This window comes from Bubalus bubalis, chromosome 3 (assembly GCF_019923935.1).
Source record: "Bubalus bubalis isolate 160015118507 breed Murrah chromosome 3, NDDB_SH_1, whole genome shotgun sequence".
Taxonomy (NCBI): Eukaryota; Metazoa; Chordata; class Mammalia; order Artiodactyla; family Bovidae; genus Bubalus; species Bubalus bubalis.
The window spans coordinates 120,704,684-120,776,772 of NC_059159.1; positions in this window are offsets into that span (position 1 = coordinate 120,704,684).

Here is a 72,089-nt window from a genome sequence, read left to right on the forward strand (position 1 = left end):
TGGACTTGTAGACACAGCAGAAGGAGAGGGTGGGACAAAGTGAGAGAGTAGCATTGGCATATATACACTGCTGCTGCTGCTGCTGCTGCTAAGTTGCTTCAGTCGTGTCCAACTCTGTGCGACCCAAGAGACGGCAGCCCACCAGGCTCCGCCATCCCTGGGATTCTCCAGGCAAGAACACTGGAGTGGGTTGCCATTTCCTTCTCCAATGCATGAAAGTGAGATGTGAAAGTGAAGCCGCTCAGTCGTGTCCGATTCTTAGTGACCCCATGGACCGCAGCCCACCAGGCTCCTCCATCCATGGGATTTTCCAGGCAAGAGTACTGGAGTGGGGTGCCATATATACACTACCATATGTAAAATAGACAACTAATGTGAAGCTGCTATATAACACAAGGAGCTCAGCCCAGCACTCTGCGACAACCTAGAGGGGTGGGATGTGAGGATAGGGGGATATGGGGGGTGGGAGGGCGAGTCAAGAGGGAGGGGATATATAAACTTAAGGCTAATTAACGTCATATGGCAAAAACCAACACAACCTTGTAAATCAATTAAACTCCAATTAAAAATTTTTAAATTAAGTATTTAAAACATTAAAGGATTGACTAGAATATGCTTTGCCACTGGAGTGACTCATACTCCAAGTCTCAGATTTATCTAGGGAGCCAATGGACATGAGCAAGTTCCAGAAGATGGGAAAGGACAGGGAAGCCTGGCATGCTGCAATCCATGGGGTTGCAAAGAGTCAGATACGACTGAATGACTGAACAACAACAATTAGCTCATCCCAGCTGATGCACAGATGTATCCCCTGTCCTTTATATACAGGAAGTAGCCATGGTAGACACTTCATAAACTCTTAGTACTTATTTTTCCTCACTGAACAGTGCTACTAACCAGAATATACACTCATTCGCATGGTTCATGATACAGCAGTCTTGCTTTCCATGCGTTCTAAGTTCTTTTAAACTTGGCAGATTTTTGTAGCTACAAGAATGAAAGGCCCATCCTCCACCATTTGAGCCATGGCCAGGCTTCCAGTAATCATACTCTGTAGAGAAGTCTTGTGTGGCCTGCCTTCACTCTTACAGCAACAAATCATATTGGGTTAAAAGTTGTGCCAAGTTCATCATACTGTCTCTGGTAAAATAAACAGATATTTTCTAAACTTTATGGATTGGAAAGACACCTCTTGGTCAAAGTTAAATAAATTAACTTGTGTCACTAGAAAGAACTGAATAAGGCATTTTCTACAAAAACTCAACCTATCATGGGTATAAACTCTTTTCTTTTTGGTTTGTTGATTTGAGGACCCTCATGAGTCTTTAAAGTTCTTGAGCACTTGAGATTTTTGAGGAGTAAATCTTGAAAATTATGGAAATAGTAATTTTTTTTTCCTTCCTCTTCCGATGGTGCACTACATCCAGGCAAGAGACCTCTGACCTTTGGTCCTGTATACAGGACCAGATAAGGGCAGAAAGTGAAGAAAATAAGAGAAGGGATGAAAGGAAAAACAAAAGTTCAGACAGGAAAGAGACAGAAAAAAACCTATCAAGAGAACACGATACAGGGGAATTCTTAAGCAGTCCAGTGGTGAGATTCTGGGCTTCCAGTTTAGGGGCACAGGTTCAAACCCTGGCTGGGAAACTAAGATCCCACATGCCATGCAGTATGGCCAATAAATGAATAGAGAAAATAATATAAAAAGGAAAACATGGCTTTTGGAAACCAAAAAAGACAGTGGGAAATTTGGTCAATAAAATTATTAAACTAGTGAGCAATGAGATGGAGGAGGAAATGAGACACATCCCTTAAAAGTGAACTATGTTGGAGACACCAGTCATTGTGACCAAACAGGTCAGACAAAATATAGAGAAGAAAACCATACGACTTGAAGGCCAGGTCTCAATGACAGAGCAAAGAGGGAAAATAAGGTGAGTATAATAATAACCCATAATAATGACCTAGTTAGAATAATAATTAAGGCAAAGGTGGAAGGAATTTTGTATGCGTTGTACTGACAGTTCGCTCAGTTTTTTTGTTTTTACCAGTATAAACCTAAACCCAGCTATAATGATCCTTCCTTCACAACCACCACCACCTACCAGGGTTCTGGCATCATATAAATACATCTTTGTTATTTTCTACTGTGGACGAGTGCTTTGCCCATGAACTTGGAATTCTTAAAGCTCACTGTTTTCTGACAGACCTAAATTCTAGCTGAACTAAAAAAAAATCAATTGGGAAAATTAAAAATATAGCAGGATACAGTAAGGACCACACATGTAATGTTTGGCTGCTTTATCTTGTTTCTCACTTTTACGTACATTTTTAAAAATCTATGAGCATTTTTAGAAAAATAAAACCACCAGGATATTTGGGAAATATTAAAACTCATGACATTCACAGAAGAGTGAGGAGGATGAAAAGAAACGAGTCAAGTTGATGATGGCATCAGTTAAATACGTTCCCCTTGAGGTGCTCCAAGAAGGGAAGTTGTTCAGCCATAAAACAAAAACAGTTCATCATTCTGCATGACTATCCCTGAAAATAGACCAAAGCATTTTTCAAAATCTCTGAAAGCTTCAAAAGGAGGGAAGAAAAGTTCTTCGAAAACTCAAGTCACATTGAATCAGAAAATATGTGAAGCTGGAATAGAGCTAAGGAAGGCTTTGATGCCACACAAAAGATGTTCAGAATAAAGTACTGAACAGAACAACCAGTCTCAGAACCTAAATGGTAGAAGCAGTAGAAGATTAGGTTGACTCAACCATCCATATTTGCTACTTTCAAAAAGAAATTAAAACTAGTTTTTCAAAATTTTCAACTCTACTTTTTCAAAATAATACATATATATACACAAATATATATACATACACAATTCACACACATATATATGTGTATGTACATATAAATATATACACATATAAACAGATATTAATAGTATACATATAATATGCAAGCACATGTGTATGCTTTGCGTGTATATATTATATGTGTATAGATACATATATGTGTGATATGTGTGATGTGTGTGTGTGGTTTGATTTTTTTCTTCAATAGAGCAACTACTTCAAAGAGTTGTTCTTCCAGGACTGAACAATATTTTACCAGAAAGAAATATTCTGGAAAAGGTTAAATTTAAAATTCATAAAACTAGACTTGGTGGTGTAAATTTCCTATAGGTAAGAACATTTGAGATCAGGTACCCAATAGGCACACAACGATCATTTGTTATCTGAATAACAACTGCAGAGTTATGAAAGAGAAAGGTCATTATGATACTTACAGGCTGTGTATGTAGTAAAGGATTTCAGTGACACCATAAGCCCTTATTTACTATTTTTATTATCGTTTGGTAAAAATCAATTGTCATAATTTCTAGATTAAAAAGGAAAACCCTACAAAAGCAAAGAGAAGAGGAAAATCATGGATTCAAAATTCTCTCCTAGGAATGAAGGCCAGAGGTTCACTTCCTGATGCCTGCAATTATATTGTCACATGCCTCCTCTGCTTCCTATTGGCACTAGACTAGTTACCTAACTTCCCTGAACTTCACTTCTCATCTCTAAAGTAAAATTGATGAGTCCCCTTTGCCTTCACACAAGCCACAGGATAGAAATGTTAAAGAAGGAATTAGAGGGGACAGAGCTCAAGAACTGAGCAGCCTGAGTCTACACCACTCACTCCAAGCAAAATCTGCCAATTATGACTTTCAGATAGGATGTTAAAAGGTACAGAAACCTTTTTGGAAACAATAGAAATTAGAAGTGAAGCAACATTTTTAAAGTACTGGAAAAGCATTAACTCTAACATCTATACCCAAACAAAATGTGCTCTAAAAAGTGAACATGAAATAAAGATTTTTGCAGATCTACAAAAATTGAATAAATTTATCCCCAGAGAGGAATCCACAAAGGCAACAGATAAGAGCTGGTCGGACCCTTTAGTTTTGTCTCAGGGGTATACAGGAATTCATCACCAGCAAACCTGCACCATGAGAAATGTTAAAGAAAGTCCTTTGAGTTGATTCTATTGAGTGGAGACCTGGATCTATACAGCAAAATGAAAAGCACCAGGAGAACTCTACAGAGCCTTGTGTCAAATCTGCCCACTACCATCTCTTCAGGAAAGATGTTCCATGAAGATCTCTGGAGGACAGTGACAGTGTTACAGATTGATATACCCTTACTTGTCAAGGCTGAGGCTTCTGCCGACTTCAGGGTTTCATGATATATGAAGATATATTTTGACAAGTTCCCAGGGGTTGTGGAGAATAGCTATTTCCTGAACCAAGAGATTGAATGGGAAACACATTGCATTACTTTTCTCTGAGCTCTCTAATTATAAATTGCTGAGCAGTGTGATGCACTGGGTCACCAGAGAACTCCTCCCTTTCTTCCCCATTGTTCACCAAGGTGTCTAGACCAACTGGAGCATGCCTCTGTAACATTGCTCCTCCTCATACCCAGATAACTGCTCCAGTTCACAGTTCATTCCCCTTCTCCACAGGCTGCATAGGCTGTGGTCTCTCACCTGGTCTCTCTTCTCTCAAGCCCATGTTCACAGATGGCACCAATGAGCAACTTAGATGGAGGGATCACAGCATTTTAAATGAATTGTATTCTATTCATTTTGGTTCACAAACCATTTCAGTTCTCCCTGAAGCCCTCTGGGAATGGTAGCTGATAGATATGTGTTAATATAGTAGGATTTCAGTTTGAGAAAAAATTCCATAAAAGAGGTATTCAAACATAACAAAAATGAAACAAAATTGAGTAATACGGTTTTATAAGATGAGTTATGTCCTTCTCAAAACCTACAAAAGTGAAACTCTTGACCCCTCTTAACTCAGACTGTGACTATATCTGGAGATTAGGGTCTTTAGGAAGGGCGATTAAGTTAAAATTAGGTCACTGTGGGGGCAGGGAGGGGGCTAGTCCAATATGACTGTTGTCAGTATAAGAGGAACAAACTTGGACACATTTATGCACATACATAAGCCAAAAAGTGCAATAAGGTGGATGTCTACAAGTCAAGGAGAGAGTCTTCAGAAGAAACCAACCTTGCTGACACCTTGATCGTGGACTTCAGCTTCCAGAGTGGTTAGAAAATAAATTTCTGTTTGTTAAACCACACCCCCAAAGTTAGAGCCGCATCACAGACAGACAGAGTAAGGCAGGGGGAAAAACTCATAGAAAAAGCAAAAGAAAGACCTCACAAAAATACCAGAAGGGAGCTCCTCGTCCTTTGACAAGCAAAGTACTGCTACTTTAAAGGAACAAAAACATGGAATCACTTCGGCAATAAGATGTTAGGGGGACATCAGGTACATTCATGAATATTAAAATGGGGGCCAATTAGTGGCAAGGAATCAAAGACAAAGTGCCACTATATGCACCTGGTTAGAGGGAGATCCGCAGAAGGCAATGGCACCCCACTCCAGTACTCTTGCCTGGAAAATCCTATGGATGGAGGAGCCTGGTAGGCTGCAGTCCATGGGGTCGCGAAGAGTTGGACACGACTGAGCGACTTCACTTTCACTTTTCACTTTCATGCATTGGAAAGGGAAATGGCAACCCACTCCAGTGTTCTTGCCTGGAGAATCCCAGGGACGGGGAAGCCTGGTGGGCTGCCATTTATGGGGTCGCACAGAGTCGGACATGACTGAAGCGACTTAGCAGCAGCAGCAGCAGCAGAGGGAGATCACACCCAGGCAATGGATAAGGTGAAGTCAGAATGAGAATCAGAGGATCTGGGATGCATCGTGGACTGCAAAAGGCAGCTAGGATTCTACAGATTCATATGGGGGCTAAGGATGATATTTTAGGTAGAATGAAAAAAGGCAATAAAGTTAAGGATACCTTTGCCCTGTGCTGAAAAGTGGTGTGTGAATTATTAGTTCTGTTACAACTCATTCACCATCTGAGAATGAAGTTAGCTGAGATAAGGCCGGAAAAGCAGGTCAGGGCTTATTATGGAGGATATCAGTGCTAAGGTGATTAATTTATTCTTAATTGGTAAGGAAAAGTCAAGTCATTGAAAGTTCTCACTGACAAACTCTTAGTTGTTATGCCAATAACTAGACTGAGGGTAATATTCCAGGGATCTATCTATATTATTACCTGGATTTACTCTCAACTAAAAGTGTGAAATTTAGAATTAACCGAGGGTAATGTGTGATGGCAGTATATCCTAGGCTGTGAAAATAAATCTGTGGAATATGAACAGACATATACATAGAGTTTTTAAGTGGATTAATTTTCACTGGAAATGAACACGTGTTATATAGTATTACAGCTCATCTAAATTCTATAATCCTGTTAATATAACAGAATCTAATTGACCCTGGTGGGCTCCACAGGGAGCGGCCGTGTCACAGGTGTGTCATCTTTTCTCCCCCCGTAAGAAGGTACAATTACACTGCTCGATGAATCAAAGAAAAGAATGAATGATTTTTCCAGGAAGATAAACCAAATGTTAATTTTATATAGTCAAAGATGTATGACGCTCACAATGTGTTTTCATTTTCTCAAAATAGAGCTCTTAAAGTCAAGCTTAGAAGAGGGGGAATTCTAATGCTGCTTAGAGCACTGATGCCCTCATGTGGGAAAAAAACAGTTCACACAAATTTCAACCTCTAGGACACCTGGGGAAATTCTACATGCTAACCCTATCGGAAGAAATGGTTTCTGTGTGAAATGGTTATAAATGTACATTTTGAATTTTCATTCTCTCATTAATGTTCTTTAGGCATCTTTGTTTAGTGTTAGAGGCCACTATAAATCAGCAGGAAGTGCACAGGGTGTCAATAAATCATTTTTCTTATAATAATAGACACCAGAATTTTTCAGCTTAATTTGACTTTAATATAAAAAATATATTACAGCTTTTGATAAATGATAATAAATGTGTACCTTGAGGTACTCCATTCCTTATATCTGTTTAATATTATCAGTGCCAAGATGCTGAGTTCTTGATAAAGGACTGTACATAAGAACAAAAGCCTTACAAACTTATAGCTATGCCACAGCATGCAGTTTCTGTGCCCTGATATCCCAAGGGAAAACCTGCTTAGAATTAAGAAATTTGCCCTAAAATCCAGTCTGTCCTCTTCACTGGGCAAAGTTGCTGCCTTATTTGCTTTATTGGCCTATATCCACATTTAGGAGGCCTGGAAGGAAAACGGGGCATCAACAGAGCCAGAGAAGAGGCAGTTGGAGGAGCAGGAGGAAACCCAGAATTTTTTATTCACCCTATTTTGTTATAGATATGCTGACCTACTTATATTCCCCAGTATGCAAAGATCCAGAATTCCAGATAGAATTCATACTATCTTTGCTGGAAGACACGCTCCCCTAGGCCAGCCCTCACAGACTCAGACAGGATGCTGAAAAGGTCATCAAAGAGGGCGTACAACCAAGTAGAAGTTTATTACTCACAGCCACTGCAAGGAGCACGTCACCTTTTTTTGATCACAGTGTTGTTCTAAGGTCACCACAGTGAACTGTGAGGTCTCAGTGTTGTCATCTTTCCTGTCCTGTGTCCCCTCCCTGCTTCACAATCTCCCTTCCTTCCCTCAACCAGTTACCTGTTCCCCTCACCCTGTGAGACATGCTACCCACCAATGACAAGCTGCTGTAAGGAGAGCAGAGGGGTTTATTTCATAGCACCGGTGAATTAGAAACAGATGTCAGTGTCCCTGTGTTGAGAAGGGTTCTGAGGTATGTGTAGGCTCATTTGGCAAATGTATTGGAACTGAAAAATGATGTCTCCCTTGAGGATGTGTGTGTGTGTGGCTGTGTAGAACAGGTCATGGAAGGGCCAGAGCAGCATTCGTGAGGTTTAGATTTTGTTCCTCTCCTTTATATGTGTTAGGCCCCTGGAAGTCCTCACCATTCTCTGATGACCTCAGAGGTCTGTGTCCTCTTATCCTCTCTTCCCTTCTTTAACTGATTAACTCCTATTTGCTCTTTAAGACTCAACTTTTATCCCTTCCATTTTGGTCTCACAGCATATTGTTCATTTAAGTCTATTTTAGCTCAAAATATACAAAGTGTGACTATCAACATTTAGGTTCTATTAATATGTATGTTAAGATTGAAGGCAGAAGGAGAAGATGGCGACAGAGGATAGGATGGCTGGATGGCATCACTGATGTAATAGACATGAACTAGGGCAAACTCTGGGAGATGGTGAGGGACAGGGAGGCCTAGCGTGCTGCAGTCCATAGAGTTGTGAAGAGTCAGACACAACTGGATGACTGAACAACAACAGCAACAGCTGTGTGTTACCTGAGGGTGGTAATTTTGCCTAATTCAAGTTTTCATCTCTGGAGCCTATAATGGTGTTCACTCAAAAATAGGCACCAATTTTTCTAGGAATAAAACACAGAGAGAATGGAAAAGATGGAGGAGTTCTCTCTCCAGAAGTATGTGATACTTTGCCTGGTATCTGAGGAACTTAAGCTTCATTGCCTATGAAAGATTTCAAGCTTCAAAGAGAAGGTGGAATTGCTTCATGAAAGAAGCATCTTCTTCAGTCTCCCAACAGCCACCCTGGCACAGCACTCAAGTCCCTTGATCAAAGCAAAACTCTCATTTTTAATATTCCTCAAATTTTTGGTGAACTTTCTGTGTTTGCACAAAGTCCTTTATATGTGTCACATTTGCCTCTTGGTCCTCAGATCCACTCTCTGCTTTTTCCTGCTCTGGTCTGAACACTAGGGGCTGAAACCTCAAATCACATTTTCAGCAGGGTCCAGTCAATGGGAGGCAATGGCAGGAGAAGAAGATGCCAGGGTATTTCTCTCTCTTTCTCTCTGCTTTGGGCAGTGTGTCCAGAGGTGGCCTTCTGGAGCATGTCTTCTCCATGCTCCCTACTTCTTCTGAGCTGTGCCCACGGTATTTCCAGCTCTCCACAGGTGAGCTCTTCCTGGCTCCCAGATGCTGATAACAGCACTGCCTCCATCTTTGTCTTCCCATCCTGAGCAGTGAGAGCAATTCCCAAAGTTTCTAATCCTTCCTCTTGGCTCTGTCAATTCTAAGACATTCGTTACAAGATCCCTGTATTAAAGTACATCTAATAAACCACCTGGTATAGGCTCTATTTTCCTGCCATAGACCAGCAACGGATGCACTGTGCTAGAGCTGTTCGTGTATGTTTTGAAATGTTACATATCTTCACATCAAATGGGAGCACATTACAGTATTCCCCGTTCACCATATGCAACATACTTATGGGACTACAGAAACATAGTGAGAGGTATATCAGAGGGAAGAGCACCCTGAGGATTCTGTACAGATACTAGACCAAAGGGGTAAAATTAAAAGCTGTAATTTGCAATAGGATTAAGGAGTAAGACAAAAGGAAAATTACTGGTAAAGAACCCTCCTGCCAATGCAGGAGATGGAAGAGATCCCTGGGTCAGGAAGATTCCCTGGAGAAGGAAATGGCAACCCACTCCAGTACTCTTGTCTGGAAAACTCCACGGACAGAGGAACCTAGTGGACTACAGTCCATGGGGTGGCAAAGAGTCGGACACGACTGAGTATGCACGCACACACATTTATAAATACAAATACATATTTATAAAATATCCTCCCCCGTGTCCTACATGTGTTAGTCGCTCAGTTGAGTCTCTTTGTGACCCCATGGACTGTAGCCCACCAGGCTCCTTTTTCCATGGGATTCTTCATGCAAGAATACTGAAGTGGGTTGCCATTTCCTTCTCCACCCGTGTCCTATAGGACAACAAGTAAGAGTGGGACAGAGAGAAAAGGCGGGGGGGCGGACAAAAAACTATATTCGTGCAGAAACTCATAATGACCCCATCCTCTGGTGCAACTTTAGAGAACACTGGCTTATTGCGATACAAATTGGACCAAATGGTGAAGGAACTCCAGCACCATCACAGGGCTTTCTCGCTTCGTTACACAGTGCAGTGGAGCGCAGCACAGACTGAGGCAGGAAGGAAGTCCTTTATGTGTTTCGCATTTACCTGCTTGCCTTCAAACCCCAGGGCAGAGATTCAGTTAGGGGTAGGATGGGGGCAGAACATATTGCTGCATAGAGGCTGCATAATAGATGGAGAAAAACCAACCTGGAGTTTCCGCCAGCCCCTGTCTCAATTGGCAGTTGAGACAGAGGAGGAAAAACCCACAGCAGACACCCTGTGCCCTGTTTTATTCCTCACAATTGAGTTTTTAGCTGAAGGGCGGAGTCTGGAAAAGAATGTAATTTGCAGCTGCATACCAGAGGTGACTGAAAAGCTCAAGCACAAAATGAAAAGCTCAAAAGCTTTGGGGCCTCATTTTAACTCAAATTATTACCAGAATTGCCAAACAATTCAAGAACAGTCAAACAAAGGCAATCAGAATGACAGAACATTTTTTCTTTTCAATAAAACTTTAATATCCCATGCCATGTATTTTATTTTTTGTATAATTATATTATCCTTATTTTTTTACATCTTGTAATCATTTTCATCTGAATAGTCTCCCATCAATAAAGCAAAACCTTTTCTCTTATATTTTGAAATTATTTTTGGTTCATAATTGGTTCTTGCTTTCTTTTTCAGACACATCAAATAGACATAGGTGAGATATCTGCATTGTTATAATCTATAATTTCCTCCAAAATGTCTTACATTTCCTTATCTACTTCCCTGCTTTTCTTTCAGATTCTCTCGAAGTGTGTCCCCACTTTGTAGATTTAAACTTCGGTCATATAGACTCTGTTAAATTCATTTTAATTTAAAACAAGGAGATCATCAGACAGAGGTGGCTTTAATGCCATGGCAGCCTACATAAGCAAACCAGAATCTGAGCTTGAAAAGGCTGTGAGGTTACAAAATTGAAACCTAAGGACCACTACTCACAGACAGGCTTTAAGCAATAGCCAATCAATAATTTTTTTGCTTTACTTCTACCTTTTCTTTGTGAAAGTCTTTCCAGGATCTCCTGTCAATAGAGTGCTCCTAATCATTTCCAGTTTCAGTTCAGTTCAGTCGCTCAGTTGTGCCCGACTCTTTGCGATCCCATGAACTGCAGCACGCCAGGCCTCCCTGTCCATCACCAACTCCCGGAGTTCACTCAGACTCACGTCCATCGAGTCACTGATGCCACCCAGCCATCTCATCCTCTGTCGTCCCCTTCTCCTCCTGCTCCCAATCCCTCCCAGCATCAGAGACTTTTCTAATGAGTCAACTCTTCCCATGAGGTGGCCAAAGTACTGGAGTTTCAGCCCTAGCATCATTTCTTCCAAAGAAATCCCAGCGCTGATCTCCTTCAGAATGGACTGGTTGAATCTCCTTGCAGTCCAAGGGACTCTCAAGAGTCTTCTCCAACACCAGAGTTCAAAGGCATCAATTCTTCGGCGCTCAGCCTTCTTCACAGTCCAACTCTCACATCCATACATGACCACAGGAAAAACCATAGCCTTGACTAGACGAACCTTTGCTGGCAAAGTAATGTCTCTGCTTTTGAATATGCTATCTAGGTTGGTCATAACTTTCCTTCCAAGGAGTAAGCGTCTTGTAATTTCATGGCTGCAGTCACCATCTGCAGTGATTTTGGAGCCCAAAAAAATAAAGTCTGACACTGTTTCCACTGTTTCCCCATCTATTTCCCATGAAGTGATGGGACCAGATGCCATGATCTTCATTTTCTGAATGTTAAGCTTTAAGCCAACTTTTTCTCTCTCCACTTTCACTTTCATCAAGAGGCTTTTTAGTTCCTCTTCACTTTCTGCCATAAGGGTGGTGTCATCTGCATATCTGAGGTTATTGATATTTCTCCCAGCAATCTTGATTCCAGCTTGTGCTTCTTCCAGCCCAGCGTTTCTCATGATGTACTCTGCATATAAGTTAAATAGGCAGGGTGACAATATACAGCCTTGACGTACTCCTTTTCCAGCAGCTGTGCTTTGCTGGAGCAGCCGTGAAGAGATAACCCACGTCCAAGGTAAGAGAAACCCAAGTAAGACGGTAGGTGTTGCAAGAGGGCATCAGAGGGCAGACACACTGAAACCACAATCACAGAAAACTAGTCAATCTAATCACACTAGGACCACAGCCTTGTCTAACTCAATGAAACCAAGCCATGCCTGTGGGGCCACCCAGGACGGACGGGTCATGGGGGATAGGTCTGACAGAATGTGGTCCACTGGAGAAGGGAATGGCAAACCACTTCAGTATTCTTGCCTTGAGAACCCCATGAACAGTATGAAAAGGCAAAATGATAGGATACTAAAAGAGGAACTCCCCAAATCAGTAGGTACCCAATATGCTACTGGAGATCAGTGGAGAAATAACTCCAGAAAGAATGAATGGATGGAGCCAAAGCAAAAACAATACCCAGTTGTGGATTTGACTGGTGATAGAAGCAAGGTCCGATGCTGTAAAGAGCAATATTGCATAGGAACTTGGAATGTCAGGTCCATGAATCAAGGCAAATTGGAAGTGGTCAAACAGGAGATGGCAAGAGTGAACGTCGACATTCTAGGAATCAGCGAACTAAAATTTCCAGTTTAGCACTGCCCAATTCAAATTGATAAATGTTCAAATGAACACTTCAAATTTTCAATGTGTCTATTATCTTTTACCAGTCCTTTATTGCTTATAATTCATTTTTAAGAAGTTCTGTAATGCAACTATTTTCTCTCTCTCTCCCTCTCTTTTCAGTTCTCTTTACCTCTGATTTTGCTGTCTTTCACCTGTATGAAGTTTTGTGTGTCTTTGTTATTTTCTGATTAGTCATCTATGAAAAACTTTTATTTTTGCTGGCCTTGCTATCATAAATTCTAACAAAACAGGAAGACAGGACTATTTAAAATGATATGCCTCAAAAAAATCATTAAAAGCAAAAATAAGAGAATGTTGTTTGCTTGTTGCTGTTGTTCAGTCGCTAAGTCCTGTCCAACTCTGTGATCCCATGTGCAGCACACCAGGCTTTGCAGTCCTTCACCATCCCCTGGAGTTTGCTCAAACTCTTGTCCATTGAGTCCAGCCATCTCACTCTCTGTCACCCCCTTTTCCTCTTGCCCTCAATCTTTCCCAGCATCAGGGTCTTTTCCAGTGAGTTGGCTCTTCACATTAGGCGGCCAAAGTATTAGAACTTCAGCATCAGTCTTTTCAATAAATATTCAGGGTTGATTTCCTTTGGGACTGACTGGTTTGATCTCCTTGCTGTCCAAGCGACTCTCAAGAGTTTTCTCCAACACCACAGGTTGAAAGCAGCAATTCTTCAGTGCTCAGCTTTCTTTATAGTCTAACTCTCACATCCATGCATGACTACTTCAAAAACATAACTTTGACTATATGGACATTTGTTGGCAAAGCAATGTCTCTGCTTTTAGAACTCTGTCTAGGTTTATCCTAACTTTTCTTCCAAGGAGTAAGCATCTTTTAATTTCATGGCTGTAATCATCATCCACAGTGATTTTGGAGCCCAAGAAAATAAAATCTGTCATTGTTTCCACTGTTTCCCCATCTATTTTCCATGAAGTGATGGGGCCAGATGCCATGATCTTAGTTTTCTGAATTGTTCAGAGCCTCCCAACTGTGAGAGGCAGGAGATGTTCTAAACTGCCTAAACACACTGAATGTTGAGTTTTAAGACAACTTTGTCACTCTCCTCTTTCACATTCAACAAGAGGCTCCTAGTTCCTCTTCACTTTCTGGCATTAGAGTGGTATCATCTGCATACCTGAGGTTGATGATATTTCTCCCAGCAATCTCGATTCCAGCTTGTGAGTCACCCAGCCCAGCATTTCACATGATGTACTCTGCATATAAGTTAAATAAGCAGGGTGACAATATACAGCCTTGACATACTCCTTTCCCAATTTGGAACCAGTCTGTTGTTCCACTTCTGGGTCTGGCTGTTGCTTCTTGGCCTGCACACAGGTTTCACAGGAGATAAGTAAGGTGGTCTAGTGTTCCCATCTCTTGAAGAATTTTCCAGTTTGTTGTGATCCACATATTCAAAGACTTTAGTGTAGTCAATGAAGCAGAAGTTTTTCTGGAATTCTCTTGCTTTTTCTATGATCTAACAGATGTTGGAAATTTGATCTCTGATTCCTCTGCCTTTTCTAAATCCAGCTGGTACATCTGGAAGTTCTTGGTACACATATTGTTGAAGCCTAGCTTGAAAGATTTTGAGCTTTACCTTGCTAAGCATGTGAAATGATCACAACTGCACGGTAGTTTGAACATTCTTTGGCATTGCCTTTCTTTGGGATTGGAATGAAAACTGACCTTTTTCTGCCCTGTGGCCACTACTTAGTTTTCCAAATTTGCTGGCATATTGAGTACAGCACTTTAACAGCATTGTCTTTTAACATTTGAAATAGCTCAGCTGGAATTCCATCACCTCCACTAGCTTTGCAATGCTTCCTAAGGCCCACTTGACTTCACACTCTTATCATGTGAGTGACACTAGGTGAGTGATCACATCATGGTAATCAGGGTCGTTAAGACCTTTTTTGTATAGTTCTGTGTATTCTTATCACCTCTTAATTTCCTCTGCTTCTGTTACGTCCTTGTCATAACTAACCTTTATTATGCCCATCTTTGCATGAAATGTTCCCTCGGTAGCTCCAATTTTCTTGACGAGATCACTAGACTCTAGTAGCAAACCATTCCAGTATTCTTGCCTTGAGAACCTCATGAAGAGTAGGCAAGAATACTGGGTTGCCATGCCCTCCTCCAGGGGATCTTCCCAACCCAGGGATTGAACCCATGTCTCTTATGTCTCCTGTATTGGCCAGCAGGTTCTTTACCACTAATGCCACCTGGTAAGCCCCAGTTTTGGAAAAGAGAACACAAATGTTGTATCATTTTCAAATTATATTACTATATGCCTGCTACTGCTAAGTCACTTCAGTCGTGTCCGACTCTGTGCAACCCCATAGACGGCAGCCCACCAGGCTTCCCCGTCCCCAGGATTCTCCAGGCAAGAACACTGGAGTGGGTTGCCATTTCCTTCTCCAATGCATGAAAGTAAAAAGTGAAAGTGAAGTTGCTCAGTTGTGTCTAACTCTTAGCGACCCCATGGACTGCAGCCTACCAGGCTCCTCTGTCCATGCGATTTTCCAGGCAAAAGTACTGGAGTGGGTTGCCATCTACTATATGCCTAGAAAACCCCAAAAGAAGCATCCAAAAATGTAATGCAAGCAGTAAGAATCTCTACAAAGAGATTATAGAATCATTATATATCACTTCCCAATATACTAAATATATCCAATTGGTATATTTACTAAATATAACTCCAATTGGAATTATGAGAAGAATAATCATTCAATCAGAATTTATTTAATAGTAAGTGAAGGATGAAGGACTGATGCTAAAGCTGAAACTCCAATACCTTGGCCACCTGATGCGAAGAACTGACTGATTGGAAGAGACCCTGATGCTGGGAAAGATCGAAGGCGGGAGGAGAAGGGGACGACAGAGGATGAGATGGCTGGATGGCATCACCGACTCAATGGACATGAGTTTGAGTAAACTCTGGGAGTTGGTGATGGACAGGGAGGCCTGGCGTGCTGCAGTCCATGGGGTTGCAAGGAGTCAGACACGACTGAGTGACTGAAGTGAAGGATAAAAAGAAAACTTTAACCAATAAAAGGAATTTGTTGACTCATGTATCCAAAATGTCCAGAGGTAAAAGCAGGTTTAAAATGATGTTCAATATTGTGGCGCAGTGTTAACCTATATCATGATTCTATCTGTTGACCTGTTTTCTTTTATGTCCTATAGGAAAAATCACCTTACCTCCAACTACTAAACAAAAGTCCTGGGCTTCTTTTTAACTGGCTCGCCTTAGATCGTAAACCTATCAACTAGTCATTATGAGTAAGGGAATTCCATGTATTAATTGGCTTTGGACTGAATAATGTGGCTATCCTGAACCTGTCAATATAACAATGAGGTGGAATTATCTATATTTGGAGTTGGAGATGGGAGCAAGCCTAAACAAACCTGCTTGCTCTTAATGGAGTACGGTGAAAGAGATATTGAGAAGGCAACCACAATTGATAATAATGATGATAATGATAATGCTGACACTGATGGTAGCAACAGTAATAACAGATAAAATGATTGCATTTTAACATGGATCCATCATTGTGCTAATCTCATTCTTATCAGATTTAAATTTATTAACCTCATTTGGTTCTTGTGTAAACTAAGTAATATTATTCACACAAACTGCTTATTACCTAATAATAATGAAAATAATAATTATTATCATGAAAGGAGTAGTAATAATAAGTCATAATAAGGAAAGTAATAGTAATAACAATAATGTTGTTGTTTAATTGCTAAATCATGACTGACTCTTCCGTGACCCCTTAGACTATAGCCCACCAGACTCCTCTGTCCATGGGATTTCCCAGGCAAGAATACTGGAATGGGTTGCCATTTCCTTGCCCAGGGGATTTTCCCAACCCAGGAATCGAACCCACATCTCCTGCATTGGCAGGCAGATTCTTTACCACGGAGATACCAGGGAAGCCCCAACAATAACATTAGCAGCACTGATACTCAAAAGTATTGGGTAAATGTGTAGTGTTATTCTTCTAATTTTATAGATGAGGTAACTGATACTTTAAAAATGTACATAACTATTTTAAGGTAAGTAGAAGTTACACAAGCTGGAATCAAGATTGCCAGGAGAAATATCAATAACCTCAGATATGCAGATGACACCACCCTTATGGCAGAAAATGAAGAAGAGCTAAAGAGCCTCTTGATGAAAGTTAAAGAGGAAAATGAAAAAGTTGGCTTAAAGCTCAGCCTTCAGAAGACTAAGATCATGGCATCCAGTCCCATCACTTCATGGCAAATAGATGGAGAAACAGTGGAAACAGTGGCTGACTTTATTTTGGGGGGCTCCAAAATCACTGCAGATGGTGACTGCAGCCATGAAATTAAAAGAGGCTTACTCCTTGGAAGAAAAGTTATGACCAACCTAGACAGCATATTAAAAAGCAGAGACATTACTTTGCCAACAAAGCTCTGTCTAGTCAAGGCTATAGTTTTTCCAGTGGTCATGTATGGATGTGAGAGTTGGACTGTAAAGAAATCTGAGCACCAGAGAATTGATGCTTTTGAACTGTGGTGTTGGAGAAGAATCTTGAGAGTTCCTTGGACTGCAAGGAGATCTAACCAGTCCACCTTCAAGGAGATCAGTTCTGGGTGTTCATTGGAAGGACTGACGCTGAAGCTGAAGTTCCAATACTTGGGCCACCTGATGCAAAGAGTCGACTCACTGGAAAAGACCCTTACTGGGAAAGACTGAAGTCAGGAGGAGAAGGGAATGACAGAGGATGAGATGGTTGGCTGGCATTACCTACTACTAGATGGACATGAGTTTGAGCAAACTCCGGGAGATGGTAAAGGACAGGGAAGCCTGGCGTGCTGCAGTCCATGGGGTTGCAAAGAGTCCAACATGACTAAACAACAGCAAGTGTATTAGAAAGACATAGAAACAACCTAAACATCCATTGACTGATGACAGGATAAAGTAAACGAGATGCATACATACAATGGAGTACCACTCAGCCATAAAAAAAGAACAAAATAATGCCATTTGCAGCAACATGTATGCCCTTAGAGATTATCATACTAAGTGAAGTACATCAGAAAGAGAAAGACAAATATTATACAATATTACTTTATATGTGGAATCTAAAATATGACACAAACAAACTTATCTATAAAAAATACTCACAGACATAGAGAACAGACTAGTGGTTACCAAGGGGGAGGAAGGTGTGCATGGATGGAGTGGGAGTTTGGGGACAGCAGATGTAAACTAGTATATATGGAATGGATAAACAACAAGGTCCTATTGTATAGCACAAGGAAATATATTTGATATCCTGTGATAAACCATAATAAAGGGCAATATTAAAAAGAATGAAGTAAATAAATGCACCCCAAAATTGAAAGAAACATGGCTTAGAAACAAAAGAATGTCTCAAGAAATGGAAAGTTTTACCTTGTTCTTAAAGATATATACTCTATATTGAAAAGATTAAAATATGATTTTGTGGCAATCAATGAAATTCCCAGTAGGAATGTGTATGTTTGTGTGTATATGTGTATGGTGGTGTTTTGTTTGGGGAATGAAGGCAGAGACAGTAGAGCTCACAGAATATTTCATTTATAACCTTAGCTACCCACTCTCCTTCATTTAGGCAGGACTAGGTGACTAATTTAGACCTGTGCTGTCCCATATCATAGCTACTAGCCACATGCAGCTTAACTGAAAAGTAAGTTAATCATTTTCCCAAAAGTTAAAATCTAATTTCTCAGTCATATTAATCACATGTCAAGTGCTCACATTTCATTAACTACAAATGGTGAGTGGATACTAGATTGAACAGTGCAGATGACAGACCATTTCCATTATGGTAGGAAGTTCCGTAGGAAGTGCCATTCTAGACAATAAGTTGTGAGAGGAGGAAATACGTGCCCTTTTAACTTGTGCACAATTCTCCAGCTGCTTTCCCCTGACTCTGGTGACTTAGGAGCTGAGAAGTGTCACTGAAAAGTGTTGGAACTTCTGTCAGCCTCGGTACCTGAGAAGTTGCAGAGCAAATGCCATCCCCTGACTCACTCGCACACCAACTCACGTGGTAGATACACTCTGAGAAAGAAATAAACTCTTGTGTTAACCCACTGAGCTTTGGAGGTTGTTTGCTACCATAGTTTACCCACTTATGACTAAAACTTAGGTGGCATGTGGTAGTGACAGATATTTTAAGATGAAAACTTGGCAAACTGATTCAAAAGTGAAAATATAATAATAATCAGTAAAAAAAAAAAAAACAGGAACATTCTGATAGAAAGATAAAGAGCAAACTTCTGATATTATAGATATTAAAATATATAATAAGTTACAATTGAGAGAGTGTAGGAATAGGCAGACAGATCAATAAAAGAGAATGGATGTGAGAATAAATGAAAATTTAGTGTGAACTAAAGGTCTCATTTCTAATTACCTGTGTTCACTCCTGTCTCCCCGCAGTGCTAACCAGAGTCTTAGTCTTTGAGATGTAGTTTCTCTGTTTTTCTCAGAAGGCTTGCCCCTGATAGAGCCATCTAGCAGCTGGGTCCACTAATACAATGTGCCTTTATGATTTTATAATCCCTCAGTCCCATCCTCAATGAAGTCTATCTCCACCCTGTTTTCTAGTTAATTGTAATTGCCCGAGGCGTTCTACTAACTTATTGTCTGTTAACATTTCCAATTCCTTAGAGTCCTACCCATAAGGCCAATCCTTTCTTATCGGCCTCACAGTTCATATATTTTGAATGAAGATGGAATTTGTGCTTCACTTAGCACAATCCTTTATGAAACTTATAAACTTATATTTTACCCACTTAAATCTGAATCCTTCTGTCTGTGGTTGCTCACTTCTTCTCTACATTGCAGACATAGTTATATCCTATGGAAAACATGCTCTTTATTTATTTAATTTCATTAACATTTTATGATTTCTAAATCTAAACTCTCCACCTATTCCTTTACTCATAAGCACACATACCTAATAAAATAAATATTACATACTAATAGAGTCCCCATTGCCAAGTAAAATTATACCCACAATTTCAGTAATGATGTTGGTCCCCAATTTCCTTAGACATATTCTATTCAAATCTGACATCGTCTATAATTTACATATATTTTTCAGTCCAAATAATACCTGATTGTCCATCCATCTTTATTTTTCCAGTGTTCTATAGAGACAGACAAAATGGTTAGGCTTTGGGTATAAATTTTTGGATTCTGTATACCAAAACAAGTACTAGATTTATCAACTTGAATATTAAAAATAAACACGAGTTATTAGAAGAATAAATGAGATAATATTTTTATAATGTAACAAGATGTTTTTTTCTGCCTGTGACCCAAATGATACAGACAGCAAAGAAAAACAGTGATAAATCTGTATATATTTAACAACATCAGCAAAAATAGCAACCAAGAAAAACACTACATAATGCTTTATGTGTAAAAGTTAAATCATAATGAGTAAAAATGAGGAAACTTTAATATATATGAGAGTTTACATATTTTGTAAGAAAAATAAAACAAAAGGAAAAAAGAATAAAGGAAAAACTTCAGTAGAAATTTGGACAAGGATATGAAGAGCCGAGTCATAAAATAAGTTACACAAAAGAAAACAAATATATAAAAGATATTCAAACTCCCAAGTAATCATAGAAATGCAAATTTTAAAATGCTGAATTTCCCCAAAAATATTAGAATATTAAACAAATCACTAAAATTCAGGATTAGGGCAGGATGCAGTGAAAAAGACAGTAACATTAGTGACAGGAATGTAAGATGTTAAAACTTTGAAAAAAACAGTGTTTAAAATATGTTTTAAAGTTTAAAAGAGACTTCCATTTGTTGTAATAATCATAAGACTTGAAATTTACAGCAAGGAGGTAATCCCAGAAGTGTGCAAAAGCCTTATTTTGACTGGCAGAAATCTGGAACTGTTTCATCTGTACAGCAAGAGAAGGATGGTTAAAAGTTGGAGGTAAAAACCTACAATGCAGTCTTTTTCAGGCACCTAAAGTGATGATGGGCTTCCCTGGTGACTCAGTGGTAAAGAATCTGCATGCCAATGCAGGAGATGCAGGTTCAATTCCTGGGTGGGGAAGATTCCCTGGAGAGGAAATGGCAACCCACTCCAGTACTCTTGTTTGGAAAATTCCATGGGCAGAGGAGCCTGGTGGGCTGCAGTCCATGGGGTCACCAAAGAGTCAAACACAACTCAGCAACTAAACAACAACAACAAAGTGATGATGCATATCTGTATTCATTTACATGGGGGAGGAAAGGTCCAGAACATATTATTGAGAAAAACAAATTGGGTATCTATCTGCATGTATATGTGAATCCATCTATGTAAAAACAAATGTGTGTATGTATGTGTAAAAAGAGAAGGAAAAACTGTTAAAGGAGTAATTATTATCTCTAGCTAGTAGAATTGCAGATGATTTTTACTATTTCCTTTGTACTTTTCTAGATTTTTTTTTCAAATTTACAGTGTGTCTGCTATAATAAAAATCATTCAAGTAAATAAAAATAAAAACAAAGATAATTATAAATATTATAGAGCAAACTGGGAAATGTTAGTGGTATTTTATGACCAAAAAAATCACAATACAGTTACATCTACACTATGATTGCATCTTCAAAATAGGTGAGCTTACTGACAAGGAATATAAAAGAGTAAGAAAATAAAGAAGTGATATGTTGTTGAATAGACACAGTTGATTTTTCTTTTCTTTAAAAACTGTCAATTATTGTTATGTTACTTGTTCCATAAACATTTTATGAAATTTAAGTATTTAATAGAACAGGTAAAATCAGTAAAAGAAGAAAGGTGGTTTGGTTGATGAAAAAGAAAGTGGTCAGAAGAGAGTTGCAAAGTGCAGGAAATTTGAAAGAGATCTGGCATGGTTATAAATTGTTTAACCCCCACCACACCCCCGAAATCAATCAATAGGGAAATTTATTCCTGAGAATATTTAAAACAGCATTGATAGAGATCTGAAGTAGCAAAATAAAATACCAACTGATTTCATAACCTTCATCTACACCTCTTAGAAAATATTCCCAGTAATAATGATGACCAGAGAGAAAATAAGGATATGCTCATTTAAATTTATATCAACACTAAACTGGGCCTTGCACTCAGAGTTTCCCACAAATCAGTGATAACTCACTATGGACTTTTCCAGTGTAATTAAACAAACTCTGCCAGACCAGCCCCTTCCTTTGCCCATACTTTGGAACTCTGTTAATGAATTATACATTGACTATCCACACATCATTCAATAATGTGATGAATGTCTTATGGTCAGAAGTCCCTTGGGTGGAAGGAAGATCTCGAAAAAATAATCCTGGGGTTTAACTGATACACCCTTCAGAGAAGACTTTGTAGTGGGCATAATAACTTCTGCATATTTCAATCTTACAAGCCTAGGAGTCTTTCTGAGGATTCATCAGAAGGAATCCCAGAAGGTGTGGAGAAAAGGGAAGCCTCTTACACTGTTGGTGGGAATGTAAATGGTATAGGCATTATGGAGCACAGTATGGAGGTTCTTTAAAAAAAAAAACAAAAATAGAGCTACTATATGATCTAGCAATCCCACTTCTGGGCATATATCTGGAAAAAAACATAATTTGAAAAGATACACGCACCCCAATGACCACTGCAGCACTACTTAAAATAGCCAGGACATGGAAGCAACCTAAATGTCCATTAGCAGAGGACTGGATAAAGATGTGGCACATATATACAATGGAATATTACTGAGTCATAAAAAGGAACACAAGATATTTGCAGCAAATGGATGGACCTAGAGATTGTCATACTAAGTGAAGTAAGTCAAACACAAAGACAAATAGCATATGATATCACTTATAAGTGGAATCTTAGAAAAAAAGAAAAGGGTACAAATGAGCTTATCAACAAAACAGAAATAGATTTACAGATTTAGAAAACAAATTGATGGCTATCGGAGTTAAGGGAGATGGAGGGATGAATTAGGGAGATTGGGATTGACATACACACACCACTATATATATAATAGATAACTAATGAGGACCTACTAAATACAGCACAGGGAACTCTACTGAATATAGTGGCCTATATGGAAAAAGAATCTAAAAGAGTGGACGTACGTATATGTATCACTGATTCACTTTGCTGTACACCTGACATTAACACAACATTGTAAATCAACTACACTCTAAAAATGTTTTTTAAAATAAAGAAGGAATCCTAGGTTCCTGACCCAGAAAGATGTTCCTGGCTTCATGGGTGCCTAAGAACCACCATGAGTTGCATTCATCTCTGATAATAGCCTTTTGACTCCAAAGGGAAGAATCAGGAAACTACAAAATGTTAGCTGTGGAAGCAAGGAGATACCATACAGCCGTCACAGTGCCAAAAGCTGCCTCCAGGGCAGTTGCAGGAGAACTTTGGGGAATTTTGGGTGGGTGATTGAGGCAAATTGACAGGAACTTTCTGTCCTCCCATGCTTCCATTAGAGCGGCCATACTGTACTATTTTCACACAGTGGACTTCTTGGTCTCAGGTGCAGGGGAAATTGTGAAAGACTTTAAATTGGACCAAAAGATTCTTGTGCATTTTCAATGAAAAACAAGGCATTATCTAACACATCCTCTAAATTATCTATTCTGTGGAGACTTTGGGCCTTTCCTTATCTTTGAGTTATCACTCTGTTAAATAGGTAAACTGGTAGCAAAGCAGCACTTGTCCACAAACATGGAAATTCTGTCCAGTGGAGGGAGAATTGGTCCACTCTCCCCCACAACAAAAATCAATTCTGCATTTCTTTATAAATTAATTTCTGTAATTCTGATTCAGCTTTAAAAGCGTAGTGTTTAAAGTTCATTTAAGTAGTTGTAACATATTACTGGCTTTCTCATTACTTAATGAGTTAAATAAACTCTGGCTCAGACGGTAAAGCGTCTGCCTGCAATGCGGGAGACCCGGGTTTGATTCCTGGGTCAGGAAAATCCCCTGGAGAAGGAAATGGCAACCCACTCCAGCACTCTTGCCTGGAAAATCCTATGGATGGAGGAGCCTGGTAGGCTACAGTCCATGGGGTCGCAAAGAGTCAGACATGACTGAGCGACTTCACTTTCACTTCACTTGGGCATGTATTCATGTTACATTTGTATGAAATTCATGGTTTTACACTTCTAAAAAAACACTTCCAAAAAACATAAAAGGATAATATTGAAACTGAGTCCAACCCAAATCCCCTCTTTCCATTTATGAGGGAAAGGCCCAGAGAAATCAGCTAAACTTTCCTCACCAAAGAAATCCTCCTTATTAAATGAACATAATGAACATGCTATGCTGTTAACTCATTCATGCTATGGGGTGATTGTTGTTGGGAAACCCCTATACTTTGTGTATCTATGGTAACACTGAGGCTGAATTACTAGGAGAAGAAGCTGGAGCCATACAGGATTTAATTCCAACTTTCTTATTTCTAAGGATATGACTCAGGCAAACTACCTTTTTTCAGCCTCAGTTTCCTTGTCTAGAAAATGAGGACAACAATAGTACATACTTTCCTTTTAGAATTGGCATAGTATTAAATGGAATAATGCTTATTATACTCTTGGAACCATGCCTGGAACACAAAAAGTATTCAGTGCTATCATCACCCATGCTAGTCTAAGGCACAGTTGTTTATAGAGGAATTATCATGAAATGCATGAATACAAAATATAGGGATACTTGGATTTATCCCTTAGGATAAAATTATAGATAAAATATTATACATCGAATTTTATTTTAATTCTATTACTATATATCTCATTTAATTATACAGAATTACTTAATAAAATTAAAAATAATTTTGTGGCACTTATAGTTGCCTCCTTTATTATTGGCTCTAACTGCTTTAAGACAGACCCCATCTCTACACAGGAGTACATTGTAATTCACCATAACAATACTTCTAAGGTGAATACTATGGATAATCTGGTCAAATAGTCCAATTTTTATATAATTAGGTGACAATCTAGTAAAATCAAAATTATTTTATTAGTACTATAAATGCTAATTTTAATAAATAATAAGCAATAGTATACTCTCATCTTTCACATATGATTGTGATATTTAATTATTACATATTTCTCAACAGCATTTTACTCAACACTTTTATAAATATTCCCTTCCAAGCATTGACTACCATGTTTGTACACAGAAGGTGTTCAGTGAATATTGTTAAATAATCAATAAACTACTGTGCTGTGTGCTGTGTTTAATTGCTCAGTCATGTCTGACTTTTTGAGACCCCATGGACTAGCCACCAGGCTCCTCTGTCCATGGGGATTCTCCAGGCAAGAATACTGGAGTGGGTTGCCATTTCCCCTCCTTCAGGGGATCTTCCCAACCCGAAGACTGAATCCAGGTTTCTCTCATTGCAGGCAGATTCTTCACTGTCTGAGCCACCAGGGAAGCCCATAAACTACTGTACACTGTATTTTGTGTCCTATTGATAACGATATGCACCTGTGACCTTAAAAAAGACTAGGAGTTAATCATCTGTTCTTCATGTGCACAGAGAGAGCTCATGCCCACTTTTCATTGTTTTCCCCTCTAAGTTCTCTCTCCCTCTGTAGTTCTAGGATGCTTTATAATTAGAAGCCAGCCAGGCATCAACTACTTCCTCTGGGCAAGTTTGTGCCTTAACACCTCTCAGTGACCTTCCATGCTAATTAAACTCCGTGTGAGAATAAAGAACATTGGTACTTAACTGAAATAAAAAGCAATTAAGTGGAAACATTTGGAGATGATTGTATGTTAATAAGAAATCTTAATCAATGTGTATACCTATGAGACTCACAGAAGCACCTTTGAAGAAGTCACATTTTCTAATCAAACAAAATACAAACTTACTTGTTTTTAAGATGTGCACAAGCACATAAGTCTTTGATTTATTTCACAGGCAGAAGGAAAAATTGTCTCTATTATTCCTCTTTGTACTTTTCTGAAAATTACTGAAATATCCCTGAAGCAAAGTTTATTTTCTCTAATATATTAATTGAAAGTACTAAAAAGTATTAAAAAGCAGAGACATCACTTTGCCAACAAAGGTCTGTATAGTCAAAGCTATGGTTTTTCCAGTAGTTAGTACGAATGTGAGAGTTGGACCATAAAGAAGGCTGAGTGCCAAAGACCTGATGGCTTCAAATTGTGGTGATAGAGAAGACTCTTGAGAATCCCTTAGACAGCAAGATCAAACCAGTCAATCCTTAAGGAAATCAACCCTGAATATTCATTTCAAGTACTGATGCTGAAGCTCCAATACTTTGGCCACCTGATGCAAAGAACCTACTCTTTAGAAAAGATCCTGGTGCTGGGAAAGATTGAAGGCAACAGGAGAAGGGTGTGGCAGAAGATGAGATGGTTAGATAGTATCACCAACTCAATAGACATGAATTAGAGCAAATTCTGGGAGACAGTGAAGGACAGAGGTGACTGGCATGCTGCCAGTCCACGTGGTCATAGAGAGTTAGACACGACTTAAAGACTGAGCAAAACATCAACAAATTTTATCCAAGAAATCTAAACTTGGGTTTTTTACCTTTCTGAATTGTTTAAGCACATTCAGATCAGATCAGATCAGATCAGTCACTCAGTCGTGTCCGACTCTTTGCGACCCCATGTATCGCAGCACGCCAGGCCTCCCTGTCTATCACCAACTCCCAGAGTTCACTCAAACTCACGTCCATCGAGACAGTGATGCCATCCAGCCATCTCATCCTCTGTCATCCCCTTCTTCTCCTGCCCCCAGTCCCTCCCAACATCAGAGTCTTCCAATGAGTCAACTCTTCACATAAGGTGGCCAAAGTACTGGAGTTTCAGCTTTAGCATTAGTCATTTGTATTTTAAGTGCATAATAAAACAGAGTAAATGCAGAAAGTTTAGATCAAAAGTTAGTAAACTCTAGTCACAGGCCAAATTTGGCCCTGCCCTTTTCTTCACAGTTTAACAGCTAGGAATGGTTTTTATGCTTGTTAAGAGTTATGGGTAAAAATAAAAAAGAATATGAAACAGGGACCACATGTAACACGCAAAGACTAAAATATTTACTACTGGACCTTTTACAGAAAAAGTTTGCCCATCTTTCATTTGGCTGATAGCCTGAACTGGAATTATTAGTATAACCCACATACATAAAACCATCCTAATTCAAAATAAGATATAGTTAAAATTTTAAAATAAGAAATTTAAAATTTACTCATTAAATAATAAATTAATTCAATAAACATTTATTCCTTCCCAACCATATTCCAAGGAATGTTCACACAATTAGCTTACTTGTGTCTCACAAATGCCTGAGGCTGAACTGCTGATTCCTAGTTTTTTATGAAGAACCAGACCCCAGGACTAGTTCAGGACATTGTCGCATGGCTGACACTGATATGTCTCTGATTCCAAAAACTGAAAGATTCTTATTGTATCATACCCCTGGGTTGGGAAACTAAGGTCCCACGTGCTGTATGGCACAGCCAAAAAAAATCAAAAACATCAAGAACATGCAGGAATGCTTCTAATGACCACTGGTGTTTTTTGATTAATAGGTAAGTGATTTGTTTTAAATGTTAAAATTTGGTAATGAACAAAGCATTTGTTCCTTAAATAAGATATTGACTGGAAGTTTAATACACTCTGTTCATCTTTCCAAATATTCTCCTTCTCCTATTTCCTGAGACGTGGGATACACTTCAACCTATTTGACAAGGTTCAAATTAATATAGTCTCTGAATTACCCAATCCAAATGAGTGAGGTTGCTCATATCAACCACAAATATTTCAGCATGCTTTATACTATCTATTCAGGGCATATGATTCCATGCAGAGTAACTGCAATAGGTGTTTCTGACCCATAAAAAAAAAGTTTTAACAGCTGTAAATATATGAAAAGAGGACTTAACAACAATCAGCATTCTTTGAGGGCTTCCTTGGTAGTCCAGTAGTTAAGAATCTGCCTTGCAATGTAAGGGACACCAGTTCAATCCCTGGTCTGGTAAGACTCTACATGCTGCAGAGCAACTAAGCCCATGTGCCGCAACCACTGAGCCCAAGCAAGTGCTGCAGCTACGGAAGCCTGTGCACCTAGAGCCTGTGCTCTACAACAAGAGAAGCCAGCACAGCAAGAAGCCCACGCACCACAACACAGAGTAGCCCCCACTCTCCACAACTAGAAAAAGCCTTCATGCAGCAAGAAGACCCACCATAGCCAAAAATAAAACAAATCAATCTTTTTTAAAAAGTCTTTGATATTTCTCCAATCTTTGCTAGAAAAATTTGCAAATACTATTATTTGCAAAAATCTACTGGAATTAATGACCATCCAGATAAACTGAACATATTATCTTCCAGAATACTGTATATTAGACACACATGGACCCCTCATGAATATTCACAGACCCCAAAGGAGCAAAGAATATTGCATATGACATGCCTAAAAATAAATCTTGGCTAATGTTGATAAAGGGAAACTTTGGCTGCTAAAATGATGCATTATTCCTCTTTTCACTTCAACGTTTTGTTCCCTACTTTCATTAAGTTTTATTCCCCATCATACTGTTTATATTTGTGTCTTCTATGAGCTTAGTATTGTGTTAGGAATTATGCCATTATATCAAACAACATAGAAGGAATACATTAGGCCCTCAGGGACCTTATGATCTATTTTAGAAAGCAAGAATATATCCTGTTGATTCTAAGATTAAATTTTTCCCTATATTAACATTTCAAATTGAGATATGTCATCCGATTAGCTACTGACCTGGCTAAACTCAGGCTGTAGTTATCATTGTCCAAACATGCTCAAGACTCAGTCCTAGTTATTTACAGTCATCACTTCAGCTGAATTATGTGCATAGTTGGTGCCACATATAGTGAGTTTAACTACATTTGGAATAACTTAAAATAGTACCTCATGTCATAGAATTGAACTGAAAAATCTGTGTATGTAGAAAAATTCACTGAAACTGGGCCTACATTTTAAACAAATGAGGCAAGTAGTTGTTTTTGGAAGAATTCCATATTTTTTATAATTCCATATTCTATTATAAAGCAAAAATCAGATAGGTCATGGCACCTGAAAAAACAAAGATACTCCAAAAAAGTTGAAGATGTGTGACATTTTATTATGTGTATATATAACTGGGATTATATACTAAGCAATGCAAGTGAGAGCAGGAGATTGCCAAACCTTTAAAATAGACGAGAAATTTCAAAACAGGAGGCTACTATGATTATTGCTAAGGGACTGCAGTATGCATAGTTCAGTTGGCAGCATTTCCTTCTTTCTGTCCTCCTGATGTATAATATAATGGTATGTCCTGGAAATCATTGTCATCTTCAATCTGACAAAATACAGTACTTACAAAACTAATAACAAGTGAAGCAAGGCAATTTGTACCAAAATCAAATGAGTGGTTTGGATAGTGCAGGACTTTCATAAAGGCCTGGGAAGACTCTGAAATGAAAATAAGAGCTGAACTTTTGGTAAAGACAAGCTGGACTTTAAAAGTTGCAATAAAGGTCACTGCCTGACATTGAGGTATAGACAGAAGGCTGATATGGTTATTGTGATCTAGAATAACCACATCAAGAGCAGGAGTTGTGGGTTCAAATCCTCACTCTGCCACTGACTAGCTCTGGGGTAATCGGTCTTAAACTCTCTGGGGGCCTCAGTGTTCACATCTGTAAAAAGGCAATAATAACTGTGACCATTTCATAGTCCTGCTGTAAAGATTAAGTGAGCAAATAGATTTAAATGCTTTTAAAAAATCCTTATTGAATAAATCAACAAATATGAAATAAACAAACAAAGTTGGAGTAAAGGTAAAGGTATTGCAGGCAAGACAAGATCAGAAGCAGATTATCTGCAATGAGATCAAGCCTGGTGAAGACACAGATTTAGCCACAAAGAAAAATAAAGTTCCGAGAATTCTCACAGACCTCACATACATCAAATTTATTTAGGTCAGAGTGAGGAATCTGAGCCCTATTCTGTAGTTAATGTGGGTCATGTGATCTTTATTTCTCCTTCATTTTAGAAGTAAATTTTATTAGGTTTTGAATTCTAGATTGGTAATTTTTTTCTTTCAAACCTTTAAAAGTTTAATATTATTTTGTTGTCTTCTAACTAATATTGTTTCTGTTGGGAAGTTATCAATGACTTCTTATTGAAAGCAATGTAGTTTTAAATACATATATATATGTATATGTGTCTATATATATATATGTATATAGAAATATATTATATATCTTGCTTGATATCTGCAGGCTTTTTAAAATGTCACTTGAAGTCATTAGCCATCTTTGGAAAATGATTGATCATTACCTCTGCTTCTGCCAAAATCTCTCTCCTTTGCTTCTCTAATTACATCTATAATAGACTTTAGAGTCTGCATTATAGATATTTAACATCGGCTTTATTTTTCCCTCTGTTTTCTCTATGCTTCAGTTTAAATCGTCTGTCTTGAGCTATCTTTTAGTCCACTAGTTGTGCCTCCTGCTGCTAAATCTATTTATTAAGTTCTTAATTGTGGATATTGTATTTTTCAATTTAATGACTTCCCTCTGATCATTTTGTATACATTCCAATTCTCCAATATAATTATTCATCTTCTGCTCTATTTTCTGGAACATATTAATCATAATTATTCTAAAGTCATTGTGTAATAATTCCAATATTTAGTTCACCTGTAAGACTGATTATACTGTCTATGTTTTTTTTATTGTTGTTGTTATTTGGTTGTATAATCCTATTATTTGACAAGCCTAGTAGTTTGACCAAATGCTAGACATTGTTTATAACTAATTAAAAGTTGTGGATGATTCTTCATTTTCCTATCAGGGTTAATCTTTCCTTTGCGGGACAGAGTGAGAGTGAATCCTTTTAATTCATTCAGGGATTGAGCCAAGTTAAGGCTGGATTGCTTGTACGTATGATAGCTCAGTTGGTAAAGAATCTGCCTGCATTGCAGGAGACCCCAGTTTGATTCCTGGGTTGGGAAGATCCGCTGGAGAAGGGAAAAGTTACCCACTCCAGTATTCTGGCCTGGAGAATTCCATGGATTGGAAAGACCATGGGGTTGCAAAGAGTCGGACACAACTGAGTGACTTTCACTTTCTTTCAATATACACATATTTGTGGCTTGCTGTTATTCCCAAGGTCTAGTGCCCTAGGACTTTCAGCTGAGAACATAATCTGCTGTCACTTGCTTATTTAACTTATATGCAGAGTACATCATGCGAAGTGCAGGGAAGGATAAAGCACAAGCTGGAATCAAGATTGCCAGGAGAAATATCAATAACCTCAGATATGCAGATGACACCACACTTATGGCAGAAAGCCAAAAAGAACTAAAGAACTTCTTGATGCAAGTGAAAGAGGAGAGTGAAAAAAACTGGCTTAAATCTCAGCATTCAGAAAACTAAGATCATGGTATCTGGTTCCATCACTTCATCGCAAATAGATGGGGAAGCAATGGAAACAGTGACAGACTTTATTTTGGGGGCTCCAAAATCACTGCAGGTGGTGACTGCAGCCATGAAATTAAAAGAGGCTTGCTCCTTGGAATAAAAGCTATGACAAATATAGACAGTGTATTAAAAAGCAGAGGCATTACTTTGCTGACAAAGGTCCATATAGTCAAAGATATAGTTTTTCCAGTAGTCATGTATGAATGTGAGAGTTGGACCATAAAGAAGGCTGAGTGCCAGAGAATTGATGCTTTTGAACTGTGGTGTTAGAGAAGACTCTTGAGAGTCCCTTGGAGTGCAAGGAGATCCAACCAGTCCATTCTAAAGGAGATCAGTCCTGGGTGTTCATTAGAAGGACTAATACTGAAGCTGAAGCTTCAATACTTTGGCCACCTGATGCAACTAACTGACTCATTGGAAAAGACCCTGATGCTGGGAAAGATTGAAGGTAGGAGGAGAAGGGGACAACAGAGGATGAGATGGTTGGATGGCATCACTGACTCAAGGGACATGAGTTTGAGCACGCTCTGGGAGTTGGTGATGGACAGGGAAGCCTGGCATGCTGCAGTCCATGGGGTCACAGAGTTGGACACGACTGAGTGACTGAACTGAACTGAATCATTTTAGACTGCCAAATGGTATGATGCCTCTGTCTTCCAGAGTGGCCCTCTGCCTGGGCAAAGTTCTTCAGTTCTCAGCCTATGCCCAAAACCAGCAAATTCTGGGAACACTGGTTATAGATTGTTTTCTCGCTTCTCCACAGTTAACCCCTCTCTGGAATCTTATACTCTTTAGCCTGACTTCTTCAGAAGCTCACTGATGTCTTTAAATTCAGGATTTGTTCATTTTATTTGGCGTTTCTATTTATCTTTGAAAAGACAGTTATTTCACATAAAACTAACCCATCTTACCTAGACAGAGCAACCTCAAACCTATAGGCCTTTAAACAAGAAACTGATATAATAAAAGTGCTATTTGTTAGAGGGTTAAAGGTTAGGAGACAAATTGAGAAAGACAGAACAGACCTTGAAAAAGGTGGTAATGGTAGAATTAAAAGGAAACTAGAAAACTGAGAGCATAATTTCAAATCTTTGTTACATCTCCAAGGTAGATACCTATGGCCTCACTTTATAGAGGAATCAATAAAAACTTAGATATGCATTATTGTCTTTCCCACCTCCCAAATCTATATATTTTCTCTACGGCATAGAGTGGTAAAGAATCCACCTACCAATGCAGGAGATGCACATTCAATCCCTGGGTCGGGACGATCCCCTGGAGGAGGAAATGGCAACCCACTCCAGTTTCCTGCCTGGGAAATCTCATAGACATAGAAGCCTGTTGGGCTACAGTCCATGGGGTCCCAAAGAGTTGAACACGATTGAGCAACTGAGTACAAGCACACAAGCATATAGTAGAGCTTAGTCCGAAGTGGCTCCGCCATCACTGAGCCTCAGTTGTCTGATCTGTCAAACGAGAATATCTATTTCACACAATTGTGACCAGTGAGACTAATACATATGAAAGCAATTATTTAACTATAAAGAGGTATATGTTGTGAGAGTAATTGGGATTTCTTTAATTAGGCATGGTAATACACACAGACATGGAAATGACTTCATGAAGGAAGAATTTTTTTTTATATTCACAGATCCCTCCCTAGAAATAGTAATATAAGGCACAGCATGACATGCTGGGCCCCATGGAGAATCACCAGGATTTTCAGGAGGCAGAGGGAGCAAAGGAAAACTGTGAGCAAAAGCCTTTACTATGGCTACTATAGGAAGGGATGGCTGAGGCAGGGAGCACAGGTTTAGGATTGGCTAGTTTGAATAATTTCAGTGGGTCTGGGGCACAGGGGCTGTCCTTAGTTGTCTGGTACCAGGCCCTGATCTGATTGGGGCAGGAGAACAGTGGCCCCAGAGTAGGAGAACCCAAATAAAGGAAGTGTTGTGGTTTGCATATGAAAGACACACTCACAGGTGAGTTGTTTGCAATACTTAGGAATTAGCTAACCCTGAGAGAGACAGTCCTTTCTGTGTCAGCAGGACTTGAGAATCAAAATGCAGAAACAAAACATGATTAATACAGTAATGCATTTATAGTATAGTAGTATAGTCTACTATAACAGTATTGAAGTAGTTATCTTTCTCAAGTATTGATATTCTGCTAACTCTGAGCTCATGAAGAATAGTAGAAGAGTCACTTTGGTTGCCTATGATGAGATGTATATATAGACAGTCAGCTCTTCATGGAGACTCTTATGTTCAAGGGGGACAAAAAAGGAATCTGTGTTCTCTTGAGTAAAATTTATATTTATAATGGCATCAGTGATATCTCACTAATTCAGTGTTATAAAATGTCTAAAATATGATGTTGATGACAATTGTATTTCAATTAACAACTTTAAAATTTCATGTTTATTTTTAAGCAGCTGTTGCTTGTTATACAAATAATTATTTTCTCAAAAAAAGTATCACACTAGAAGCATATTTTTTAAATACACCACACTGCACAGATTATCCCCATTGTTTGTTTTTATTAAATTCTCTATCTCAATCTTAAACACATTTGTCGTTTGGGCAAACTAAGAAATTAACTTCCTTCTCAAGTACAAATGCTTGTGGGGGCAGTTTTTGCAGCATGGGAGTCTGTTAGTCCCGGATGTATTAAGAGGAAAAAAGTGCCCATGCTGTACAATACTGTTTTCCTAAATGGTAAGCAATTAAACTAAACAGTTTCAGAAATGCATAATTTATTAGTTCAAAACCAAAGTATATATCATAACAATCAATCCCAAATGATAAAGAATTTTATTTTCCAATTATTGGAATAATTCATCTTTTTTTACAGAATGCAATATGTTTCCATAATACAATAAACTCGTTACCCATCTGCTGCCTTAAAACTGTAACACATATTTTGTAATCTCCAGTAGGTCAGGCATTATGTCTCAAATCCTATTCTCCTGTGCCACACACAGCAAACAAATACTGTTTTGGCTTCGTAGTGGCAGTCAAAATTGTGATGTTTACAAGTTTTCTATCTTATAAACTCAATGAGGCAGTTAGAAAGGAAAAACAATAAAATTCCTGGCCAAACGTCTCCAGGAGTCTATCTAAAGGAAATGTTAATTATCAAGTCACCTTGTCCTAATAGTGAGGAAAGGCTAATTCCAGCAATAACCATGCCTTCTTCCTGTAATTCACTCATAGCACAAAAAAACAATTCCTAAGAATTAGAAAGTATTTTTGCCTTATTATGTTGTTATGAGAGAAGGCAATGGCATCCCACTCCAGTACTCTTGCCTGGAAAATCCCATGGATGGAGGCACCTGGTAGGCCGCAGTCCATGGGGTCGCTAAGAGTTGGACAGCACTGAGTGACTTCCCTTTCACTTTTCACTTTCATGCATTGGAGAAGGAAATGGCAACCCACTCCAGTGTTCTTGCCTGGAGAATCCCAGGGACGGGGGAGCCTGGTGGGCTGCCGTCTCTGGGGTCGCACAGAGTCAGACACACTGAAGTGACTTAGCAGTATGTTGTTATGAATACTACTCAACAAAAATAAAGGTCAAGTATAGTACACCTACATTCAGGATCAGCTAAGGAATCTGCCAGGCCTAGTACAAACTGAAATTGAAGGGTACCTGTCAATGTTCACGTGTCACCCTCTCACATGGGGGACACATCAGAGACTACCACAAATCCCCAGTGAACCACTCCTCACTAGGCCTGTCCCTGAAACAGACACAATGACACTATTTCCCTATCTCATTTCTTTTATTTCTATATCAAGTGTTTGGGTGAACTCCTTCACAATCCCCATTTAGCCACTGTCAAATTAGACATTTTATCTTTAATTTATCCAAAATATCTGTTTTGCACAGAAAACCAAAATGCTTTTGTGGGTCTTTTCAAACACCAGTCATGAGAACTAGTAGTTGGTTCACTTTTCAGAGCCAGTCACAATGCTGGATGGCCCTTCATTTTCATGGACAAGTTGGTGGGTTTGGGAAAGCAGGAATGAAGGTACATCTGAGATGAGCACAACTGTTCTGCATAAAAGTGGGAGAAGAATTTGCTGTTTGAAGAGTAATTTAGGAAGGCTAGAGCAAGGAGAAGAGAGGGGGAGAAGATGCAGGAAACAAGCTCTCTGATATGGTGTATGATTCTTTTTCTTAACCCCAAGACTATCAACAAGATTTGTGTGACTGGGTATTTCTGAAACTCAGAAGAAATAAAACGCAGAGTGCTACCCTGGGTCTCTATGGCACAGAACTGTGGCAACTAATGCAAAAGAAACAGAAGGATGACTAAGGACTCTTAAGAGCAAGAGAAACTTCAGAGATTAGTCACTCTTATAATGAAGAATGGGAATTTTGGACTTCCACGGGCCATGAAATTAAAGAACTAGAGCCACACTTTCTAGCTGCAGAGGTAATGGGTATTCCAAAGTCCCAAGTGACTCACATTAATAATCATGAGGACTTTACTGTGTGCCAGCCCTCATGGTCACAACCCCACACCCATCAGCTCTTCTACTCATTCAACAATTCTATCAAAAAGATACTATTTTGCAGACAATGCAAATAGGACACAAGGAGATTACAGAATTTTCCGAGGATCAGACACTTACTAAATATTGGAGGTTAGACCAGAAAACAGGCAATCAACTTCCAAAACTAATGACTAGTCTAAAACTCTATCATATGTCCTGTCCCAGGGGGGGTCCAGGAAAGTAGATACTATCATTCAGAACTTACAAGTGAAGGAACTGAAGTCTAAAACATTAAGTACTTATTCAAGGAAGCTAGTCAGTGGCAGAATCAGGATCAAAATAGATGTGGCTGATTCCACACCTTTGCTTTTCCTCCCTTTTGGCTCATCTGGACATAGAACCAAGGTTCATATTCTAGCCCTGTCCTTCATGGTCTGTGCAACCTGAGCAAATCACCAAGCCTGCTGGATTCTTCTTTTTCTCATCTGTAATGTTGCAATTATAACTACTTTGAAGAATTTCTTATAGGATATAAAATAAGACATGTGAGCAGGAGTGTATTATGCAAAATATATAGTATATTTGCTGCTGTTTTGGAATGAGAGGACAGTACTTCCCATGATACTTTTCACTCCCCCATTGCTCAGTATATACTAAGGAGAGAAGGAAGAGATATATCTTTTGAACAATGTTAATTTCATCCCACGGTTTTTGATTATTCATCCCTCTGAGTGATCCAGTCTCATTACATTCAGTCATTCTCTCTAAATGCTTGGCAGGCATCCAAACAGTTATTTGTTCAACTCAATAATCTAAGTTTATTGTCTTAAATAAATCACACCTGACAAATAACTCATGCTTCAAAATGATCTTTAAAAATGAGTACTAAAGTGACATTGTCAATTCCAAAAATCACAGATGATTTTAAGGCTTTCAACAAAACAACTTAAAAGCTTGACATTTTAATTTATTGCAATACTGCTCCCCATAACTGTACTTTGACTGGTTTTCACTATATACTAGGCAGTAATCTTTTTCATGTGAAATATAATTTACACTTTAAGAAGACATGAGCTATTGGGGTGTAGGCACGAGCAAGGTAAACATAAAACTCTTCTTGAGGAGCCAATGCTTCACTTCATTTAATTTTCACATTTTTAAAATGTTAATATCAGAGGCCACAAATGTATAAAAAGCAGGGTATATTTAATTTCCATAAAAATATATTGAACACTCATTTGTATAAACTTGGAACCACACAGAGGAGTGTGACAAAATACATTTCTCATTGTATGTTATAAAAATAAAAGAAAAGTGGATTAATAATATGAATTATCACAAACACTGGACTTTAGAAGCCACACTAGGAACAGATAAAGTAATGAAATAATGTCTAACCAACTTGAACGATGTGAGGTTAAAATCAGGCTTCCTGATACACCATATTAAAAAATTGAAAGATAAAAAACCATAAGATTTCTTTCCTTCTACTAATTTTGGGGTTTTTTCCTTCCTCTTTCTTCAGTTGCTTTAGGTATAAAGTTAGGTTGTTTATTCGATGTTTTTCTTGTTTCTTGAAGTAGGATTGTATTGCAATAAACCTCTCTTAGAACTGCTTTTGCTGCAGCTCATAGGTTTTTGAGTTGTCATGTTCTCATTGTCGTTTGTTTCGAGAAATTTTTTTTTCTTTCTTTAGTAACCTGTTGGTTATTTAGAAAAGTGTTGTTTAATCTCCATGTGTTTGTGTTTCTTGCCGTTTTTTTTTCTTGTAATTGATATCCAGTCTCATAGCATTGTGGTCAGAGAAGATGCTTGATATGATTTCAATTTTCTTAAATTTACTGAGGTTTATTTTGTAACCCAAGACATGGTCTATCCTGGAGAATGTTCCATGTGCACTTGAAAAGAAGGTGTATTCTTCTGAATTTGGATGGAATGTCCTGAAGATATCAATGAAATCCATCTCATCTAATATATCATTTAAGACTTGTGTTTCCTTATTAATTTACTGATTTGATGATCTGCCCATTGATGTGAGTGGGGTGTTAAAGTCTCCTACTATTATTGTGTTACTGCCAATTTCTCCTTTTATGTCTATTAGTGTTTGTCTTATGCATTAAGGTGCTCCTATGTTGGGTGCATAGATATTTACAATTGTTATGTCTACCTCTTCGATTGACTCCTTGATCATTATGTAGTGTCCTTCCTTATCTCTTGTAATCTTCTTTAAGGTCTATTTTGTCTGATATGAGGATTGCTACTCCAGCTTTCTTTTGCTTCCCATTTGCATGGAATATATTTTTCCATCCTCTCATTTTCAGTCACTATGTCTCATGAGGTCTGAAGTGGGTTTCTTATAGACAGCATATATATGTGTCTTGTTTTTGTATCCATTCAGCCAATCTGTGTCTTTTGGTTGGAGCATTTAATCCATTTACATTTAAAGTAATTACTGATATATAGGTTCCCATTGCCATTTTCTAATTGGTTGGGGTTGATTTTTTAGATCTTTTTTCTTCTGTTGTATTTCCAGAAATAAATGAAAAAGAAATGAAAGAAACAATAGTAAAGATTCAAAACACTAAAAGCTGGTTCTTTGAGAAGATAAACAAAATTGGCAAACCCTTAGCCAGACTCATCAAGAAAAAAAGAGAGAAGAATAAAATCAACAAAATTAAAAATGAAAATGGAGAGGTTACAACAGACAATTCAGAAATACAAAGGATTATAAGAAACTATTATGAACAACTATATGGCAATAAAATAGATAACCTGGAAGAAGTGGACAGATTCTTAGAAAAGTTCAATCTTCCAAGACTGGATCAGGAAGAAATAGAAATTATGAACAACCCAGTTACAAGCACTGAAATTGAAGCTGTGATCAAAAATCACCCAAAAAACAAAAGCCCAGGAACAGATGGCTTCACAGGAGAATTCTATCAAACATTTAGAGAAGAGCTAATGCCTATCCTTCTAAAACTCTTTCAAAAAATTGCAGAGAAAGGAACACTTTCAAATTCATTCTACGAGTGCACCATCACCCTGATACCAAAACCAAAGAACACAAAAAAAGAAAACTCTAGGCCAATATCACTGATGAACATATTTGCAAAAATTCTCAACAAAATTATAGCAAATAGAATTCAGCAACACATCAAAAAACTCATACACCATGATCAAGTTTGGTTTATTCCAGGGATGCAAGGATTCTTCAATGTATGGAAATCAATCAATGTGATACACATGTTAACAATTGAAAGATAAAAACCATATGATCATCTCAATAGATGCAGTAAAAGCCTTTGACAAAATAGCACTTATTTATGATTAAAACTCTTCAAAAAATGGGCATAGAAGGAACCTACCTCAAGAAAGTAAAAGCCATATATGATAAGCCTACAGCAAACATTATTCTCCATGGTGAAAAACTGAAAGCATTCCCCCTAAGATCAGGAACAAGACAAGGGTGTCCATTTTCACCACTATTATTCAACATAGTTCTGGAAGTCCTAGCTACAGCAAACAGAGAAGAAAAAGAAATAAAAGTAATACAGATCAGAATGAAGAAGTAAAGCTCTCACTGTTTGCAGATGACTGATACTGTACATCAGTTCAGTTCAGTCGTTCAGTCATGACCAACTCTTTGTGACCCCATGAATCACAGCACGCCAGGCCTCCCTCTCCATCACCAACTCCTGGAGTTTGCTCAAACTCACGTCCATCGAGTCGGTGATGCCATCCAGCCATCTCTACCTCTGTCGTCCCCTTCTCCTCCTGCCCCCAATCCCTCCCAGCATCAGAGTCTTTTCCAATGAGTCAACTCTTCGCATGAGGTGGCCAAAGTATTGGAGTTTCAGCTTTAGCATCAGTCCTTCCAATGAACACCCAGGACTGATCTCCTTTAGAATGGACTGGTTGGATCTCCTTGCAGTCCAAGGGACTCTCAAGAGTCTTCTCCAGCACCACAGTTCAAAAGCATCAATTCTTCGGCACTCAGCTTTCTTCACAGTCCAACTCTCACCTCCATACATGACCACTGGAAAAAACAGCCTTGACTAGATGGACCTTTATTGGCAAAGTAATGTCTCTGCTTTTGAATATGCTATCTAGGTTGGTCATAACTTTCCTTCCAAGGAGCAAGCATCTTTTAATTTCATGGCTGCAATCACCATCTGCAGTGATTTTGGAGCCCCCAAAAATAAGGTCAGTAACTGTTTCCACTGTTTCCCCATCTATTTCCCATGAAGTGATGGGACCAGATGCCATGATCTTCGTTTTCTGAATGTTGAGCTTTAAGCCAACTTTTTCACTCTCCTCTTTCACCTTCATCAAGAGGCTTTTTAGTTCCTCTTCACTTTCTGCCATAAGGGTGGTATCATCTGCATATCTGAGGTTATTGATATTTCTTCCGGCAATCTTGATTCCAGCCTGTGCTTCTTCCAGCCCAGCGTTTCTCATGATGTACTCTGCATATAAGTTAAATAGGCAGGGTGACAATATACAGCCTTGACATACTCCTTTTCCTATTTGGAACCAGTCTGTTGTTCCATGTCCAGTTCTAACTGTTGCTTCCTGACCTTCATATAGGTTTCTCAAGAGGTAGGTCAAGTGGTCTGGTATTCCCATCTCTTTCAGAATTTTCCACAGTTTATTGTGATCCACACAGTCAAAGGCTTTGGCATAGTCAATAAAGCAGATGTTTTTCTGGAACTCTCTTGCTTTTTCCATGATCCAGCGGATGTTGGCAATTTGATCTCTGGTTCCTCTGCCTTTTCTAAAACCAGCTTGAACATCTGGAAGTTCACGGTTCATGTATTGCTGAAGCCTAGCTTGGAGAATTTTGAGCATTACTTTACTGGCGTGTGAGATGAGTACGGCTGTGCGGTAGTTTGAGCATTCTTTGGCATTGCCTTTCTTTGGGATTGGAATGAAAACTGACCTTTTCCAGTCCTGTGGCCACTGTTGAGTTTTCCAAATTTGCTGGCATATTGAGTGCAGCACTTTCACAGCATCATCTTTCAGGATTTGAAATAGCTCAACTGTACATTAAAAAACCCTAAAATAGTATCAGAAAATTACTAGAGCTAATCAGTGAATTTAGCAAAGTTGCAAGATACAAAATCAATACACAGAAATCACTTGCATTTTTATATACTAACAATGAAAAGTCAGAAAGAGAAATTAAGGAATCAATCCCACTCACCATTGCAACAAAAAGAATTAAATATCCAGGAATAAACTTACCTAAGGAGATGAAAGAACTGTACACAGAAAATTATAAGACACTAATGAAAGAGAGGAGAAGGCTGGATGGCATCACTGACTCAATGGAAATTAGTTTGAGTGAACTCTGGGAGTTAGTGATGGACACGGAGGCCTGGCGTGCTGTGATTCATGGGGTCGCAAAGAGTCGGACATGACTGAGCGACTGAACTGAACTGAATGAAAGAAATCCAAGATAACATAAACAGATGGAGAGATATTCCATGTTCCTGGGTAGGAAGAATCAATACTGTGAAAATAACTATACTACTAAACACAATCTACAGATTCAATGTGATCCCTATCAAATTACCAATGGCATTTTTCACAGAACTAGAACAAAAAATGTCACAATTCATATGGAAACACAAAAGACCTCAAATAGCCAAAGCAGTCTTGAGAAAGAAGAATGGAGCTGGAGGAATCAACATTCCTGACTTCAGGTTATACTATGAAGCTACAGTCATCAAGACAGTATGGTACTGGCACAAAAACAGAAATATAGTCCAATGGAACAAGATAGAAAGCCCAGAAGTAAACCCATGCACCTATGGGGACCTTATTTTTGACAAAGGAGGCAAGAATAAACAACGGAGAAAAGACAGCCTCTTTAATAAATGGTGCTGGGGAAACTGGACAGCTACATGTAAAAGAATGAAATTAGAATACTTCCTAACACCAAACACAAAGATAAACTCAAAATGGATTAAAGACCTAAATGTAAGACCAGAAACTATAAACTCTTAAAGGAAAACATAGGCAGAGCACTTGGTGACATAAATCAAAGCAAGATCCTCTATGACCCACATCCTAAAGTAACAGAAATAAAAGCAAAAGTAAGCAAGTGGGACCTGATTAAACTTAAAAGCTTTTGCACAGCAAAGGAAACTATATGCAAGGTAAAAAGAAAACCCTCAGAATGGGAGAAAATAATAGCAAATGAAACAATTGACAAAGGATTAATTTCCATAATATACAAGCAGCTCATACAACTCAATACCAGAAAAACAAACAACCCAGTCAAAAAGTGGGAAAAAGACCTAAACAGACATTTTTCCAAAGAAGACATAACAAAGATGCCTAACAAACACATGAGAAGATGCTCAACATCGCTCATCATTGGAGAAATGCAAATCAAAACTACAATGAGATATCACCTCACAATGGTCAGAATGGCCCTCATTAAAAAGTCTACAGACAATAAATGCTGGAGAGGGTGTGGAGAAAAGGAAACGCTCTTGCACTGTTGGTGAGAATGTAAATTGATACAGCCACTATGGAAGACGGTATGGAGATTCCTTTAGAAACTAGGAATAAAACCACCATATGACCCAGCAACCCCACCCCTAGGCATATACCCTGAGGAAACCAAAATTGAAAAAGACATATGTATCCCATTGTTCATTGCAGCACTATTTACAATAGCTAGAACGTGGAAGTAACTTAGATGTCCATCGACAGATGAATGGATAAAGAATTTGTGATACACATACACAAAGGAATATTACTCAGCCATAAAAAGGAATGCATTTGAGTCAGTTCTGATGAGGTGGATGAACCTAGAACCTATTATACAGAGTGAAATGAGTCAGAAAGAGAAAGACAAATACTGTATTCTAACACAAATATACGGAATCTAGAAAAATGGTACTGAAGAATTTATTTATAGGGCAACAAAGGAGAAACAGACTTAGAGAATAGACTTATGGACATGGGGAGAGGGGAGGAGAGGGTGAGATGTATGGAAAGGGCAACATGGAAACTTACATTACCATATGTAAAATAGATAGCAAACAGGAATTTGCTGTATGGCTCAGGAAACTCAAACAGGAGCTCTGTATCAACCTAGAGAGATGGGATGGGGAGGGAGGTGGGTGGGGGGATATATGTATACCTATGGCTGATTCATGTCAAGGTTTGACAGAAAACAGCAAAATTCTGTAAAGCAATTATCCTTCAATAAAAATAAATTAATTTTTTAAAACCACATGATTATCTCAATAGGTGCAGAGAAAGCCTTTGACAATATTCAATACCCACTTATGATTAAAAAAAAAAAAAAAAAAAGCTCTCCAGAAAGCAGACAGGAACATACCTCAACATGATAAAAGCAATATATGACAAACCCACAGAAAACATTATCCTCAATGGTGAAAAACTGAAATCATTTCCTCTAAAATCAGGAATATGACAAGGGTGCCCACTCTCACCACTACTATTCACCATAGTTTTGGAGGTCCTAGCCACAGCAATCAGAGAAGAAAAAGAAATAAAAGGAATCCAGATTGGAAAAGAAGAAAACTCTCACTGTTTGCAGATGACATTATCCTCTACATAGAAACCCTAAGGATACCACCAGAAAATTACTAAAACTAATCAATTAATATAGTAAATTTGAAGGCTGTAAAATTAATGCACAGAAATCCCTTGCATTACTATACACTAACAATGAAAAAACAGAGAAATTAATGAACAATCCCATTCACCATTACAATGAAAACAATAAAATAGGAATAAATTTACCTAAAGAAACAAAAGACCTATTATAGAAAACTATAAAACACTGATGAAAGAAATCAACGATGACACATATAGATGGAGAAATATACCATGTTCACGGATTGGAAGAATCAATATAGTGAAAATGAGTTTACTCCCCAAAGCAATCTATATATTCAATGCAATTCCTATCAAGCTACCAATGGTATTTTTCACAGAACTAGAACAAATAATTTCACAGTTTGTGTGTAAACACAAAAAAATCTCGAATAGCCAATGTAATCTTGAGAAAAAAGAATGGAACTGGAGGAATCAACCTTCCTAACTTCAGACTATACTACAAAGCTACAGTCATCAAGACAGTTGGATACCTTACTTCTGACAAAGGAGGCAAAAATATATAATGGAGAAAAGACAATCTCTTTAACAAGTGGCAGCCTTCAGAATGGGAGGAAATGATAGCAAATGAAACAATTGACAAAGAATTAATCTCAAAATATACAAGCACCTCATGCAACTCAATTCCAGAAAAACAAACAACCCAATCAAAAATTGGGCCAAAGAACTAAACAGAAATTTATCCAAAGAAGACAACCAGATGGCTAACAAACACTTGGAAAGATGCTCAACATCACTCACTATTAGAGAAATGCAAATCAAAACCACAATGAGCTTTTTATCATTTCTTGCAAGTCAGAATGGCTACCATCATGCAAGTCAGAATGGCTACCATCAAAAAGTCTACAAGCAATAAACACTGGAGAAGGTATGGGGAAAAAGGAACCCTCTTACACTGCTGGTAGGAATGCAAACTGGTACAGCGACTATGGAGAACAGTATGGAGATTCCTTAAAAACTGGAACTAGAAATTCCATATGACCCAGCAGTCCCATTGCCGGGCATATACACCAGGAAAACCAGAAGTGAAAGAGACACATGTACACCAATGTTCACTGAAGCACTGTTTACAATAGCTAGGACATGAAACAACATCCACTGGCAGATGAATAGATAAGGAAGTTGTGGTATATATACACAATGGGATATTACCCAGCTATAAAAAAGAACACAATAGAGTCAGTTCTAATGAGGTGGATGAAACTGGAGCCTATTATACAGAGTGAAGTGAATCAGAAAGAGAAACACCAATACAGTATATTAACACATATATATGGAATTTAGAAAGATAGTAAATACAATCCTATATGCAAGGCAGCAAAAGAGACACAGATGTAAAGAACAGACTTTTGGACTCTGAGAGAAGGCAAGGGTGGGATGATTTGAGAGAGTAACACTGAGACGTGTATATTACCATAGGTAAAATAGATGACCAGTGCAAGTTCAAAGCATGAAGCAGAGTACTCAAGGCCAGTTCTCTGAGACCACCCAGAGAGATGGGATGGAAAGGGAGGTGGGAGGAGAGTTCAAGAATGGGAAAACACATGTGCACCCATGAGTGATTCATGTCAATGTATGAAAAAAAAAAACCCACCAATATTGTAAAGACATTATTCTCCAATTAAAAGAAATAAATTAAATTGGGCTTCCCTTGGTGGCTCAGACAGTAAATATTCTGCCTACAATGTAGGAGACCTGTGTTCAGTCCCTGGGTTGGGAAAATCCCCTGGAGAAGGGAATGGCAACCCACTCCAGTATTCTTGCCTAAAGAATCCCATGCATAGAGGAGCCTGGCGAGTACAGTCCATGGGGTTGCAAAGAGTTAGACACAACTGAGCGACTAAGCACAGTGGAAGATTAAAATCAATGAATAAGTAGATGTTTTTATTTACTCTTTAAACATAAAGAATGTTTATAATTTCAATAAGTGAAAATTATTATGTCTTAGTGGAGGAATGTATTGGCATGAATAACCCACAAAAGGATATCATCAAAACAATTTATACTAAATATATGAGTTTTTTGCTTTTTATTTGGATGTAAGCTTTGGGCGCAACCTAATTTTGTGTGATGTTATAATTAAAAAAGAAAAAGAAAGGCAATACGGTTGTCTGCAGAGGTCTTACAAAAAGCTGAGAAAAGAAGTGAAAGACAAAGGAGAAAAGAAAAGATATACCCATCTGAATGCAGAGTTCCAAAGAATAGCAAGGAGAGATAAGAAAGCCTTCCTCAGTGATCAGTGCAAAGAAATAGAGGAAAACAATAGAATGGAAAAGACTAGAGATCTCTTCAAGAAAATTAGAGAGACAAAGGGAACATTTCATGCAAAGATGGGCTCAATAAAGGACAGAAATGGTATGGACCTAACAGAAGCAGAAGATAGTAAGAAGAGGTGGCAAGAATACACAGAAGAACTATACCAAAAAGATCTTAATGACTCAGATAACCATGATGGTGTGATCCCTGACCTAGAGCCAGAATTCTGCAGTGTGAAGTCAAGTGGGCCTTAGGAAACACCACTATGAACAAAGCCAGTGGAGGTGATGGAATTCCAGTTCAGCTATTTCAAATCCTAAAAGATGATGCTGTGAGGGTGCTGCACTCAATATACCAGCAAATTTGGAAAACTCAGCAATGGCCACAGGACTGGAAAAGGTCAGTTTTCATTCCAATCCCAAAGAAAGGCAATGCCAAAGAATGTTCAGACTACTGCACAACTGAACACGTTTCACATGCTATCAAAGTATTGCTCAAAATTATCCAAACTAGGCTTCAACAGTATGTGAACCATGAACTTCCAGATGTTCAAGTTGGATTAAAAAAAAAAAAAAAAACACAGAGGAACCAGACATTGCCAACATCTGTTGGATCATAGAAAAAGCAAGAGAATTCCAGAAAAACATCTATTTCTGCTTCACTGACTATGCTAAAGCCTTTGACTGTGTGGATCACAACAAACAATAGAAAATTATTTTAAGATATGGGAATACTAAACCACCTTACCTGCCTTCTGAGAAATCTGTATGCAGGTCAGAAGCAACAATTAGAACTGGACATGGAACTATGGACGGACTAGTTTCAAATTGGGAAAGGAGTACATCAAGGCTGTATATTTTCATGCTGCTTATTTAACCTATATGCAAAGTACATTATGTAAATATGCCAGGCTGGATGAAGCACAAGCTGCAAGTCAAAGCTATGGTTTTTCCAGTAGTCATGTATGGGATGTGAGATTTGGACCATAAAAAATGTTGAGTGCCAAAGAATTGATGGTTTTGAACTGTGGTGTTGGAGAAGACTCTTGAGAGTCCCTTGGAGAGCAAGAAGATCAAACCAGTCAATTCTAAAGGAAATCAACCCTGAATATTCATTGGAAGGACTGATGCTGAAGCTCCAATATTTTGGCTACCTGATGTGAAGAGCCAACTCATTGGAAAAGACCTTGATGCTTTGGGAAAGATTGAAGACAGGAGGAGAAGAGGGCAACAGAGGATGAGATGGTTGGATGGCATCACAAACTCAATGGGCATGAGTTTGAGAAAGCTCTAGGAGATGGTGAAGGACAGGGAAGCCTGGCGTGCTACAGTCCATGAAGTCACAAAGAGTCGGACTCAAGTGAGGGACTGAACAACAATAACTAAATAATGGATATAAACTGGAAATATCCAATTAAGAAGAATTGGTAAAACTGGTACAATTTCCCATTGATTTCCCCTAGTTCATTAAGCTTCCTCTTCCATGACAGAACAGAGAACATGTTATGATTAATTCAAAGCGCTAACCTAAAACTAACCTGTGTTCTCCCCCTGACTGCTTAACTACTTTGTCACTCGGTCCGAAGAAGTCAATATAAAACTAGGTAGCTTAATTTAAATGGTCCTCCCTTTGGTCTGTCCTCAAGTAATCATCATCCTCATGTCCAAAAAAGACAGAAAGAAAGCAAAGTGCCCGTGTAAATATACTGGAATCGAGATATGCTGTAGTCCATGTGCCAGCAGATAACTGGGAACAGAATGTTTTGTGATTAAATATAACACATTCCATGCAATGTTTTGTCTCAGTAAGCATAATTTTGTAATACAGTAACTAGATCCAAAAGGAGAGCCTTAAATTACTTAGATAGAAACCTATTTACAATGTTGAACTTTTCTGTCAGATTCAGATTGTGATAAATTAACATAATTTTATTATTAGTTTAAAATATTAACAGAATATGTTTTCAAATGTATTGCTCAACATTTGCCTCATATTAATAATTAAAGTAATAGACTGTTAAGTGCTTATGTAATAAAAATAACAATTCAGGGTTATTTTGAATACCACGTATTGACTGTTTAACTTGTTTTCATATTCAACCACCTACAGAGATGCCTACATTTCTTTAGGAGGAATAAGCATGTTTCTTCCACATAGGAATATTTCAGTTCACCTTAAAGAAGTCAAACGCTAGCATATGACACAGTTACCTGGTACTTTGGGGACTATCCACCAGTAAACCAAGGTAATTTAGACAAAGATATAGGCTTCTTTTTTTAACTTGAAATTATAGGGTCAGCAGAGTAGAAGGTCCTAAAGGCATCGGCTAATTAAGCAATCCTCTGCTGCGCTGGGGCTGTTTAGAGATTTCATTTTAAAAGTAACCCATGGATCAACTATATAGACACACACATGCATACATGCATGCATACACAGACACAGGTAGATGAGGGCATGTAAAGACTGGAGAAAGGAATAAGATCTGGAATCTAGTTACTAGCATGGTATTAATGTCAATTACCTCATTTTTATATTGTAATGCAGTTACATAAGATGTCACCATTTAAGAGAATGTAGTCGAAGGGTACCATGGGACTCTATGTACTGTTTTTGTAACTTTCTATGAATAGACAATTATTTCAAAATAAGTTTTGTTGTTGCTGTTTTTTTATGAAGTATCTCCATAGATAATAGTGCCTCAGTGAACTGACACATTACTACATTTTGAATTCTAGACCAGTATCATGGGAATATATCTAAATGGAAATTATTAAAACAACAAGGCATTAATTTGCTGTCATTGCCACCACTTTTTGATCCAAAGACCTGGGTTCAATCCCTGGGTTGGGAAGATCCCCTGGAGAAGGGAAAGGATACCTACTCCAGTATTCTAGCCTGGAGAATTCCATGGACTATAGTCCATGGGGCCACAAAGAGTCAGACACAACTGAGCAACTTTCACTTTAAAAAGTAAACAACTAAATTTAGGTTAAGATTAACATCATAATTAGTGGTATGCTTTTAAATGTTTTAACAACCAGTTCTTGAGTAGGGAGCCCTGGGATTGTAGCATTTGTCATATTCCATAGTGTAAATGTTCCACCATGGCCAGCTGCAAACTACAAATGTAATAAGTGGCTCACAAATTCCTAAAAATTCAGCAATCAGTTCTCATATGAAACCTGCTTCATCAGGAAGGAGAATGAGCTCTGAGTGGGTATATATCCTCAGTTCCTTTGACTCTCTGTCCCACAAGGAGGGTCACAGCAAGACAAGGGCCAGAACTGAGTCTCTGTGACTCAGGTTCCCTCTTGTTTAGCTCTAAATCATCTTACAGAACATCTTCATCTTGCCCAATCCTCTTCTGCTCATTTATTTTATATCTGAACCAGAATTCAGCCAAGATCAGAAGTATCTGATAAGAGTTAGAGAGACAAGCTCATCATGGATTATTTACTGGGGCAATTTCTATTTCAATGGTTTTCCTACCATATCACATAGCAGAAACATGCCATGGGCTGTAACCAATTTGCTTATCACTGATTTTAAAGAACCAAGGCACCTTTTTATTTTAGTACCCAGTACATCCCAGTAATCTCTCTCACAAATGAAGAATGAGAGCTTCTTTGGAGATTTTGTGTTCTTGACTAAAAATTCATTTCTCTTCTATCAGAAAGAATCATGCTTTATGATAAAGCAGGTGTCTTTGTGGGATAGGACAGCAACTGAGCAGTGGGAGAGTCCAAAGATACTTAGCTAGGCAAACCAGATTCTTCTTAGCATTGACAGGTGGTGATTGGTGCCAACATCCACCTAACCATAGCTGGCTGGTCCCATATAAAAAGTTTAATACACATACAGAAGGCTAATAGGCACATGAAAAGATGCTCGACATTGCATATTATTAGAGAAATGCAATCCAAAACTACAATGAGGTATTACCTCACATTGGTCAGAATGGCCATCTTTGAAAAGTCTACAAATAACAAATACTAGACATGATATAGAGCAAAAGGAACCTTCCTATACTGTTGGTGGGAATGGAAGTTGGTGCAGCCACTATGGAAAACAGTATGGAGGTTCCTCAAAAAACTAGAGCTGCCATATGATTCACTAATCCCAGTCCTGTGCAAATATCCAGACAAAACTATGGTCCTAAAAGATACATGTCCCCCATGTTCATAGCAGCACTGTTGTAACAGCCAAGACATGGAAACAACCTAAATGTCCATCAACAGATAAATGGACAAAGAAGATGTGTTACATACATACAATGGAATATCACTTAGCCATAAAAAAGAATGAAATAATTCCATTTGCAACTACGTAGATGGACCTAGGATTATCATACTAAGTGAATGTAAGTCAGAAAGAGAAAGACAAATACTGTAGATCACTTAACTGTGGAATCTAAAGCATGACACAAACGAACTTATAAAACAGAAATAGACTCACAGACATAGAGAACAGACTTGTGGTTTTCAAGGGGCAGGGGTGGGGAAGAGTTGGACTGGGAGTTTGGGACTAGGAGATGCAAAATATACAGAATAATTAAACAAGGTCCTATTATATAGTACAGGGAACTGTATTCAATATCTTTTCATAAACCATAATGGAAAAGAAAAAACTTCAATACAAAATGGACTAACAAAATTCACAAAGAATGATTTGATACATTTTAAACAATGAGCTTCTCTGGTGGCTAAAATGGTAAAGAATCCACCTGAAATGTAGGAAACATGGATTTGACCCCTGGGTCAGAAAGAACCCCTGGAGAAGGAAATGGCAACACACTCCCAGTATTCTTGCCTGGAGAATTCCATGGCCAGAGGAGCCAGACTACAGTCCATGGGGTCACAAACAGTTAGAAACAACAGAGTGACTAACACTTTAAACAATGACTCTAAATGTTAAGACAGCAAAATTGGAGGATAACCCTGAAAAACCAAATTGATTTTAAATTATTTAGAGGCCTGATTTGCATGTAGTCTTTCCAGAAAAACAACTGCTTCATTGACTATGCTAAAATGTTTGACTGTGTGGATCACAACAAACTGTGGAAAACTCTTAAAGCGATGGGAACACCAGACCACCTTACTTGCCTCCTAAGAAACCTGTATGCAGGTCAGAAGCAACAGTTAGAACTGGACATGGAAAAACAGACTGGTTTCAAATTGGAAAAGGAGTACATCACGGATGTATATTGTCTCCTGCTTGTTTAACTTATATGCAGAGGACATCATGCGAATATGCCAGGCTGGATGAAGCACAAGCTGCAATCAAGATTGCTGGGAGAAATATCAATAACCTCAGATATCCAGATGGCACCACCCTTATGGCAGAAAGTGAAGAACTACAGAGCCTCTTGATGAAAGTGAAAGAGGAGAATGAAAAAGCTGACTTAAAACTCAACATTTAAAAAACGAAGATCATGGCATCTGGTCCCATCACGTCATGGCAAATAGATGGGGAAACAATGGAAACAGTGACAGACTTTATTTTCTTGGACTCCAAAATCACTGCAAACGGTGACTGCAGCCATGAAATTAAAAGATGCTTGCTCCTTGGAAGAAAAGCTATGACAAACCTAGACAGCATATGAAAAAGCAGAGACATTACTTTGCCAACAAAGGTCTGTCTAGTCAAAGCAATGGTTTTTCCAGTAGTTATGTATGGATCTGAGGGTTGAACCATAAAGAAGGTTGAGTGCTGAAGAATTGATTATTTGGAACTGTGGTGTTGGAGAAGACTCTGAGTCCCTTGGACAGCAAGGAGATCAAACCAGTCAATCCTAAAGGAAATCAATCCTGAATATTCACTGGGACTAATACTGAAGCTGAAACTCCAATACTTTGGCCTTCTGATGCGAAGAACCGACTCATTAGAAAAGACCCTGATGGCAGGAAAGATTGAAGGCGGAGGAGAAGGAGGTGACAGAGGATGAGATGGTCAGATGGCACCACCACCTAAATGGACATGAGTTTGAGCAAGCTCCAGAGATGGTGAAGGACAGGGAAGCCTGGCATGCTGCAGTCCATGGGGTTGCAAAGAGTCAGATACAACTGAGCAATTGAATTACAAAGTTGAGTGGATGTCAAGGAAACTATGCTGAGTGAAAAAAAAGTTAAATCCCAAAAATTACATACAATATGATTCCACTGATATAACAGTCTTAAATGACAAAATCATAGAGATGGAAAACAGGTTAGTGATTCCCGGAAGTTAGAGATAAGAGAAGAAGGGGCAGGAGGTAGGTGTTATCATAAAAAAGGCAGCACAAACACAAGGAATGTTTGTGGGAATGGAACTGTTTTGTGTCTTGACTGTGGTGTGATAATGCAAATCTCACATATGTTGAAACTGCATAGAACTAACACAAACACACACATATACACAAATGAGTGCACATAAAGCTGGATAAATCTGAATAAAATGGTGGGTTGTATTAATGTCAGTTTCCTGGTTGTGATGTTTTCCTATAACCATGTAAGATGTTACCACTGGGGAAATCTGGGTAAAAGTTACATGGAATATTATATTATTTCATACTGTTGCAGTTGAATCAACAGTTATCTTAAAACAAAGTTTAATAAAAACAAGTTTTCCAATGAACATACAACAGCACCCTATTTATTTAGAACTTTAAAATTTTTTCTCAGACATGTGTTATATTTTTTATGTAAAGGTTGGATTGCTAGGTGGCTGAGGTTTTAGCAATACTGTAAATTATACCATTTTAAAAAATTTATTTTCTAATTGTTCACTGCAAGTATATACAACTGATTTTGTATGTCTATTTATATATTCAGTGATCTTGCTAAATTTGTTTAATTATAATGGTTTATTTTTACATTATTTTATATCTTCAATAAGCATAATTATATCTGTGAATTATGATAATTCTATTTTTTCTTTAAAAGCTTATAAGTTTTTTCTTTCCTTTTTAAATTTTTTTCAGTTTTATTGGGATATAATGGACATATATCATTCTATAAGTTTAAGGTATGAAATATAGTGGTTTGACTAACATTTATTCTGAAATGATTACCAGAATAGATTCAGTTATCATCTATCATATGCTAACTCACATAAATACAAGAAAAAATTTTCTTCATGTGAGAACTCTTAGGATTTATTCTAACATTTTCATATATATCATATAGTACTGTTAACTATAGTTATCCTATTATACATCTCTAGTACTGTTTATCTTATAACTAGAAGTGAGTAACTTTTGACCTCCTTCCAATTCCATATCCTCACCCCTCCACCTCCACAGCAACCACAATCGTATGTCTTTTTCCATGCATTTGGTGTTTGGTTTAGAGTCCACATATAAGTGAGACCATATAGTACTTTTCACTGTCTAACATATTTCACTTAGCATAATACCCTCAAAGTCCATCCATTTTTTCACAAACGGCAAGATTTCCTCATTTTTTACAGCTGAGTAATATTTCATTTTATGTATATGTATACCATAACTTTTTAGTACTTTTCTTGATTCATTTTACTAGCTAAAATCTCCAGTAAAATACTAATTAGAAATTGTATTAGGACATATCCTTGCCTTGTTCATAAACTCATGAGAACATTCTTATATTTTACCACTGCATGTTAGCTCTAAGTTTTATTGAATGTTTTTGCTCATCTTTTTATATAACAATATGATTTTTCTCATTATTCTGCTAGCGTGTGTTTCACAAGTGTCATATTCTACCCTTTCCATTTTTTTTCTCAGTGCAGTTCAGTTTGGATATTTCTTGATGACTAGTTTTTCAATTTGCTAAGCCTATCTTCTGCTCTAACGAATCAACTCTTAAACCCATCCAAAAAGTTATTAGTTTCACAAATTACTTTTTCAGTTTTAATATAGTTAGTTTTTTCATTTAGACTTAAATTCTTTCAAAATTCTCCAAATTTTTACCAATTTTGTTCATGTTTTTCTCTTCTTTAATGTATTTTTAATAGTTATTTTAAAACACTTGACTGCTAACCCCAAGATTTCAATCATGTTCCATTGCTTGTTTTTTCCTTTATCAGTTTTATTTTTCTCTCTTTTTCACACCTGGTCACTGTTTTATTGTATCTAAGAAATTGTGACTGAAGCAATCATGGAAAGATACCAGGGATCCAATCCCTGATCAGGGAGCTATATCCCACATGCCCACAACTAAGAGTTCACAAGCAGCAATGAAGGCCCAGTGAAGCCAAATAAATTAATTAAAAAAAAAAAAACAGGATCACAGAGACTGAAGTCGATGTTGTTTTCCCCCAGAGAGGGTTCACTCTTTCCTCTGTTAGGCACATAGAGTGAGGAGCTGATCTGAGTGAGGACAGACTGAAGCATCAGATACTCTCTCCACTTCTGGTCTCAAGCATCTTGAGCATGAGATCAGTCTTAGTTGCAGTTCAGTCTACCAAACCAGAAGACCATGGGATGCTGGCCTTACCTCAAACACCCCATCATGCCTTCAGTTCAGTTCAGTTGCTCAGTCATGTCTGACTCTTTGCGACCCCATGAACTGAAGCACGCCAGGCCTCCCTGTCCATCACCAACTCCCAGAGTTCACTCAAACTCATGTCCATCAAGTCAGTGATGCCATCCAGCCATCTCATCCTCTGTTGTTCCCTTCTCCTCCTGCATAGAAGTTAAATAAGCAGGGTGACAATATACAGCCTTGACGTACTCCTTTTCCTATTTGGAACCAGTCTGTTGTTCCGTGTCCAGTTCTAACTGTTGCTTCCTGACCTACATATAGATTTCTAAAGAGGCAGGTCAGGTGGTCTGGTATTCCCATCTCTTTCAGAATTTTCAACAGTTTATTGTGATCCACACAGTCAAAGGCTTTGGCATAGTCAATAAAGCAGTTCAGTTCAGTTCAGTTGCTCAGTCATGTCCAACTCTTTAAGACCCCATGAATTGCAGCACGCCAGGTCTCCCTGTCCATCACCAACTCCCGGAGTTCACTCAAACTCATGTCCATCAAGTCGGTGATGCCAACCATCCATCTCATGCTCTGTCGTCCCCTTCTCCTCCTGCCCCCAATCCCTCTCAACATCAGAGTTTTTTCCAATGAGTCAACTCTTTGCATGAGATGGCCAAAGTATTGGAGTTTCAGCTTTAGCATCATTCCTTCCAATGAACATCCAGGACTGATCTCCTTTAGAATGGACTGGTTGGATGTCTTTGCACTCCGAGGGACTCTCAAGAGTCTTCTCCAACACCACAGTTCAAAAGCATCAATTCTTCAGTGCTCAGCTTTCTTCACAGTCCAACTCTCACATCCATAAATGACTACTGGAAAAACCATAGCCTTGACTAGACAGACCTTTGTTAGCAAAGTAATGTCTCTGCTTTTGAATATGCTATCTAGGTTGGTCATAACTTTCCTTCCTAGGAGTAAGCCTCTTTTAATTTCATGGCTGCAATCACCATCTGCAGTGATTTTGGAGCCCAAAAAGATAAAGTCTGACACTGTTTCCCCATCTATTTCCCATGAAGTGATGGGACTAGATGCCATGATCTTCTTTTTCTGAATGTTGAGCTTTAAGCCAACTTTTTCACTCTCCTCTTTAACTTTCATCAAGAGGCTTTTTAGTAAGCAGAAATAGATGTTTTTCTGGAACTCTCTTGCTTTTTCCATGATCCAGCAGATGGTGGCAATTTGATCTCTGGTTCCTCTGCCTTTTCTAAAACCAGCTTGAACATCTGGAAGCTCACGGTTCATGTATTGCTGAAGCCTGGCTTGGAGAATTTTGAGCATTACTTCACTAGCATGTGAGATGAGTACAATTGCGTGGTAGTTTGAGCATTCTTTGGCATTGCCTTTCTTTGGGATTGGAATGAAACCTTTTCCAGTCCTGTGGCCACTGCTGAGTTTTCCAAATTTGCTGGCATATTGAGTGCAGCACTTTCACAGCATCATCTTACAGGATCTGAAATAGCTCAACTGGAATTCCATCACCTCCACTAGCTTTGTTCGTAGTGATGCTTTCTAAGGCCCACTTGACTTCACATTCCAGGATGTCTGGCTCTAGGTCAGTGATCACACCATCGTGATTATCTGGGTCATGAAGATCTTTTTTGTACAGTTCTTCTGTATATTCTTGCCACCTCTTCTTAATATCTTCTGCTTCTGTTAGGTCCATACCATTTCTGTCCTTTATCGAGCCCATCTTTGCATGAAATGTTCCTTTGGTATCTCTGATTTTCTTGAAGAGATCTCTAGTCTTTCCCATTTTATTGTTTTCCTCTATTTCTTTGCATTGATCACTGAAGAAGGCTTTCTTATCTTTCCTTGCTATTCTTTGGAACTCTGCATTCAGATGTTTATATCTTTCCTTTTCTCCTTTGCTTTTCGCATCTTTTCTTTTCACAGCTATTTGTAAGGCCTCCCCAGACAGCCATTTTGCTCTTTTGCATTTCTTTTCCATGGGGATGGTCTTGATCCCTGTCTCCTGTACAATGTCACGAACCTCCATCCATAGTTCATCAAGCACTCTATCAGATCTTAGAACTAAGCAAATTTTACACAGAGAAAATCGGCCAAATACTTAGGGATTTTTTAGATTCTAGTTTGTAATGCTAGTCCACATAAAAATACTTGCTGGTTTTTCTTCCTTCCAATAGAGCATCTATGCCTATGGCAAGCTCAATCCTCAGCCTGTCCCCAGACCTGGCAGATTCCCCCTAGGCATGCATATCTCAGCACATCAAAAAAGAGCTCTTCAAACGACCCAACTTAAAAAATGAGCAAAAGACTTGAATAGACATTTCTTCAATACACACAAACACACACACACAAATGGCCAAGAAGCACATGAAAAGATTCTCAATATCATTAGTCATTGATGGTTTAGTCACTAAGTTGTTTCCAACTCTTGCAATCCCATGGACTGTAACCCACCAGGCTCCTTTGTCCATGGGACTCTCCAGGCAAGAATACTGGAATGGGTTGCCATTTCCTTCTCCAGAGGATCTTCCTAACCCAGGAATTGAACCCAAGTCTACTGCATTGCAGGCAGATTCTTTACCAACTGAGCTACAAGGGAAGGTCCATTATTAGTCATTAGAGAAATGCAAGTCTAAACCACAAGAAGATATCACCTTGTACCTGTTGTGAAAGTTGCTCATTCATGTCATACTCTTTGAGACCCCATGGACTGGAGTGGGTTCAGTTCAGTCGCTCAGTCAGGTCCGACTCTTTGAGACCCCATGGACTGCAGCACGCCAGGCCATCACCAACTCCCAAAGTTTACTCAAACTCATCTCCATTGAGTTGGTGATACCATCCAATCATCTCATCCTCTGTCATCCCCTTCTCCTCCTGCCTTCAATCTTTCCCAGTGTCAGGGTCTTTTCAAATGAGTCAGCTCTTCGCATCAGGTCGCCAAAGTTTTGGAGTTTCAGCTTCATCATCAGTCCCTCCAATGAACATTCAGGACTGATTTCCTTTAGGATGGACTGGCTGGATCTCCTTGCAGTCCTAGGAACTCTCAAGAGTTCTCTCCAACACCACAGTTCAAAAGCATCAATTCTTCGGCGCTCAGCTTTCTTTATAGTCCAACTCTCACATCCATACATGACTACTGGATAAACCATAGCCTTGACTAGACTGACCTTTATTGGCAAAGTAATGTCTCTGCTTTTGAATAAGTTGTCTAGGTTGGTCATAACTTTTCTTCCAAAGAGTAAGCGTCTTTTTATTTCATGGCTACAGTCACCATCTGCAGTGATTTTGGAGCCCCCAAAAATAAAGTCAGCCACTGTTTCCATTGTTTCTCCATCTATTTGCCATGAAGTGGAGTGGGTAGCCTTTCCTTTCTCCAGGGGATCTTCACAACCCAGGGATTGAACCCAGGTCTCCTGAATTGCAGGAGGATTCTTTACCAATTGAGCCACAAGGGAAGCCCTGTACCTGTTAGGGTATATATTATCAAAAATACAAGATATAACAAATGTTGATGAGTAAGTAGAGAAACTGCAGCCCTCTGATATGGCTGATAGGAATGTAAAATGGTTCAGCCCCTGTAGAAAGCAGTTTAATGATTCCTCAAAAAATTAACATAGAATTACCACCATTTTAATTTCTACATATATAGCCAAAGAAATTGAAAATAGGTGCTCAAACAAATACATGTACATGTGTGTTCATAGCAGCAACATTCACAACAGTCAAAATGTGGAAACAATCCAAATATCCATCAATTAATGAATGCATAAACAAATTATAGCATATATACACATATATATGGGAAAATTTTATTCAGTCTTAAGTATGAAGTAATGGTACATACTGTAAGACAAGTGAACCTTGGATTATTACTATAAGTGAAAGACAGTGGATGCAAAAATACAAATATCATATAATTCCATTTATATTAGATAGCCTAAAGAAGTAAATCCGCAATGATAGAACATAGACTGGTTGCTTCCAGGGGCTGGGCAAATAGAAGAATGAGGAGCAACACCTTGGTGGACACAGGGTTTTCTTCAGGGATGATGAAAACATGTTGGAACTAGGCAGAGGGGGAACAACACTGCAAACATACTAAATGCCACTGGACTGTTCATTTTTAAATATTTAATTTTATGTTTTGTGAATTTCGACTAAAAAAAGAATGGGTTCTTCCCCCTAGGGAAGTTTAATTCGAATACCTCTCTATGCTTCATTAACTCTACAATGTCTTTTAAAAAATGATGTAAAATTTTTTCCACATCTTTCTAGTTGGTGCAGTGAAAAGAATAGCCAACCCAGAAGTAAACCTCTACATGTTACATTTTTAAGTGTTTTTAATCATTTATAACTTTGGGGAATTATTTTGTTGAAGTACTTATTTCCTTCTTTATTTTCTGTCTCTGATGATCCTTTGCACCCATGCCCTGATGCCCTTCAGACTGTCTCAGAACAGGGACCTTGTGTATTTTCTTCATTGCTTTCTCTGTACACCTAGTGTGCTAAGTCACCTCAGACATGTCCTACTGTTTGTGACCCCATGGTCTGTAGCCCGCCAGGTTCCTCTGCCCATGGGATTCTCCAGGCAAGAATACTGGAGTGGGTTGCCATCCTGCCTCCAGGGGAGCTTCCCAACCCAGGGATCAGAACCTGGTCTCTCAAGTCTCCTGCATTGGCAGGCAGGTTCTTTACCACTAGCGCCACCTGGGAAACTCCCATATATCTAGAGCATGGTTCAAGTCACAGCAGGCACTCAACAGACAATTCCTGAATACACAGAATGTTTTCAGGAGGAACCGTGCCTTTCTCTTTTAATATTAGTTCATAAAGTCGTGGTTTAATTGCTCAGTTGTGTCCTACTCTTGCAACCCCACGGACTGTAGCCTACCAGGCTCCTCATTCCATGGAATTTCCCAGGCAATAATATTGGAATGAGTTGACATTTCCTTCTCCAGGGGATCTTCCTGACACAGGAATTGAACCTGGGTCTCCTGCATTTCAGGGATTCCCTTGTAGCTCAATTGGTAGAGTTTGCCTGGAATGCAGGAGACCCAGGTTCAATCCCTTGGTCAGGAAGATCCCCTGGAGAAGGAAATGGCCATCCACTCCAGTATTCTTGCCTGGAGAATCCCATGGACAGAGGAGCCTGGAGGGCTACAGTCCATGGGGTTGCAAGAGTCAGACATGACTTAGTGACTAAACCACCACCCACACTCCTGCATTGCAGGTGGATTCTTTACCAACTGAGCTACAAGGGAAGCCCATTAGTTCATATAAAACTCCTATTTATCTTTGTCCCTGAAATAAGTATGCTGTTGTTGAGGCTTATATTTCTATTGTTTCTAGAGAAAAGGGGCTTCCCTTGTGGCTCAGCTGGTAAAGAATCTGCCTGCAATGCAGGGGACCTGGGTTCGATCCCTGGGTTGGGAAGATCCCCTGAAGAAGGGAGAGGCTACCCATTCCAGTGTTCTGGCCTGGAGAATTCCACGAACTGTATCACCAATGGGGTCGCAAAGAGTCGGACACAACTGAGTGACTTTTACTAGAGCAAAATTCAGAGGGGAAGAATGGAGAATAATTTTTTCAAGTCTAGGTCACAACATGATAAAAGGAGATTCACTGACACCAAAGATTCATACACGAAACAAGCAAGCTGAACAACTATCGAATGCAGCTGAAGTGAAGGTAAGTTGCTACTGTTATCCTAGAGCATCATAAGATCGTGGCAACCTAGAAGGCTTCATATAAAAGACTGCTCTGCAGACAAGACCCATCATGAAGTGGCATGAATTAAAGTGGTCGGGTCAGGTGCTATCTTCTCAAGCAGTTCTTGAGATCAGAGGGTGACAGAAAATATTTGCTTACCTGATCTCAACTGACTGACCAAAGTCTGAAGGACCAAAAAGAGATCTTTCCAATCAATGAACCTGCTCTGAGCAGTGGTTTTCAAGGGCTTCTCAGCTCTCCTTTAGCTCAAACTGCAACATGAAAACAGCTCTGAAGATATTCACCCAGCCTTGCTTCATTAAATGTTCTCGCTAAATTTAGATCTCACTTTAAGTGTGTGGGCCCTTAGGTTTCCAACCAACCTTGATGATTTTGGAATTTATGTAACAAGTTCCATTGACCTGGTAGGAAATTGGACTTAATATTTCTAAATAAATAGGACTTAGCAGGCAAGAAAATGGTTAAGGAGTCTTCTAAAAAATCAAATAGTTGTTTTGGAAAATGGAAACAACTTGAATGCATTAAGATCACCCTTGAAAAAGTATTTAGTTAAAAAAATATACAATTCAAGTTCCTGGCACTTACTTATTCCTCTGTCTTGTACTTCCAATGGAAGTTTAACCAGAAAGGTAAGAGTTGAAATGTATCATTATATCTTCCAAGATTTTATTTCCATGTAGCTTGCACTGAATAAATTGTTCTTTATTTTCACATGCTTTTAGGTATATAATCTATCATCCCCCATGCCAAATTCACTCATTTCAGGTTTGCTGTACCACAAACATCCAGCAACACATTCAGAACAGTCTTTAAATAGATTTCATATGATGTGTATTGCTTTATAGGTAGTATTTTATATGTGAAGTATCTTTAGTAGATCAAATAAAAATATATACTAGCTAACTTGTACAGGCACTATGGAGAACACAGTGGAGAGTCCTTTAAAAAAAATGCAAATAGAACTGCCATACAACTCATAAATCCCATTGCTGTGCATACACCCCAAGGAAACCAGAATTGAAAGAGACACGTACCCCAGTGTTCGTGGCAGCATTATTTACAATAGCCAGGACATGGAAGCAACCTAGATTTCCATCAGCAGATGAATGGATAAAGAATTTCGTGCTACAGATACACAATGAAATATTACTCAACTATAAAAAGGAATTCATCTGACTCAGTTCTAATGAGGTGGATGAAACTGGAGCCTATTATACAGAGTGAAGTAAGCCAGAAAGAGAAACACAAATATTGTATATTAACGCATATATCGGAGAAGGCAATGGCACCCCACTCCAGTACTCTTGCCTGGAAAATCCCATGGATGAAGGAGCCTGGTAGGCTGCAGTCCATGCGGTCGCTAAGAGTCAGACACGACTGAGAAACTTCACTTTCACTTTTCACTTTCATGCATTGGAGAAGGAAATGGCAACCCACTCCAGTGTTCTTGCCTGGAGAATCCCAGGGACGGGGGGAGCCTGGTGGGCTGCCGTCTATGGGGTCGCACAGAGTCAGATATGACTGAAGCGACTTAGCAGCAGCAGCAGCAACACATATATATGGCATTTAGAATGATGGTAACAATGACCCTACATGCAGAGCAGCAAAAGAGACACAGATGTAAAGAACAGAGTTTTGGACTCTGTGGGAGAAGGTGAGGGTGGGATGGTTTGAGAGAATAGCATTGAAACGTGTATATTACCATATGTAAAATAGATAACCAGTGCAAGTTTGATGCTTGAAGCAGGGCACCCAAAGTCAGTGTTCTGGGACAACCCAGAGGGATAGGGAGGGGAGGGAGTTGGGAGAGGGGGTTCAGGATGGGGGCACATGTATACCCATGGCTGATTCAAGTCGATGTATGACAAAAACCATCACAATATTGTAAAGTAATTATCCTCCAATTAAAATAGATAAATATACATATATATACACTAAAGTGTGACAGTAACATGTTTACCTTACCACCTTAATATCATTCATTATTTTTGAGAGTCTTTCTTAATTCTTGATAAAGCTTGGATTTTGACACACTGATAACATATATGATAATTTTATAAGTTCAACTCAGTGAGACTAAGTTTAATTTCTGTATAAACTATAGACCTGACATTCAATAAGTCCTTGGAATCTGAATATAATAATAGAAATAATAACAGTAATAAATGATTTAGCTTTTTTCCTTTTTCTCAAGAAGGTCATGTTTAATTGCTTCCCAAAATGACTCCAAAGTCTTGGCTCATAAATCTGATTTATAGATCATCTCAAAACATTCTTCAAAACAGAAAAGTACCTTCCTAACACTGGTGTGGTATTTTCCCTTTAATTCACATTTTTGCCTGCTAATCTTCACTATGTGAAAAAAGAGGTACTGATTTTATCTACAGTTTCAAAAAGCAGCATTTGCAGAGTCCTTCTAATTAACCCTCCTTGGCATATATTTATCATTTTGTTTATGAATGACCTCTGTTTGTGAATGTGTTTAGTAGAAAGCAGTCACAAACTCTGAATATTCCTGGTGGCCACTGATAGAAATAGGTAACAAAGTTATCCTTTTCATCCTTTGTAGGATGAGGGCTTCCCTGACATCCAGGAGTTGGAGATATGCTCAGGACAGGCATTTCCATTTCAGGTTGCTCCTGGGTGAGCAGGTGCTGCAGGGCAGGAGTGGAGAGTACACTCTCCACCCACAGGGCCACCAAAAGGCCACTGGGACAGAAGGAACAACCATTTCTACAAAAAAAAAAAAAAATTTTGGTAACATTGCATGGGTTGTGGGATCACTGGCTCAGTGCAGTGATTTTCTCAGTTGAACCTTGTGGTTTATAAAAACCAATGTGTCCTCTTGTTTAAAAAAAAAAAAAATCACTTCTTTAATGTTGAGGGCCATGCGTGCTGAAAACTATATATTGCAGGCCCTAAGGAGCCTGGTAGGCTGCAGTCCATGGGGTCGCAAAGAGTCGGACATGACTGAGCGACTTCACTTTCACTTTTCACTTTCATGCATTGGAGAAGGAAATGGCAACCCACTCCTGTGTTCTTGCCTGGAGAATCCCAGGGATGGGGGAGCCTGGTGGGCTGCCGTCTGGGGTCGCACAGAGTTGGACACAACTGAAAGCAAGCTCTCTAGTCAGGGCCTCTAGCTGGTATGAGTGGCTGGAAATTACCCGCCCCCCCACCACCACCTTTAAACTCATTCTGATTCTTTTTATGCCTTTACTTCATTTACAGAGACTGTTTCCTTATCAAAATTCACTTTTTATAAAAATGAGACAGATCCAGAAACAACTCCTGTTCCCCCTCCAAAGTTTAAACTTTTTTTGTACTTTCACTTCCATAAGTTCTGTTGCTCCTTTTGGATCATCTACTTTTTGGTGACTCTATCTTTCTGTGCAGAAACAGCAGCCTGAGTGATAATCAGATGCTTCCCCAGATATCCTTGGAGGTGTTGAGTAATACATAGTGAATTATCTGTCTAAAATTGGAAAAATCATGAATACCAAAAGTTTGGGGTAGGCAGAGGCTTCTGTTGGCCTGTTTCAGCAATGAAGCCTGTGCATGCATGAGTGCTCAGTTGTGTCTGACTCTTTGCAACCCCGTGGACTGTAGCCCTCCAGGCTCGTCCCTCCAAGGGATTCTCTAGGCAAGAATACTGGAGTGGGTTGCCATTTCCTTCTCCAAGGGATCTTCCTGACCCAGGAAACAAACCCACATCTCTTGCATCTCCTGCATTGGCAGGTGGGTTCTTTACCACTAGCACCACCTGGGAAACCCAGAGTCTGAACGAAGCCAGAGCAGTAAATAAACCTTTGCCGTGTTCACTGAGACTGTGTTGTTCTGTCACTAAGTTGGGTCTAACTCTTTGCGATCCCATCCTGGCTGATATGGCTCCCAATCCAAAAATCTTAAATTTGTCAGAAAGGTGCCCCTTTTCATATGCTGTTAATCCATATAAATTAAATGGCATATGTTAAACAGGATAAAGTTGAAATATATCTGTAAGTTATTCTTATTAAAGATGCATTAAATAAACCTTAAAATGAGTTATTTGAGATATCCTGATTCAACATATTTTTAATTAACAGAGTACATGATTTTCTGTTAGTTTCAAGGAGGATTTCTCAGATTATATATTACTGAGAAAGAGTAAGGGTGAGCACATAGTCTCATCAGTTCCTTGCAACCCTGTTTTCTCTGACACTGTTCTTTGACGAGTGCCAGGACATAGGCTGCCCTCAGCTTTTACAATGGCTTCTAATCAAAGGGATGTAACAGAAGGTAAGCCTTGGAGCTCAAGCATAACTTTGGTTGAATCCTAATAACTTTCACTTCAGTAATCTGCCAAGGCTGTACAGTAATTTTGAAGAAATTACTTCAGCTGAGAACCAAAGAATTGAGGCTTTGAGGCTTTTGAACTGTGGTGTTGGAGAAGACTCTTGAGAGTCCCTTGGACTGCAAGGAGATCCAACCAGTCAATTCTAAAGAAAATCTATCCTGAATATTGGAAGGACAGAGCTGAAGCTAAAACTCCAATATTTTGGCCACCTGATGCAAAGAGCTGACTCATTAGAAAGACCCTGATGCTGGGAAAGATTGAAGGCAGGAGGAGAAGGGGACAACAAAGGATGAAATGGTTGGATGGCACCATCAACTCAATGGACATGAGTCTGAGTAAGCTCCAGGAGTTGGTGAAGGAAAGGGAAGCCTGGCATGCTGCAGTCCATGGGGTCACAAAGAGTCGGACATGACTGAGTGACTGAACAACAACAAATTTTGAAGAAAATTACTACCTGTCTCCCCTTACAGTACACAGAAAATGTTTAGTAGTAGAAGAATTCAAAGAAAATTCTCTGTGTAAAAATTTCATTGCTAGTACAAGATCTATTTGTTAGGAAACATGATCATTGTTCAAATTTAACTACTTCTTTTTAAAAGCTATTACCTTGAATTAGAGTTCCAGCTTCAAACTGCTTGATCAGGGAGATCAGGTATATGAGAAAGAAGGTTCTTTGTATAAACAAAGTAATGAATTGTGAGATTGGGGTGGGGGAGTGCTGTTTCTAGCTTCCTCCCCACTGAAATCTGCACCACAGAGTTAAGTCAAATTCTCATGTGTTACATCAGTTCCTATTACTTGCCCAGCCCTAAGTTAGTTGTTACAGAGAGTGCCAAAAAATATTTAGAAGGCAAATTTTAATTAGGTGTCAAAAGTCAGAAATATTCAGAATTGCACAATTTCACTGCTAGAAATTTATTCAAATGAAATAATTATAGATATACAAAAATATTTATCTATCAAGATGTTAATCATAGTTTTTTAATTTTAATAAAATCAGTGAAAAGGTGGTGATAACCTAAATGTCCAAGAATAGGAAATTGTTTAAGTTAATTTCCATATAAAACAAATGGAGTCAACAAGGGCAAGGCTTTGCAGTCAAGTGTAGTAGGATTGGAATGACAGCTTCACTCTTGACCAGTTCAATCTTGGGCAAGATACTTAGCTTCTCTAACAGCTATTTTCTTGTCTGCAAAATGGGGATAACACTTTATAAAAAAGCAATTAGGGGTAATCAAATTATAAAAGTTAGGTATACTATGTACCACAGAGTCTAGCATATAGTAAGTACTCATCATATAATTAATATTTATTGCTGTAAAAATAAAACAGGATGCAAGTATTAAAGTTACATTGTAGAATAATATTTTCCTATAAGAAAATGTTCACAATTTATTGTTAAATCAGAAAAAAACTATTAATGAAATAGAGTATAGTAAATGACATTATCTTTTTTTAAAAACCTAAATAATTATCTGTTTGGACATAAAATAGCAGAAAAGATACAACATACTTTAATAGTGTTTACTCTTAATGATAGAATTATGGATGAATTTTGCTTTATATTTTTTAGGTGTTTTGCTTTCATAAATAGTTTATGTACTGCTTAACTGAGGGCTTCCCCTGTGGCTCAGCAGTAAAGAATCTGCCTGCAATGCAGGAGCTACAGGAGACACAGGTTCAATCCCTGGATCAGGAAGATCCCCTAGAGAAGGGCATGGCAATCAAATCCAATATTCTTGCCTAGAGAATCCCATGGACAGGGGAGCCTGGTGGGCTACAGTCTATGGGATCGCAAAGAATCAGACACCACTGAAGCAACTTAGCATGCACGCACTGCTTAACTGAATAAACATGTTTATGCAAACATAAAAAGGTGACTGCTGCCACAAAAAATAAAATAATTTACTGTAAGGAGAGGAAGAGATTGCTTCCAGCTAGGGAGATTAGGGGGCTTCCCTGGTGGCTCAGCTGGTAAAGAATCCACCTGCAATGCCGAAGACCTGGGTTCGATCCATGGATTGGGAAGATCCCCTGGAGAAGAGAAAGGCTACCCACTTCAGTATTCTGGCCTGGAAAATTTCATGGACTGTATAGTCAATGGGGTCACAAAAAGTCGGACACAACTGAGTGCCTTTCATTTCACTTCAGGGGGATTAGGGAAAGCTAAGGGAGGCTATCACATACATAAGAGTCCCCAGAGTATTTGTGGGATTTGGTCAGGCTTGAACTTGGAGGACACTTCCAAGAGAGAAAATAGAAGGAAAGGAAATGCAAAAGGTCTAAATGTTTAGGCTTGTTTAGGGAAGAACCCATTAAGTTCAGTTTGCATGAAGTAAGGAAAGGGTTTCCCACATCCAGATCAGAAAGAGTTTGAAGGTCCAGATAAGAATTTGGGCTTTATTCTAAATCTGAAGGTTCTAAGCAAAAGGTTAATAATGCTCCTGGAAAGAAAAAGAAGAGAATTGCAGTCAAGTAAGTTAAGGAAAAGCTTCACGTTTTACCCTCTGTGGTTTAGTGTATTCCCAGTGTGGGTTTAGTGTATTAAAAGCTTTGCAAATTGTACCTTTAAGACAGAAAAACAAACCATATTTAACTTTGTTTAATTCAGTAGTTGTATATGGATGAAAACACTCTTTCTCTGTGCCACCTGAAGAATGCCATCAAGTGCAGATGAACTTTGATAGAGAAGGAATGGAAAGATGTTTCTGAGTATGGGAGTCCTGTTCATGTGGGGAAATCATCAATGAAATGTTTCAGAGAGGCTTTTTTTAGGACCCTAAGAAGCAGAATGTTGGAAAGTAACACACTAAGGGATGAAAGAGAAAAGGCAGAAGACAAACTTTGTCTCCTTCCTCGTCCTGCCTGAGCTGACCTCACCTGCAACATAATGACCCAAAGGCTCTGTCACGAGAAATCAGGTGGGAAATCTTTATGGCATAAGATGCAAGGGGAATAAGTTCATTTGCACTATTTTTTTTAGAGTCCACATATAAGCAATATCATGATATTTGTCTTTCTCTGACTTACTTCACTCAGTATGACAATCTCTAGGTCCATCATTTTTGCTGCAAATGGCATTATTTCATTCTTTTCTATGGTTGAATGGTATTCCATTGTATTCAGGTACCACGTCTTTTTGATCCACTCCTCCGCTGATGGACATTTAGGTTGCTTCCATGTCCACTGTTGTAAATAGTGCTGCAATGAACACTGGGGTGCATGTATCTTTTTGAATTGTGGTTTTCTCCAGATATATGCCCAGGAGTGGGATTGCTGGATCATATGGTAGCTCTATTTTTAGTTTTTTAAGGAAACTTCATACTGTTCTCCATAGTTACTGCACCAACTTACATTCCCAACAACAGTGTTAGGAGGGTTCCCTTTTCTCCACATCCTCTCCAGCATTTATTGTATGTAGATAAATTGGGAGATTGAGATTGACATATACACACTACTAAATGTAAAATACATAATAATAAGCTATTGTATAGCATAGGGAACTCCATTCAATACTCTGTAATAACTGTATGGAAACAGAATTTTAAAGAGTAGATATATGTATATGTATAGTTGATTTACTTTGCTGTACAGCAGAAACTAATACAACATTGTAAATCAACTATACTCCAATAAAAATTATTTTTTTTAAGAAAAAGATACAATAGAAGCTGTTAAGAGGGTCAGTCTTGGAAAAAGCAAGCACTTAGCTCCTAGTCTAACCCACCCTTTCCAATCCCTCATTAGACACAGTGACAAAGGAGAAGGTCGACAGCTCTCTGGCTGCTGACCAAGTGAAAAGGAGCAGCAATGAAGTCCCGTGTGGTTCTCCATGCCCTCTTCCAACCTGCTGTCTTCACATCACTACCTTTATCTGCATGGCACTATCCACATTCATTAACAAACGTAACAACTCCATTGAAGTAGGTAGAGCAGATAACCTCCATTCACAAGTTTGTTAAAGTTAAGACTATAATGAATACACTCCTAAAGAGGCCTCTACCACATGGCCACAAGGCAATAACTTAATCACAAAGTTCTGGAAGCATTTACTAACTGTGATTAATAAATACTAGCAATTATAAACATACAACATAAATATACAAACAGATATGCTGACAAATATAAATATTACTTAAACAAGTTGTAACTGTAAGATGAAAAATGCCAGTATTACATGTGTAAAATGCCCAAAAATGGTGTAAAAATACAGGAGACTTTGGCACACAATGGGAGTGATCAGAGAAAATATGCACAACCATCACATCAAAATCAACTGATTTCTAAAATGCACTTAGTTGTGTCTTGAATAACATAAGGCACAGTTAAAAGGACTGCTCTGGAACTATCCCAACTTGTTGAAACACTTTATACATTTTACTTTTTTAAATTACAGCACATACCACTGTTCTAACAAACCCATCTAGTTTCTTTCTCATTGATGACTTGATAGGGTCAAAATAAATTTTAGTGACAAATGTGGGGGTGGGGAGTGACATGAAAAACAACATAGTAGATTCTTATATCCCATGGAATATCCTTCTCTAGAGCCAAACACCAAGCTATCAGTCTAGTTTGTAAACTAGAGAAAAAGCACAGGTCCTCAAAGATCCCTTGTTGAACTTTTTTGTAGAATGAAGTTAAGGCAATATTTTTACTAAGTCATGGGGGAAAAGAGAGTTTAAAGTTTGGATTTGTTAAATTATTAGGTAATTGCTTGTTGTTCCACAGAAATTATAAAGTAAGTTGAACTGCAGCCAATTACAAATTTAATTTTGCCAAATGTACTCCCAAAACTCTATACATTCGGGTCTAGGGCAAGTGACTAGAAACTAGAAACACTTTAGTAATGCTTAAAGATAGGAAAATCAAATTTATTAGGTCTCATCATAAGCACATCAAGCACATTTTGTAATAATTTTTATAAAGAACCCACTACAGTTTAATGGACACTTCAGGGTGTGACTAATTATCTAACTTCAGATATCTGAAACAAAGACAGTGGAAAGTTCTCTGAAGCAAAAATTAGATTCAGATGATTAGACTTTTTGTGTATGTGCATGCAAAAAAGCCTCTTGATGAAAGTGAAAGAAGGGAGTGAAAAAGTTGGCTTAAAGCTCAACATTCAGAAAACTAAGATCATGGCATCTGGTCCCATCACTTCATGGGAAATAGATGGGGAAACAGTGGAAACAGTGGTTGACTTTATTTTTTTGAGCTCCAATATCACTGTAGATGGTTATTGCAGCCATGAAATTAAAAGACACTTACTTAGAAGGAAAGTTATGACCAACATAAACAGCATATTAAAAAGCAGAGACATTACTTTGCCAACAAAGGTCCGTCTAGTCAAGGCTATGGCTTTTTCAGTGGTCATGTATGGATGTGAGAGTTGGACTGTGAAGAAAGCTGAGAGCCAAAGAATTGATGGTTTTGAACTGTGGTGTTGGAGAAGACTCTTGAGAGTCCCTTGGACTGCAAGGAGATCCAACCAGTCCATCCTAAAGAAAATCAGTCCTGGGTGTTAATTGGAAGGACTGATGCTGAAGCTGAAACTCCAATACTTTGGCCACCACATGTGAAGAGTTGACTCAGGGGAAAAGACTCTGATGCTGGGAAGGATTGGGGGCAGGAGGAGAAGGGGACGACAGAGGATGAGATGGTTGGATGGCATCACCAACTCAATGGACAGGAGTTTGGGTAAACTCCAGGAGTTGGTGATGGACAGGGAGGCCTGGAGTGCTGCAATTCATGGGGTTGCAAAGATTCGGACACGACTGAGTGACTGAATTGAACTGATGCATGCATGCACATGTACATATGTACAAAGATATGGAGGGGTGGAGAGAGAGAACTATAAGTTGAAAAATAGGTGGGAACAGAGATAGAAATTATATTTATTTTCCTTACAGATATTAACAAAAAGCAGCTCAGAAATATATTTAACTGATCACTCCTTATTCTAAATTTACTCCATCAATACTTAAAAACAGTTTCTTAGCTGGAATATTATAGTATCCATTTTTGCCTGAGTTTATAGACTCTCATGAGGTTTTAAAAACTCATTAGCTAATACAATTGCTCTAGATCTGGAGTTTCACTAATAAAATAAAATTCTCTAGTGTTTAACTAGCAAATTGTACTTGATAATTGGTTCTTTGTAAATTGCACTTTGATGGACCTTGTCCACAGCATAGTTGATGAAGGGGAAAATACATATAAATCAATTAAAAATTCAGTGTCTCTATATTTATACCATGAGTAGCTTAAATGCTATGTTTCCTGGACACATTAACTATTGAAATACAAGGGCTATATATACCACTCAATTTTACATCTTATATAGAAGTTTGTCCTTTAAATATTTGAATGTCATGTATTTCTTTTCTTGATTCATATTTTAGTAATTTGCATCTTCAATACTTTCATAAAGAGCCAAGTCCAAAGGACTGGATCATCATGAATGAAGTTGACCCAACAAGATTCTCTCTAGCATACATCCAATTCTCACGTGAAATTTGAGATTACTTCTACAGATTTAACAAGTTTTGCTGATCTGGAAGGAATAAAGCTACACTTTTGCTATTATAGAAAACTCAGTGTGGTCAAAACAGGATTTCCACCAACCTGAAAGCTTTTCTCTTTGGCCTCAACTCTTTAAGAAATAATGTTATTTCTGTTTTTTTACTTTCCTACAATGCAGTCTTTTTTAACTTGACTGACTTATACAGGTTTACCACCAAATATTGTTATTGATCTGCTTATTAAGAATACAATATTCTGATCATGAAAAGGGAGGCAGTATTCCCCAGAATATGGACAAAATTCTTTTTCCTAATTTCCTAATTTCCAAGTAATATAAGGAAATCTGTTTGGAGAGAACAACACAACTTATGAGACAATCTATACTTAGAAAAAATGTGGCAGGATTCTCTTATTTATTAACATATGTAGATATTTATACTTTAATAGTTATCTATGTACATGTATACATACATGAATATAAATGTATTTACAATAATCAAATGTACTAATTTATTGGCAGTAAAATATTAGTTTATTTTTAATACTTTGGCAATTGCAAAGCTTTGTCAGAGAAAATGACCACACAATTGTGACATTTATGTTTTCTCTTTTTATCTCCTGTGTGCAAGTGATGTAGTAGGTACAGTTTGGGAAAGGAAGGATGGTAAGATGGAGGCATTTAATAAGTATACTGAATTCAGTTCAACAATTTATCAAATGCCATCCATAATTAATATAGCAATAAGCTTCATTGTTGAAGCATATATGAAGGAGATTATATAAAGACTGGATATACAAAAATACTTAGGGAAGAAAAATCATTCTTAACATTCAGGATGGCTATGGTTTTACCTGTTTAAACTCACAATTACCCTTTACATTTCTTACATACAATGATTTCTCATATCTACAAACGAATGGATTTAGATTATTTAGTCTACTCTTATTTCCATATCTTTACACGAACACCATGTTACATAATTCAATACAGTTTTATAATAATATTTTGAGATTTCATACAGCAGGCTCCTCTTTGTCATTCTTCCTATTCAAATTATCTTATGTATTATTAAACATTTACCCTTTCACATGAATCTTAAAATTCTTTTCACAACTTGAGTGCAAAAAAAAAAATATTTGAGAACTTTGATTAGAATTTCACTGCCTTTATAGCATAATTTGTGTAGAATTGACATCTACTAAATACTAAAATCACTGCAGATGGTGACTGCAGCCATGAAATTAAAAACACTTACTCCTTGGAAAAAGGTTATGACCAACCTAGACAGCATATTAAAAAGCAGAGACATTACTTTGCCAACAAAGTTCTGTCTAGTCAAAGCGATGGTTTTCCCAGTAGTCATGTATGGATGTGAGAAAAGTGAAGAAAGTGAAAGTGAAGTCGCTCAGTCATGTCCAACTCTTTGCAACCCCATGGACTGTACCCCACCAGGCTCCTCCCTCCATGGGATTCTCCAGGCAAGAGTGCTGGAAAGGGGTGCCATTTCCTTCTCCAGGGGATCTTCCCGACCCAGGGATTGAACC